The 63,641-nt window shown below is 40.7% G+C and overlaps 1 protein-coding gene across 1 annotated transcript; it reads right to left on the reverse strand.

The window, feature by feature from the left end:
• Window positions 1-34,396: 34,396 nt before the first annotated feature.
• SDHAF3 (succinate dehydrogenase complex assembly factor 3) lies at window positions 34,397-60,693 on the reverse strand. The gene is made up of 2 exons (XM_042817514.1): window positions 60,511-60,693; window positions 34,397-35,135 (listed from the first exon to the last, which is right to left on the reverse strand). Exons 1-2 carry the CDS (start codon window positions 60,691-60,693, stop codon window positions 34,932-34,934), a joined length of 387 nt encoding a protein of 128 aa, XP_042673448.1. The 3' UTR covers window positions 34,397-34,931.
• Window positions 60,694-63,641: the final 2,948 nt, after the last annotated feature.

Consider the following 63,641-nt stretch of genomic DNA (forward strand, 5'->3'; position numbering starts at 1 on the left):
ATCAGCTACAGCTGCATCTGATCCTGCCCATGTATACCAGCCAATATGTGTATAAAACAAACACACTTGGACATTTGCATATAAATCAGACTAGAGATTGAGGGTTCCTCATTTCTCATACACCGGATTCACTTGGTTCATTTCTAGGACAATAAGTCAAACATGAAAATCAAGAAGTGTTTTCAGAATAATATTATCATCTCTTCATTTTTGCCTTGACTGTTTGCTCATTTATTTTAGTAGATGTTTAAAAATACCCATTTTCAGTACAAACAATAGGTACAGGCATAGCACAGTCATCTAGCATTTATATAACTTAAAAAAAATCAGTGCTTAAAATAGACATAGCCACTGCGTGCATCAGCGACTCACACAAAAGGATAAAAAGAAGGGAAATCTTATAAAACTTACAGAATATATTTCTATTAGGCCCAAAGACCCAATTTCTCTCAATCGCTACAGATAATTTCTCTGGGGAACAAAAAAAGATTTTTAGGATACAAGAGGAGACTCTGGAGACACACAGGACAGTGCAGTGATGGTCACCATTTGCTTCCACCTTCAGCTGTCTTCCCCTGGGCTAGGCTGAAGAGTGACACAGTCCATGCTCATGGCAGAAATCGGAGCAGGGAGAGAAAGCTGTTGATTTTCTCAAAGGTACAGAAAGGGGGTGGCTCTGACTTTCCTGTCTGGGGAGGCAGATGCCTGGCCAAGGGAGCCAGACTGCTTCTAGAGGTCTGTGGTGATGCACCCCACCTCAGTGCTCCACTAGTTTCACCTTCACTGAAAGAAATAGCCTGTCGTTTGGGTGCTCTTCAACTTTCTGTATCACCGGGGAAATCTATGTCATATACTGTGGGCATTGTAATTGCCAGGAAAAGTTATCACAGAATCACAGAATCACACAGAATCACAGAATCACATATCGCCTATGGCAAGCGTGTTAATCAAGTAATCTTGGGGTGAGAAGTAGGACTGAAGAATCTTTTCCTAACACCCAGCCTGACCCTCCCTGATGAAGCTCCATGCCATTCCCACAAGCATCACTTGGGGTTCACACTGGGGATGTCAGCTGACACCCATGAGTCTGCACAGGTCCCTGGCGAAGAGCTGCTGAGGGCAGCAGCAAGGTGTGTGCTAGCACAGAGCATTCCAGGGCTCACTGTCAGCACGGGGTAACACACTGGTTCATGGTAGAAGAAGCATGTTTCTTGTAACCTCCTCTGTTTTGAGTTTCGTGCTAGTCCTTCAGGTTGGGGGCTGTAATTAAAAAATGAAGGAAGAAAAAACCCTATCACTTTCCTGAAGAAAACTGCTCCTCTAATGTTCATTAGGCTCATTTGTGAAGCAAAACATCCCTGGGGGACAATTCTGCACTTATAAAATAAACATTTTCCACGCATGTGGTTAAGGACCCTCATAAAATATGTAACAAGGCATTTCTGCTCCGAACATGCCAGGCTTCCTGGCATGAAAGTGCTCGTGGAGAACCAAATGTGACTGTGGAAGAAGAGAGGGAGGTAATAAAACATCTGTGGATTAAAACAGAGATTGCAGGGAATCGGGGATTGGTTCCCCTTCTATTGATCTATGTTTCTATGGGGAGCAGAGCTCTAAGAATGATACAGGTTGTTTTCTACCATCTATAAATCAGGAAAGCAACTCTCAGTAGATCACTGCTTAAAATTTATTTCTTTTGGCTTGCTGTAGAAATCAGAATGCCAAGCTTACGCTTTCATCTTTTGGAGGTTTTCCCCTCAAGCACCCTCTCTTCCGCAAACCCTGGGGAATTTCCCTTCGGTGAGCACATCAAATCCCTCTGTTTCAGAGCGCTGCCGCCTCTCCTTCCCAGGACGGTGCCGTGCACTGTGTGGGAGCAGAGCTGCAGCCAGCAGGCAGCCTTCTGGCATTTCAGAAAAATCAATGGCACCTGTCAGAACAACTGCCTGGGACTGACAGCAGAAATAATGGCGAGAGCAGCTCTGTGAACTCCAAAGTGCTGCTTCTCCATGATTAAAAGGCAGAGCTCTCCGGTTTTCCATACAGCACTTTTAATTGCTTGGACTCTTTCTCCTGCAGACCTGTGCTGGCCGATTTATTAGACAAATATCGTTAGTTGGTGTATCAAGTGTGATGAACACTACAGAACTGCAGCCCTCTTTTTCTCCCATTTGTGCTGTCTGCACGATGTGAAACTGAAACACTGGGGCTATACTAAATAATAGATAAGCAGTATTTAAGTTGCATGAATAATTTATTTTTATCTCTTGCAAAGGGGAGCCTCCTCCCATCCCTACACTGCTTGCCTGGGTTGAAGAGGCAGTTTGTTCAACCTCAAATTGAATGCTTTGTTTCAATTTCAAGATGGAATTTTAAAGATAGATGTATATATCTTCAGAACAAAAAAATCAGACTGTCTTATTTGAAGATGATGAAATAAATGCTTTGACTTTCATAGTGCCACTGCTCACATTTCAGTGCACAATTGGATATGAATACAGGAATACTTCTGAAGCTGAAATCGTTCATAAATACAGATTTTTATCAACGCATGAAAAGAGTTTTTCCCAAAGCACTGCTCTCACTGCCGACATCAGTTTGTCCCTTTGTAGTACCAATATCCCCAAGACACATAACCTGCTAAAAACAAATTTGTTCCAGACGGTGCTGAAACCTTCTGACAGAAGCTCCCTGAGAAGCATTGCTGAAGCCCAGGTGGAAACACTGCTCAGAACAGTAGCAAGGAATGAGTGCTTGGCCTAATTGAAGTCCATTTTTAATGCTAACTGTACGGAGTGTTACACAACCCACTGCAGCATAGGGATGATGTCTTCTTTTATGAAAATGAATTTTTTGTGCCCATCCAAGAGGTCTAAAGCACCAGCAAGGCTGCAGAGAGGGAATGCCGCTTGCAAGAACCCAAGCTTAGAAAGCAGCCAGATGAGATTTCTCTTTTCTGGACCTGGTTTCTTTAAGCAAAAAATAACTTTTTTTTTTTTAATTGTAAGGTAAATTTCCTGCCTTTTCCTACTTTTCTTTCAATCACTTATTAATTTATTTTTTATTGTTTGAAACAATGTGAGAAATATGTGAGAAATAACTATCTGAATGACCATTTTTGATCAAGAAAGTGCTTAAATGAAACAAAGAGCGTGTTGCTGTGTCAGAAAGAATGGTCTGCAATTAGTTTCCCATAATCATTTATATCGTCTTTAGAAATCCAAATGAATGGGTAACTCTGATGTAGGAGAAGCTGATGCAGTTTTCTCCTCAGCACACTTTGGGGAAGGCACTACACTCAGCTTTCTGAAGATTTCCCAGGAAGGATTCTGGATCCAGTATTAAGGTCAACTCCATAAATCTACCCCAGCAGCACTACACTGCCCAAGCTGCACTGTGAAGCACTCAGACATTAGCAAAGAGCAGCCTAAGGATGCCCCTGCACTCAAAGTCAGGCCTCTCTGGACAACACACCAGGACACAGGTCTCAGTTGAGCATGCCACTTCACCCTGCAAACCCCCTGCTGTCCCCAGCTCTACTGCCATGCTGGTGGGGCTGTACACGACATACTTCAGAATCAGAGAATCAAAGAATATTTAGAGTTGGAAGGCATCTTTAAAGGTGATCTAGCCCAACTCCCCTGCAATGAACAGGGACACATACAGCAACATCAGATTGCTCAGAGACCTATCCAACGTGACCTTGACTGTCCCCAGGGATGGGGCATCCACCATCTCTCTGGGCAACCTGTGCCAGTGCCTCAACACCTCATTGTGAAAGACTTCTTCCTTATATCCAACCTAAACGTCCCCTCTTCAGGCTTGAAACCATCTCCCCTTGTCCTACCACCATAGACCCTGCTGAAGAGGGTCTGTCTCCTTTCTTGCAGCCCACCTTTAGATACTGAAAGGCCATTCTACATTCTCCCCAGAGCCTTCTCTTCTGCAGGCTGTGCAGCCCCAGCTCTCTCAGCCTGTCCTCGTAGAAGAGTTCCATCCTATAGGTCATTTTTGTGGACATCCTCTGGACACTCTCCAATAGGTCTGAAACCTCCACCTGCCCCACTCATCTCACGGAACTATCTCCATCGTGTCAGAATGTCTTGTAGGAAAAAATCAGGAAACAGATCGTGAGCATCCCAGAGTGGGAAAGATGCTAATTTTCAAAGCTCTATTAATATATATATACGTATAGGTGTTGAAAGTATTTATGCAATGCGTGGGTTTCCAGCTAAGTGCTTCTAAAAACTGACACTTCTCTGTCAGTTGTTGTTTCACATAAGTCCTTTAAAGCCCTTTTGTAAGTAATTAAAATATATTTTAATAATTACTAAATGTTTTAGAGGGGGAGTTTTCTTTCTATCAAGCTGACACAAGATGCAGCCCTCCCACATGGTGGCACCTCACTCTGTTATTATTGGTGCCCTGCCCTGCTGCTGTGGCGGGTGTGAGTTGGTGGAGCTCAAGATTCCTGTTCACAAAACCTGCATAAGAGGAAGGTAAAGAAGGAAGGATCAGGACCATTGGACAGAACGCAGCCAGCTGTGGCTTTATTAAAGTTGAGGGAAGCGGAAGATATTTGGGACTCCAGCTGCGAGTGTTGCAGCCAATATGGGGCGTTGGTTTGTCTTTCTTTGTTTCTGATGGCTGGAGATCCATGATGCTAGGCAAGCCAAGCAGCACTGGGCACATTGCTGTGAGAAAATATGCAGTGGTAACAGCTTGAAAGCACCTGTCAAGTTCCCTGATTGGTGCAGTATGATTATGGTGGAAATAATTCTGCCATCTAGGGCCTGGAGCTTTGCTCACTTACACAACTTTATGCAATAAAGATATGCAATGGCTGAAGATACCTTAACAGAGTGAGGGAAAGGGACTTTTAATGTTGTATTTCATATATGCACACTGCTTGTTCTTCACAGAGACAGCTTTGCCAGCCCACCCATGGAGTCCCTGAAAGTGCCGTCTTCTAGATAGATGGAACTGCTGGAATATCACGACTGCTAAAATTGCTTGGAAATTAGATTCAGATAATGTTGCCAGTGCTCAGAGATCAGATTCAAACAGACGAAAACAACAGGCAGGCTAATGCCCTGCCATTCTCAAGACTATCAGTTTTTACTGCAAAGGTATCATCTTGTTTGTTTGTTTCCTTATAGTGGTCTAATCAATATTAGCTATGAAAAGCAGCATGGAGATTACTGGCAAACATGAAAATTTTCCAGAATTTTCTTCCACAATAGATTTCAACATTAATTTTGCTTTGTTTTCATTTCTGTTTGTGGAAGACAAAACAAAACAGCAGAGATACTACTGAAATGAAAATGCAGTTCTCTCCCAGCTTAGAACCCTCTGCTGTTCCCTGAAGAAAATGCCCCCCAGAAAGAACTCACAGCAGTTCAGCTGCACACAGTAGTTCCAGCTTCAGGACATAGTACAGTCGGGCAAAACATCTGCTTGAGGATGAAACCTTCCTTCTCACTGGCAACCCAAAGGTTTATTTCTTCTCTGTTCTTGTTTTCTTTCAAAGAATCTCAACATCTCCACTACTGAAATCTTCAGTGGGTAGCAAAGGCGATGTTTAACAATCTAGATCTCTCAGAAATGGTTGGTTTCTCCCACCATATTTCAACTCCAGTGAATTTAAATACCTAAAGTGCATCTGGATTCAGAGATCCTAAAGTTTCAGAAGTATCAGCAATTGTGTCTCACTGGTGCTAGCAGAGTTTTAGAAATCCAGTGCTTTATTTTGAAATCATAATTTTAGGAAATATGAACTTTGTAGGGGTAAAAAAAAAAAAAATAAGGAAAGAAGAAACAAAGAGAGAAAAAGGAAATAAGAAGGTAGTACAGTACCAACCAGTACCAGACATTGACGCAATAGAGATTCCTGTGAATGACAACCAAGATGATTAGAGGCTGGTGCAGGTGATGGACAAGAACACACTGAGAAGTGGATCCTCTCTGCCTTAGAAAGGAAGGCTGAAGGGAGATCTTCCTGCTCTTTTCAATTGTCTAACAAGAAATCATAGAGAAGATGAAATCATGCTGCTCTCAGAGCTGCGCAGAGAAAGCAAAAGAGGCAAGAGCCACAAGCGAATGAAAGGGAAAGGCTGGCTGGTTGCACACAAGTAAAACAAACTCACCGCTAGGGTGGTCAAGAGAGGAATAGATCGTCCAACACATGTGGACTCTCCATCTTTGATGACATCCAAAGAGCAACCTGGGCAACTGCAATCCTGCTTTGAAGCAGGGCATAAAAGGGATTGCCGCCCTTTGTACATGATTCTGTGCTTTTCAAAACCAGTGAATGAAAGGTTTGCCTTTTGCCTAAGACATTCTGGTACCCAACAAAAGGCTTTTAAAGTTATGAAAATGACATCAGGTAAATCGATCTTCCCTAGTTTCTCAGCTGCTTATTCAACAACAATAAATCTATTAAATGCCATTTTTTCACTGGAAAACCATGAATCAGTGTCTTTTAAAATAACCTATCTGCTTTGTCAACCAACTTTAGTCCATCTGGTTTGTGTTAGGCACGCTGATTTTATTAAATAAAACCTTGGATATGCTATCTATCCAGCAACAAAGAAAAACATTGCTAAAGACAATTGGCCTGGTCTGATCTCTCTGTCTGTGTATGCAAAGAGCAACTTGACGGAAGTCAAATGAATTTGTGCTGGCATAATAGTGGTTCCTGGGGGAGAAGAATGCATTTTGGTTGCCCAAGGCAGTTTGACCATAGAGGAGAGCTGCTCAGCAGAAGCTAATGATTTTAAAGTGTTTACTTCCATAATCCCTGGGAGGGCTGAATATCTCTGCAGATCAGGATTTCATGCATAGATACACTGGATCAGCAGCACAAAATCATTTCTGGCAAGAGAAAGACCTGTTCACCAAGTGGAAGTGGGAATAGCTGTTGTGAACAGGCAAAGCATTCGGGGTGTTTGGTGTAAGAAATAATCTTCAACTCAGCTACCTTTCTTTTATTTTCATTTCTTGTGTCTGCAAAAGAATGAATTAGCTTTACCATTACCTGAGTAAACAGAGATGTCTAAATACAGAACATACCTGAGAGCACCACGGTGACATTTGTGGAGGTAAGAAGGATAGAAGTTTTTGTGGGCCTGTTCCATTCTGTGGGCAGCGTAATGAAGAATCTGCTTGCTGGCTGTTACTTCACTTGATGCAGATGGAAGGATTATGGGTGCTTTACTTTTAGGGAGATGGCAAAAGGAGAGAAGGTAAAAACAACAGCTTGTGATATGTTTCTGGATTGCTTTGAGTTTTTTGCAAAGATTAGGTCTGGTTTTAGTTTATGCAGTCATCATAGTCATTAGAAATCTAATCAGCTCACTGGAATCAATGAGGGGAAAGACAATTTAAGCACACCATTTTTTTTCTGGTAAATGAGAGCTGAAGCAGAATGCGAAGTTCTTTTGCAAGTTGATAGAGACAGAAATTTAAGACTTTACCTCAGGAAAGCAGCAGAAAAAGCTTTCATTGTAGGAAATTAAAAAACTTCACTATATATTAAGATCTGAAATGTAAAACCTTTATATCAATTTAATTTCAAGAAATGTACTGCTTTGAAATTCTGTAAGTCTTCATAAGGAGAAGAAAATGTGTAATGACTTCAGAAAACAGGACTGAAAAACACCATTTTGAAGATCTGTAAAATCTTCTTTGGAGGGGGAGATGAGCAGGAAAAGATTGCCTCCATGAAAATTAGCCTCAAAAATCTGCATTTTTTAAACTAAATCAGCTGAAGTTTTGTGTGCCTTTAAGAAAAGGCTCCAAGCCCTATCGTTTTTTCTTCTTTTTTTTTTAATATATGCATTTTTCAAGCATATTCAGAGTAATTTTGTATTACAAAAGGTTCTTTCAGGCTGAACAGCAGCTTTTGGTCTCAAATGCCACCTTTGTTACAGACTTTTATACAATTCAGGTCTTTTTAGCAGAGTCCAGAACTAGCTCAAATCACTAGGTCTTGCATCATGGACCATGACACTGTGTAGAAAATATATTTAAATATGCACATACAGTCTTTCTGGTTCTTGTGATAGTTCTGGAATCTTCTTTTTGTTTGTTTGTTTGTTTTTAGTTTGGTTTGTTTATTTTTGTTTTTTGTTTGCTTTTCTCTTAATTGCCCTTTCTGTTTTTTCCTCACATTGCATCTGCTCTTTATCTGATGATGCTCTCTAGCATTCAGTGCCTGGGAAGAGTTGTATCATCACAGTGAATATGGTGGTGGGTGATGGAAGGGGTCAGGCCCATGCAGTGCTGCCTGGTTCTTGGCAGGATATGTAACAAGGACACTGCTTTTGCAGCTGGGAGCTACTTTTGTCAATGTCTACAGCTGAAAACACCCCCTGCCCACAGCTACAATCCTTATCCTCAGGTGAACAGCAGTTAAGTTAGCAAGGCATTGGTTATCCTTGTACAAAACAATCCTGACAAAAGTCAAAGCTGAAAGGCAGCATTTGCATAGAACACCTCAGCTCTCTTGCTAACAATAAGACGTTTTAGAAAAACAATAGCACCTTTGATATACTTCTTGAGTGCTCTAACAATGCATAGGAAAGAGTTCAGTTAAAGTATGGATCCATTTGAGACTGAGTAATGCACCATGTGCTGCTGACAGTGTCAGAGAACTGTGGAGAGCACTGAAATGATTGCATGTCTCCATAAGGAAGAGACAACAGAGCATTGATTTCCAAAAATAAAAGGCAGCTTACTGGTATCAAGGGCTAATATGGATTATTGACCTAAATAATCTCTGTTCCCCTCAGACCTATTGTAGCAGATAGAAACCTGCCTTTGAGGTTCTCCAACACCCCCCCTTTTTAAGAGTTCGACTTCAGTCGTCAGCATTTTAACCTAAAAATTTCACCTAATATATTGGTGAATATATGGACTTGATGATCTTTAAGGTCTTTTTTCAATCTGATTCTATGATTCTATGATTCTATGATTCTATTGCAAGGTTTTTGCACGGAAGGAGGAGGGAAGAAATAAGAATGAAAATTAGGCGGCCATTTCTGAGGACTAGTTTGCCTATTCTGAGAATTCAGACAACAGGATATGGCTGGATTTTGTACCCGGACAGCTCAGTTCTCCTGCTGTCCCCTAAAGAATCTCTTCAGATTCAGCCATGGTTGAAAAGCTTCAGCTGATAGAAAGCATGCCTTGGAGGACAAGGGGAAAGCAACCAATGTCATTTACCTGGACTTGAGCAAGGCCTTTGACATGGTCCCCCACCACATCCTTATCTCCAAATTGGAGGAATGTGGATTTGATGGATGGACCACTTGATGGATAAGAAACTGGTTGAGAGGCCGCAAACAGAGGGTGGCCATTAATGGCTCTGGAGCACCTCCCCTATGAAGACAGGCTGAGGGAGCTGGGCTTGTTCAACCTAGAGAAAAGAAGGCTGCAGGGTGACCTTGTTGCAGCCTTTCAGTACCTAAAGGGAGCCTACAGACAGGAGGGGAATCCACTCTTTGAAAGGGTAGATAACTGCAGGACAAGGGGAAATAGTTTTAAGTTGAAGGAGGGAAGATTTAGGTTGGATGTCAGGGGAAAATTCTTCACAGAGAGAGTGGTGAGGTGCTGGAACAGGCTGCCCAGAGAGGTTGTGGATGCCCCATCCCTGGAGGTGTTCGAGGCCAGATTGGATGGGGCCCTGGGCAGCCTGGCAGAATTAAATGGGGAGGTTGGTGGCCCTGCATATGGCAGGGGGGTTGGAGATTCATGATCCTTGAGGTCTCTTCCAACCCTGGCCATTCTGCGATTCTGTGAAATGAAGAACTGAGTGTGATCTTTAATTTAAAATTAAACATACTGCATATCCAAACCAGAGCCAGTTGCTGCTGAGAAGAGCTGTGGCAGGATGGCACCATGCTCCTTGAGGCTCAAACTCAGAGCTCAGAAATGTCCCTGTTAACTCTTCCTCAGCTTTTGAAAGAGAAAAGATCATCTCTGAGCTGACACCAGTTGTGAAAATTTTGGTCTCAAAGCAGATGCTTTTCATCCCAAGATGTAAAACCCCAGGATGTGAGAAGACACGGCGTTTTGTATGCATTCCTATGCTCTGTGAATGCTGTTATAGCTAGCAACAATCCTACACAGCCAATAAAATAAGACACTAATTGTTGTATTTATTCCCCTGTGAAGGTGTGCTCTGCCACTATTAATTGTACTTAGTCACAATCTGTGCATCACCTAATTGTTCTCCACAGAGATGAAGAGAACCAAATATTTACCCATATGAATTTATTAACACCAAGTCATGAATCATAGTTCTACAACCTGTGTGGTTTTTTTTCAAAGCAAGTAGAAACTGCAGAGGAGATGTGGAATAGCACTGGGGTGTCGGGGCTTGGGCTCACTGGGGACTGTAGCCCATGGGCTTCCTTCAGGGTATGAGGGCAAAGACTCACAGCCCATGTCTGTCCCCCCGTCCTGACCCAAAGTAGGATGGGTTGGGGACATGGGCATAGTCTCAGCCCTGGACATAGCAGTGGGTGCTGTGGTTGTTGGGCCTGTGTCCTGCTCACCCCACCTGTGGTGGTCAGCAGCCTTCTCTGAGGAGGAAAGCATGGAGTCGGCTTCATGCTTCTGTTTCAGCCTAAGTGCTCAGGATGGAGTTTCTACTGCATTTATCTTTCATGCAGATGGAGCTTTTCAGTGGCACTGCTGGAGACACACCTTAAGACTACTCTGAACTAAGCACATGAGCTGGCATTCCGCTAATTAGCTAGTGGGGTTAATTGGGTTTCCCAGCATGTCCTACAGGAAATGTACCAAGAATACTTTCCTAATAATACAAGAGATAGTGAACTCTGCAGGCAGAGTCCTTGAGTCTCCCAGATAATTACCCTTGCAGCAAAGCTATGGGATGGGCTCAAGGCTCACATTAATCCCCATTTCTTCCAGATAGATCTGTCCCTTTATGCCATGTAACAGATGACTGGATCTTCTGGCAGGAAGAAAAATTCCTCTCTTCTGCTTCAATGGGAAAGGACACTTATCTTTTAATATACTGCAAAATATGTAAAAGCAATGTGCATTTTGTCATTTCTTTTGAAGGACTGGAAAATTCAATTTCATTACAAGTTTTGGGCTTTTACAACTTTCAAGTTAGTTAAAAATTGTGCAAGTCCTCTCTCTAGATGAGCAGCAGTCAATTTTATAGTCAGAAAGTTGGTATAGGTGCTACTCCTCTGTATTGCAAAGCAAGCCTTGCCCAGGGGCACATATACTGCAGACACCAGACGGGATTCTCACTTTGATTCAATCACAAGTTTCATAAGAGACCTGAAGACACAACATGATGCTTACAATTCGGAGTGTGGCCAAGAGGCGTTAGGATCCATGGCAAACTCCTTGTGATCCTCAATTAGCAGTGTGCGTGTACAAGGAGGGCTGCATCACACTGTCTTTCTGCATTACAGCAGTGTTATTTCCACCTCCGAATTGGAATGACTGGAGCTTTCAACACGTTTAAGCATACTTTTTTCTTGTTGCCAAAGCTTCTGAATACAAATGTGTAATTTTCAATAGAATACTTAACCTCTGGATTCGGGTGTAATGAATTTTGAGAAGATGGTAGATGTAAAATATTTGGTGTAAAACCAAGGAGTTCTACTCCTCTTCAGTAATGTTTAGTGGCTAGACTAAGTTTCATACTCCAGTCATGTTTAATGGTTAGGCTAAGTTTCATACCCCAGTCTGGTGAACTTGGCACTGAATTACTCTTTTAGAAAGTAAACCAGACTTAAAGGGTATGCAATAAATACCACTTACCTTTATTCCTGCCACTTAGTGAAATTTTTCACTATCTTTCAGGGGAATATTATTATCACTGAAGGTGACTGCTAAAGTAAAGTTCTTACAGCCTTATTTATTACAGGATTGTTCCTCATTTGCTAAACCCATGGCATATTTTACAAAATTAAAAAAAAACATTCCTGTCCACAGTGAGACATACAAACACCCTGTTTGAGTTTATATTTGGTATTTATCTTTCTTTTTCACTTGGAAGCTATTAGCTCTAAAGACTCTAGAATATACAGTATGGAAAGAAAATGTAGGATTCTCTTTTGAACTTTGTTCTTGGTAGCCTAGAAATACAGCTTTAACATGTGTATAGGAATAATTTTTTTCTCTAAATCAAAGTAAAATATATTTGGTTAAATTACTTAAAACAGAAAGCACTGTACAGCAAAATGTAAATATAGCTGAAGTCCAGAAACCTGGCTTCAGAAGTTTATGAAGGGCAGCAGTTTTATTTTCTGATGAAATCTTGGAGCAGTAGCCTCCTCAGCAGCAGGTGAACTCCAAAAAACAAATTATTACTTGTAAATGCTGTAGATTGAGCTCATTAATAATGTACTACTCAAGAAATTATTTCAACGTATCACTAAATATTTTGAAATACAATTTCCTTTCACCACTGCTTGTGGACACCTGTGCAGCATCTTTGGATAGATTACCACCATATTTCCATTGGCAGAGAAAATACATCAACAAAGTAAATTTTTCTGGAAGAAAGACTCCCTGGAACAAAAAAAAAAGTCATTATCTCAACAAGTTGCTCTTTGTAAAAAGGGGGAAGAGATATATGAGAACTTTTAGGATATTTTGGGTTTTTTTGCTGTAAAACCACGATGTTAGCACATCCAAGTCATCATTCAGCTAGTCCACTGCTCATTTTTTGTTTCACATTCATTGCTCTGCTTCTAGAAAACTTGACTTCTCCAGAAAAGAGAACAGAGCAAATATACCATTCCATAGAAACACAGAAAATAGACTCACAAAACCTTCAGCATGCCATCAGTTCCCGTCTCCCAACAGCCAGCAGCAGTAATTATGGAGCAGAGGTTCTGCTGGCACACTGGCATTTCTGACATGATGTTCTCTCCCTCATTTGACCTACAAATCTTGTTGATGCCATGCTCTTTGGTCTTTGATGGACTACTTTTCAGTGAACAAAGAGTGATTTTTTTCTCTAAATCTCTGTGAGGTTTTTTGTTCTGAACAATGCTGTGCTGGATTGAGAGCCAGAAACCAGAATTTGTCTTCCCTCCAGGTAAGACTTGAAATCAGATCTTTGTATCAACTCAGTGCATCCTAATGGTGCCATCTTTTTTCTTCTTGCTTTTCTTTGACATTTTTGGTTGCTGTCTGGTGTTTTGCTTTGTTTTCAAAAACACAAATGGATTGTTCGAGAATTTATTGAAAAATATTATTAAATCCAGTCACTGCTCTCTAATTCAATGCTGACATCCATTTTCTGGGCTGTGTATGTGATAAGGAAGTTGGGAGATGAATGGGAATTTTTGTTAACTTGCATTATTAAGTCAATTCCATTAAATCTTGCATCTTTTACTTCATGGACGTCAATTAGATTTTTCTGAAATGCAAATAATCTTACTTCAAGACAGGAGCCATTTAAATGTGAAAAATGTTTGCTGCTGAGAGAAAGCAGAGACAATGAAGAATACAAGTTATCATAGCACATGACACAGACAAATCCTTTGGAAAATTTCTCTGTGTTGCCCTCACCTGGATCAAAACAGCACAATGAGTACACAAGTTTTGAGACATCTCTGAATTTTAGTAAAATAACTCGTCATCTGGTAACAAAAAATACTCCCCAAGCATTCCTGATAATGAGAAGGCGTTTGAAAGGTACAAGCAATGCATGTTTGCAAAAGTGAACAAAACCAGCAACGCATATTTAGTTGCTAGATAGGTAGTTGTGAAAGAGAGCACAAATGCGGCAGTTCTTAGCATGAACAGAAACACTTCAGTTATTCTCTCCCAGAAAATAATTCAGAATCTGGTCTACACTGTTGGATCTGCTGTGTGGGCTATTCTTCTTACTGGTGCTGTTCAAGAATTGCTGAGATGACCTGCGCAGTCAGAGCATCGGTGACTCCTGGCAGCAGTCTGAATGGAGACTGGGAGCTGAGAGCCAGACTGTCCAGAACTGGTAGCTTAATGAATCTAATCTCATCCTTAGTCTCCTCATGCACATTTACATTTAGATAATGTGAGTTTTCTCAAAATAAATAAATAAATACATACATTTTAAAAATAATAAAAAATTGAGGACTAGAACTTCTATGATTGCTGCTTCTTTTTTTCATGATACTGCATATTACAGAACTCTCTGTGGTTTACAGTTAATTCAGAGTGAGCTTGGTACTCTTAGACCCATGCAGGCAGTTTGGTCAATTAGAAGCATTTCTAATGAGATCAACTTCTGTCTCAACTCTTGTCACTGTTCCCACTGTGACAGCCCAATTTTTATTTATAGTGACAAGAATAGTCACTGTGTATTTAACACTGTTCATTTTTTTCTGCCATAGTCACAAAATGCCTTGTCCCGTGGGCTTTTTTTGGCATTTCCTTTTTCACTGAGGATTTTCAATGCCAAATGAATTGCAGTTTTCCAGTAGGTCCCGTAGTATCAGTCTCATTCAATGCTGTAGAGAAGAGAGCTTAACAAGATTTCAAAGATGGCAGAAGAGAAGAACTCCTGAAATGAGAGGTAAAGCTGATTTTTTTTTCCTGAATGCCTTTTGAAACTATAGGTTCCTGAAAATTGCTACATTTCTTTCTTTATTTGAAAAACTGACATATGATTAATAGTTGGGTGCATGATCCTATACCCAATCTTGGCACAGAGCCACAGAATACCAGATTTGCACAGCAGTAATACATATTCTGAGAAGGAAATTAGAGGGCATTAGTAGGAAGCCACATTCTTAGGATTATTGCCTGGAATCAGACCATTTGGTGTCACAATCCATATGGGTGATTCCTACAGTAAAACATGGGAATGAAAGATAACTGAGAATGTCATGCAAGGTCAAACTAACACCTAAGCTCTTCTGATCTCATCTGCCTTGTCTGCAATATTCCTTCTTCCCAAGCATCACACTGCTACAGATGTTCTAACACAGAAACTGGACTCCATCATCTCTCAAGAGCAGCAGCACAACTGCAGTGACACATATAACAGTGATGTTACCTCTGACACAGGTGTATCACTCTGGCCGTGACATCCTGATGGATCAGGGAGATCCTGCTCCACACAGAGCTCTCAGAGACTGCGCTGCTAACAACGGTCATGGAAATGAATGGTGACAAGCCAGCATTCAGCACAAGTTTCATTGTAGCTGACATTTTCCAGGTCAAACTCTGCTACTGGTTATTAGGAGATTGAAGTGAACTGCAAAGATGAGATTTCCCTTTGCCACCATGCTCCATCCCACAGAAGGGTAGTAATTGAAATGCAGGTTTGCTTTGAGGATTATTTATTATGATGCTTGGCTCTACTCAGAACCTCCTTTACAGGAGAGGACCATTTAAAATATATATATATATATATATATGTTTATATTTATATATTCTCCCCTCTTTCCAGCTGCAATGATTTAGGGAATTTATTCCACCAGGAAGTACTGAAGATCTGAGGTTCTTCAAGCATGCAGCTGGTCATGGATGCCTGAACAGGTACCACTCAAATGGAAAGTTTGATAGATCTATGCAAGGAGGAGGACGAAGAGCTAGTCAAGTAATTATGACTGATTCATAGTTATTAGGGAAGCTTACTGACCTGCAGCTGGCTTGGGAAACATCTGTGGAATTTCCTGAAGAAAGTGAGAAACAAGGGTGGTCTCACAGGCAGATGTGGGCTCACTCAGCTCATGGAAGGTGTCCATTCATGATAACACCATTGCTCTCAAGAGATGAGAACCACTTGTTGGGGCAGCAGGTAAAACCATACACACTCTTTGGAACTATCTCTAGCCCAGAATTTGACTCTAAAAACCACAGTTCCACAACAGGCATCTATCTGCCAGCACTGGGCGTTGTAAGACCACCCTGAGTCATGAACAAAATACATCAGGGCCCGAATCCAGCATCCTTCCTCTGGGCCTCACTCACCCAGCCACAGAAGGCAAGAGAGGAAACCCAACCCACCACAAAACTCTCCTCTTCATGTTTCTCTGGGCTGAGAATTTTACACCTTACTAGCATGGAGGTACTGTAGCCTCGTGACCACACTTGGATTTTTAGGCAAAAAGTATGTTCAGAAAAAAAAAAAAAAGGAAAAAAAAAAGGAACAGAAGAAATAGTCTGAATGTTTCTATGGTTTTGTTCATTAAAAATGCATGCTACCACAGTGATAGCATTCCTTCCGAAATCTCTGTGCAACTGGATGATAAGGGGAGACATCACCATACCATGTAGCTCAGTAGGATGTGTCCATTAGATAACATTTCATTATCAGTACCAAGCCACAGACAATGGCAGAAAGGCTGTGTCGTGGTCTGTTCTTCACTTTCCTGTTGTTCTCTGGTGATCCTTTGGAGCTTCTGTCAGGCAGAGAAATATTATTCCTGGAGCACACATAATGGTTGAGTTTCCACCTTTTAAGGCACTCTGTGGAAGTTTAATGCTGTCTTATGCGTTTGTATTAAAGAAAAACATCAGCGCTTTCTCAATGAAAGTAAGGTACTTGAGAAGAATGACTCTGATTTGCATTACAAAAGAAGGGAAAACAAAAGTGTAAAGTTAAGGATGAAAAAAAAGCTGATGAAAACTGATCTAAACCCTGGTCTCATTGAAGTCGAGAATGGACCTGACTCACCCAGTTCACCTCACTGGTCCAGCTCATGCCTGTGGGAACACAGTAAGAAATGTCAAACCTGATGGGGTAATGAACGCCTCGAACAGTTTTTGTGATATCCTATTAAGCAGCATATGACTCTGTTAATGACTTCTTCAGCCCTCTTTCTTTTCTTTACCCCTTTGTTAAGGCTTACATAATAAGATTTAATGCTGGGAATGTATGAAATTGTTGTCATTGTTAGGTCCATAAGGCTACAATTGTCTCTTTTATAAAGATGATTCTTCCGTGCGAAACAGCAGCATGTGTTTTGCTACTGCTCTTGTGTTCTTCAAGCCATTTCCTTCTTATTGTGGGTGTCTCATCACCTTGTAAATGGAAAAAATGTTCTTGCATCTCTATCCATTTTTGAGATGCAGTTTGTGTGGCACAGGGAGTCCTGCAACCATCTGAAAAATAAAAGCATAGGACACTTTGAAAAGCAGCATTTGCAGCAGGACTTTCCAGGTGACGAGGGTTTAGAGGTTTTGACAAATACAAATACAAGAGTGAACAACGAAGAAAACTGCTTTGTCCAGAGAGTTCCAGCAACCTGTTGAAGGAGTTCAAGACCTTACTGAGGAGTTTAGTTTCTGAAATGAAAACTTTTGTTATTTTCCATGCTGAGAAGTAATTTTGGCACTGATTAATGCTGAGTGGCATTATACCAGAGGAATACAGATATTTCTGTTGACTCACTGTCTCTCTAAATGCTGAAGGTCAGCTGCCAGCTTTGTCCCTCCAGTCCACGACTTTGCCTCCCCATCCCAAGGGTCTTAAATCCTACCAGGCTGGTTTGTGCCACGTGGGAGCAGTGCTTCAGCTGCCAGGACACATTCCTTAGGCATGGTCTCCCATTGGGATCATGCAAAGAGTATGAATAATCTGGAGTCTTCCATTCCCTTTGAGAGAGACAGGTCATGCCAGGTTTGGATCTGATTAATAGCTATTTACAGTTTCTGCACTTTCAGTCTAACTGCTTGTATTTTTGTGTGTTCAGAGATGCTGTGCAGAACTTCAGAAGAGGAGAATCCAGCAGAGATGTGTTATTCAATCACTAAAACTGCTTTTATCAACTTGGTGACTGTCTTTTATCAACTGGTGACTTGTGACAACTGGAATAGTCACTTATTTATTAGTTATGCAAACCCAAATAAAATGTCCAAAATGTTTCCCACTTCCAAATTAACCCCAAGAAGAAGAAATTTACATATCAATAACAGTTTTGGGTTTTCTTTTGCACTGTTATCTCCACAAAAAAAGTAGGCTGGGGCAGATGGTTACACTTTTCATGTTCATCAAGGCAAGAAAGAGAAACAGACATGACAATAAAAGTTGTACAAAAGGCTAGTGTTTTGTATTTTACAATTGAACATATTTTATTGAAGACATTTATGGTGTAGGAGAAGCAAGAGTCCCCAGTTTATAAAGGAAATGAAGTCATAAACATTTCCAAGTCAGTACAGAGAACCCAGACTACTTTATTCTTTGTTTAAATTGTGAAGAATGAGAGGCTATCAAGAGAGATTTATGTTAAATATAAGGAACAATCTATATTCCTTGATTGAATCTGACCTTTAACTAATGGAGAAAGAGAAACAATAAATTGGAAACACATTTCAAAGGAGACATCCTGAGTCAGGTTTTCCTTTCCATCTAGGGCCTTCATCTACAAACCTTTGAAGGCACACAAGTCTTAATTCTTTTCCATTATGGAACACAAGAACTTGAGAGAGACATGAAGATAAATAATGTGTTGTTGTGTGACTTAGGAGAAACTTTTTTACTTAATATCAAGTTGTTTTCTTCAAAGGATGGCATAGCACTGAACAATTCATATTAGAGCCCAAATAGTTTGATATCTTTTTTTTCCCCCTGATTTGTATAACCCATTGTATCTCTCCCTAACCTTTCTGAAGACAGAAGCCTTTCATCAAGTTTTTGGTTTTGTTCTTTTAAATTCAGATGACAACTGCAAGATATAAAAGACATGATCTTGTCACACTGTGTAGCATCTCTGACATTGGACTGAATGCAGTACCAGGACTTGTGGGAACCAAAGCTCAGCCAACCCTAAGGAAATTTACAACAACTTCTGGCTCTGGCACACAGTCGTGTTTCTGCCTTTCCATAGAATGCTCATGTTTTGGTGCTTCCTGGCTCTCCATTTATACTGTTATAATTTCTAAGAGTACACAACTTATTGTCTGTTCCATTGTCACCTTCCATATGCTGTTCAGCAGCAAGCGGAAAGTTAAGATCCCATCACCTCATTTTATTACTTTGCTGCTCTACCACCTGAGTGGGTTGGCTTCCTTTCTCTTGGGCTTCCCACCCTACACTCAGCTGCCACAACTTTGTCAGCTGGGAGCTACTCTTAAAGCTGGAGGGTTACAATGCTACTTTCCAGCATGAGCTAAGCTGCTCAGCTATGGAAATGACCTAAATTGGATTCAACTCAAGCTTATTCTGAGGCGTGAATAGGCTGGGTTCATTTCATCTTATAAAACGTTACCATCTCTGAATTTTTGAGTTCAACTGAGCCAGAAATCATGTGATACTTTAAAGCAAGCTACTTTCTGGATTTCCAATGTGTTGTGGAAGACAAAAAAATTTGAGATTTGCTAAGGAAAAGAAAAATAAATAAATAAAAATCACGTTTGTCGGTATCTTGGCTAACTGTACTACTGCTGAAAAGAAAGCATTGTGCAGCAGGTAGAGAAGTGTCTGTTTCAGATCATCAAGTAGGCAGAAATGCTCAGGAAAGCCTTATTATACCACTCAGTGTTGTAATTACATCTCTTGTTAACATTGCCTGTGTGCCCTATGATTGTAATCTCAGTGATGACTGAACTACGTTAACTGGGAGTTCAGTTGTTATGTGACACATTTATACAATTTCAGTGTACAGCACTAAGAAAACAAATTAATTTGCCCACACAAGATATAATGATGCTTATTAGCTGTAATCACAACTGCTTATGAACACAAAATATAGCGCACAAATAACACTGAGAGAAAACACCAAAAGCCAAACAATGTGCTGTGACACAAACATCTTATTTTACAGCTAAGCCATAACAATCCACACAATGCTTTTCCTTACTGCACAGTAGGAAGTGGCAGTGTTATTGAAGAGGCATGCAAATGAAAAATAGCTTTTCTTCATCTGCTTATGTCAAGTACATTCCTGATGTCTACTGCCAAAGCACCAAAATAACTCCCAACTTTTCATGACCTCATTCCCCAAGATCTCCTCTGCTCTATACCTTGCAAGGTTGTAATTACAAGCATCTCTTCTGTGAGTCCCAGTCTTCAAGGTCTTTCCTCCTAAAGGCAGTCCTGTTTCCATGAAACTTCTTGATACTTCTTAAATAAAAGCTTCCTGCCACAGCATGGGAGAGAAAAGTGAAGGCTGTTTGTAAATGCTCGAAGATTTGCCTTGAAAGTTGTTCACACCTCTAAGTTTGCAATGTAAGTATGTTGCATAGACTGTAAATTAGGCCTTTCAGTATAACTTGTTTCCATATTCTTAAGGGCAGTTGAATTTGCTGCTTTGAAAGAAATCTTTAACAATAATTCTTCTGAAAAATTCAACTTGATGCTTTGTCAGTGTCAAATGATGTGGAAAACTGTTGGTTCAGAACAACTCAGAACTTGGCCAAGCTGGTGACAAAGAGGTGATATGCAACAGCTCCAGGAGCCAATGGAAGTTAGAGATGGGTGAACCACAAAATCCATATTTGTCTCGAGGTACTTTTTTTTCCTCATAGTCTTTTTATACATTTATATGTAAATTTATACAAATAATTAGCTATGGTGCATAAGAAGAAACAGCATAAAGAGTTTCAGAAACTAGACTGAAGAATTCTAAGGAATAATCCACTACAAAAGTAGATTTAAATAGGATACCAAAGTTGAAAGAACTGCTTCCAGCAAAAACTAATCATACTTTAGTACTACAGTCATACTTAGGGGAGATACCTAAGGATGGGCTGCAGTCCATCCTTATTCAGTTGTAAACACATCTTTCCATGAGAAACAGATTTTAATCCCACTAGTTCAGTAGGTCTCTAGATGAATAACATCTTATATTCAGAAAATTATAATTTCCAGTGATTCATATCCAGGGTTTGTTGATATCAGCAATTAATAATCCTAACACTTAGCAGTATCCTGCTTATGTCTGTAAACCTTGCCTGAAGCCATCCAAAAGGTGGATGTCTATTAACAACTAAGATAATGTCATTCCTCATGATTATATAAATTGTTATTTCCCATTGAAAATTTGAGTGAAAAAGGTTGGGTGAAAGAACAACAACAAAATAGATTGTGTAAATGAGGTCCATAAGGTTATTTGAAAGATTTTTTTAAATAAGGCCTTTGTCACATTGTTTTTACATCAATTATATTGCACTCTTTGGCAGTAGAAAACTCTGCTGTAAAGTATTTAGATGCATTAGGTTAAAAAGATGTGTTCCCTTTTCAATAGCTACCATTTGTTTAGAAATTGAATAAAGAAATCATTTTAATATCTTTTCTTTACTCAAGAGTAACCTCTCATAAATGGTCTATTATTTATTCCTTCAGAGCTTATTAAATATACAACATTGCTTGCATCCTGCAGGTTACTTACTTCAGCTCATTATTAGAGACAAATGCAATTACCTTAAAACAAATTTGATATATACATACATTTCTGAGGACATAGCCATTGCCACTGTGCTGGAAAACAGAATTCAGCCCAGGTTCTTCAAAACAGAAACTCCCAGAGAGAATCACCTCAAAAACTGATGGCAGCTTGTCTTCATGTAGTGACTTTCAGCACGGAAGCATGCACAGCTAGAACTAAGTGCAGCTTTGGGCAGTGGGCATGAATATCCACATTGCAAAGGTTTTGGTATTTTTGACTTCTTTAACTAAGAAAAGAAAATAAGACTGCAAAAAAGTTTTATCAAACTACCACAGCAAAAGTAATAATGATAAAACTGAGTAAGGATTTCTAAATGTTGCTTAAATTATCAATGTGTAGTACTGCAGATGACTGACTCATCTTTCTAAATCAAAGCAAGGCTATTCTGGAACAGCTCAGTTCTGGTACCCAGTGCCTGACTCTGGGCATGAATATCCCAAGGACCATTACTTGTAGGTGCCTGCCACTGTCACAAGTATACACACTGGGATAAGTTTCTTCACTGTTTCATCAGTGACGTATTTCCTGAAACATCTCTTCCCATAAAACTTTAGTTTAGTGAAGTCATTTATCAGTGACAGTACTCCAGCTGAACTTGGAGCCAGCACACTGCAGTTCACCAAAGCTAATCAAGACTTTCCTCTTGCTTCAGAGCAAAGTACCTATATCAGACTATGCTATGTGCACATTTTCCCACATGCATTCATCTTTCAGCGTTACTGCATGCAATTTGTATTAGAGTAGCTGTAACCATTCCACTGAGAGTAAGGTAAATCCCAGTACCTCTCACTTCCTTGTCTCTGCACTGGCCCAAAAGCTCAGCAGATTCCCCCTTTCTTTGCATTTACATATTCAGCTAAAAAACACAGTTTGGTACTGCAAAGCTTTGGCTCATTAGCAGAGAGAAGACAGGCAGACCAGTGGTAACACGAAGACTGCATAGAAAGGATATGTGAATCATTTTGAAACTGGCTCCTTCCAAATGTGTAATGCATCTAGCACAAATCCCTGACACCCTAGGATGAAGTAGGATATCATAGCAGTTGGAGCACCTGAGAGTGGCAGTTACATTAAAAGTCATCCAGAGAGTGCTTTGCATTAAGAAAAGCTTGATAACACCTTCTCTGTCCTTCCTAGCTTAATGCTATCTCACTCCTTTGCAGGCAAATTCCCTCACCCACCCAGGCTCTACCTCTCTTTTTATCTTCTTTCTTCTCTATGTTACAGGTTTGCAACAAATTGTTTTGTTTTCTCTCTTCTAATCTCCTCTCCCACCTGCGAAAGTGCATCAAGCTGAGCTGAGAATCAGACTTTTTCAATTTGCAGAAAAAGTGCCCACAAATGAAGTTATCCAGCTGTAGCCAAGTGGGGATGGATGTGCTGAAAAACTTCACCATAAACTGCAGGTGAATATCTGAGGTGTGGCTGTCAGACGGGCTTCCACCATTTCTGACCCTATCTGGCATAGACCCGTAATGCCATTCAGTACTGTCTTTGCCTAGAAAAGGCTCCCCTAAAAAGCACAGCATCCCATGTAAGTGAAAAAACTAGAAAAGTGAAATAGCTTTCTAGACATTTTAATATCTCATTTGTTAATGTATTCTAGGTTTTCACACTAAAATGTAATGAAACAAGTAAAAATCTATTTTGTATCCAGAAAATGAACATTTAAATGGTATATATTTTGTAACTCATTAAGTAATCTGCTTGCCAATCAGGATTGCTATAATTAAGGTATCTGGCTAAAACTGAATGGTTCCATTTAATTAATCTCGTGTACTCCGTGAGCTCACACCAGTAGATTTATTTCTCATGATACTTACACTGACATTTATATGTGATGTTAATTTCCTGGTGTCACGTTAAATTACCTGTGAAATACTGTTTTACAGAATCGGATGAAAATAATGTGATTGGTTAATTCGAAATGAAGTAAATTGACTTTGTTTTTATGAACTGATAACATGACTTGCTAACAATCCCATTTCATTTGCAGTGCTGCTCTTCACTCTGAGGCTTGTGCACAGCAATGGGAGTCAGTCAGAGCAGGTCCACCCTGCGTAATGTTCCCCAGCATGATTGCCTTGTGTTCCCTGGGGGAACTAGAGCAGACACATCATAAGGTATTAGAAGGAAGTTTTTCACACAGAGGGTGGTGCCCAAGGAGGTTGTGGATGCCCCACCCCTGGAGGCATTCAAGGCCAAGCTGGATGTGCCTCTGGGCAACCTGGTCTGGCGGTTGGTGACCCTGCAAGGGGGTTGAAACTTAATGATCTTCAAGGTCCTTTTCAACCCAGGCCATTCTATGATTCTATAAAATATTGTACTTTACAGATAGGATTTTGTTGCAAGACCTGAAAGCTGCAATGCACAGAGGGAAGCCCATGCTCTGATGGGAATGCAGATGAACTTAAGCTTGTAAAAGTCCAGACTGACTTCAAAAAGTGTAAGCAAATAATGGAAGGCTGGAGCAGGGAGTGGCAGGTGGGTGTTCTGGAAATTCATTCCATGTTTTACCTGGGGTTTGCAGTGTGGTAAGTTGCAAGGGGCAACGAAGGGAGTTATGATGCATTCAGTAGGTCCATAAGTACACACTGCACTCAACAGTAATAACAAAATAGTATTTCACCTTGCTAAAGGGAGAGGAGAGGAGAGGAGAGGAGAGGAGAGGAGAGGAGAGGAGAGGAGAGGAGAGGAGAGGCCAGTGATACTTTAGCTATGCTGCACCAGCAGGAGTCTAAATCTGGGTCTGCTGCATTTCAGCCCTCAGCTCCTTCCCACCCTCTCCCTGACCCCACCAACCAAAAGCAGAGGATTTAATCTAAAGGGATCTCCTAAAGAGATCATCATCTTTAATCAGTCCACATTTTATGGTGGTAAAGTACACCAAACCTTCAACTAACCATAATATTTGATGGAAATTGAGTTTTTTATAAAACCAAAACTATTCTGAATCAAGCTGAAGACTTTTTTTTTCCAGAGAATATATTTTTAAATTATTTATTTGAATTTCAGCACTGATCCATTAACTTATCAGTGATAATAGGGAGCATGTTGCTTCTTGTGCTGCCGTGCTTATGTATAGCAGTTGTCAGATTTGGTAATTTTCTGTTTACAGGAAGCCAACATTTATCAGTCATTAGTCTCTCTCCCTTTCATCCTTTTGCAGCAAGGAGTGATCTGTATTTTCTCCAGTGGAGTCACTGAAGTTTGTAAGCCATATAGTCTTGAATCTGATATTATTCACGATGGGAATGCTCTCTCAAATTAACTTATTGAAGAGAAATGTAAATCAATTATGTTTACAGCTCTCAACAAACAGAATTAAAATCTTCCACCAGTCTGCTTCCAGCTCCTAATCATCTGAGTGATTAACACAGGGCCTGGGATTTGCAAGGGAGTATGAGATGAATTGGCTTGTCTTCATTATCGGACCTGGTTCCATTATTCCCAAGGTGTCCTAGAAGAAACAGGCAAACAAAAAATCCCCCTTAAAATAATTATCCTTTAAACAATGGATAACACCCATCATCGTAGCTTAGGGCCCATGCACGGGGTGCGTGCCAGTCGGAAGGTCGCTCTCTGGAGGCTGCTGATGAGGAAAATCCCAGGCCAAGAATGTGTGTATGGTCAGAGCAGCTCTGCCAGTGTGCTCATGGGGAGGCATGGGTGGAGGTGTGATAAACAGAAGCGCAGCTCTTGGAAACAAAGAGCAGTGGCCAAAGGGGAAAGCTCACAGTGCTATTTCCTCCCCATTACAACATTCTAATATTGACCCAGCACAATCCACCCATCAAGCCCATGGCAGCTGTGCAGCTCACCTCTTCCACATCCTTACTCAAACCTTTGCTCATTCAGGAGCTTGGAAAATATACAGGCAGTACTGATATCTATAAACACGGCATTTGCTGGCTTGTCACACTGATAGAATGTCACCCTTTACTTATCTCAACCTTATAATCAGAAAGTCAGAATTACAGTAAGTGGAATCTTTTCTATCCTCTGTTTTAAAAGGTCTAATTATTTTATTACTCGTTGTATGTACATGCAGATAAGTAATAATTATTCTGAGTATTATCCTACATAGTAGAGGCAGTTAATGCTCAGAGATAATAGCACACAGACAGCTCATTATGCCAATTTGTACTAAAATAACAGGGAATTATTAATTCTTCTGAAAAAACTCACTTGAGTTGGATAATAGCAATTTTCAATCACTTCTTTATTTGCTGAAAAATTAAACTCTGAGCAGCACTGATTTCTGTGATGGATCGCTACACGCTTTCGCGCTGGATTCAGAGCAGAATTAGCTGCCCAAGTGGTATGAAGACAAATTCATATAAAGCTATGCTAAAATAAGGATGATCCTGTTTATAAATGGCCTGCTTACAGGAAACATTATTTACAATTCTGTGCTGCTGACTACTGAAAAACTCTGATGAGAGTGAGAAGGGCGAAGTCTCCCAGCATTACAGAACCACACAATGTCGAGGTGCAGAAAACCAGTTGGGCACTGGGCAGGTTTGGTTTCTCCAAGACTGAGGTTATGCCACAAAGCAGGAGAATAGCAACCTGACAAAAAATACACCAGCTTTATTCCTTGGTAATTCCAAAGATCTCTGTACTCCCTGGTGCACCAGCAGGGAGTGTGCCAGGGACTCCTGGCTGCACAATTACATCCAGGAAAGGAGAATCACTCACGGAGGAAAAACCAAAATAAATCCTCCATGGTCAAGAAAGACTTCATTTCAAGACTTTTCGTCTTGGATGCCTTGGAGTCTCATTCTGCAGTGAAAAGAAAAAATCACCACTGTAATGAGCAGTTTCATAGCTCACTTTTGCTCTTTCTCATTTGTTTGCATCTTTTTTCTGCACCAGCATTTATCTGTACGCCCAGAGAATGAGAGGGTTCCCTCTATAACACATGAAATACTGTTCCTGCCTCCAAGCAGGCATTACAGGCTTTGCACTTCCTATCTCCCAGCACAGAGGAATGTGAAGCAATTTGCTCTTGGCTTTCCTTTGTTCCTACACCAGCCACTGCCAGTGCTTTGGCCAGACCTGCAGCACTGACCCATTTCCTCACTGGCACAAACAACACCTACCCGACTGGTGGCAGGTGAACTGTGCCACCACCTCCATCATACAGGGGATTTATTGTAGGAAAGGTATTTTCCAGTTTCCTGTGCTCCAGAGAGACAATGGCAGTATTGGCTGGAAATCTTATATCCACAGCACCGATGAGTCTCTTTTCTGTAGATTATAAAGGACATTTTTATCATTCGAGTTGCAGGAACCAGCAACATAACTCACTGGAATATAGTACCTCTATAAATATTTCACTGGAACATGCCAACCCCTATAAATTGTTCATACGGCTACTTCCAAATTCTTTTGAAGCACATTGCACATCAAATGCATTATAAGGCCTTTGTTCCGAAGCCACAAAAAAGGAACTGTCAGTCCCATATGTTGGCAAAGAGAAGAGAACCCCATCACAGCTTTGCTCAGGTGCACTCCTCAGCAGCACACCATCCCCAAGCTCTGGGGCACCCCTGGATTTTGGTGACATGCCATCCAGGCAGAGCACCACAGAGAGAGCAGAAGAAACACCAGTTTATGGCAAAGGCTGTGTCTCTAACGATGAGCTCCGTTGCTCAAACTTGATCCTGCTCTGCTGTGCTGCCCAAAGGCAGCAGTGGGGATGGCAGATAGCAGGGGAGCAGCAGGGAGCAGCAGCAGGCCGGCTCATCCCACTGCAGCATGCAGGGCAGACGTGCTCCAAGATACGTAACACATCTTTAGATCAGCACAGGGTCTGAGAATTGCTAAAAAAATAAAATAAAATAACCTGTCTATCTGGGGGCTTGTTGTCCAACTTCATTAAAAACAGTACTTTTTTTATATAAGGATTTGAATAGTTGATATTGGACACCTTTCCTGTTACCCTGAGGCTGAAAAATCCCAACTTGGAAATGCTTTGATCTCAGATCTGTAGGTGCCTGAGAAGAGGCAGCAGTAACACGCACTGTCCTGCCACAAGAGCAAGATAGAAGAACAGTTCAAAGGAAAGGAAAATCTGAGCACATCCCACCAAAGGTAATTTCCAAGAGACTTGCTGGCTGCCCATGACAGAGAGATGGAACAGACACTCATTTCTAACACCTCTAGAATGTGTTAAAGATGTCAGGGAGGCTCACACTTCCTTGCAATGACAGTGGAGACCCCTACTTATCTGAGCAGTGGTGATCATAGAGTCACAGAATCCTTTGAGCAGGAAGGGTCCCTTAAAAGCCATCTAGTCCAACCCCCTGTAATGAGCAGGGACACCTACAGCTACATCAGGTTGTTCAGATCCCCCTCCAGCCTGACCTTGATTGTCTACAGGAATGGGGTATCCACCACCTCCCTGGGCAACCTGTGCCAGTGCTTCACTTCCCTTATCATAAAAAACTTCTAACCAATCTAAATCTCCCCTGTTTTAGTTTGAAACCATTTCCCCTTGCCCTGCCACAACAGACCCTGCTAAAAAGTCAATCTCCTCCTTTCTTCTCCCCTCTTTCACATGGGATGGATGTTTCCCAGTCCCTACCACCACATCCTCTGGGTCATGAAGGATGTAGCAGTTGTGATGTCCCAGTGATGTTTAGAAAGAAACAAAATGAAAGCTAGAGCATATAGTTCAGTTTTTAAAGACAACTAAGCATTATGCCTTGTATTCCCAAAGCGTCCATACTAAGAAACACGCTGCATGGCATGCTGTTAATCATAACAGATATTGCAAAACAGCAGTTGAATTCCACAGGTAGCACTGATATTTCATGTTTATAGCTCTTCCCAGTTCCCTTTACGCAGGAAGCAAAGTTTTGCTCTTACAAATTACTACACCATAGCTAATCACATAGTGATCTGTTTTATTAGAAGGGTACACACGGCAGTGATTAGACCAAGCAGTGACTGTACATCACATAATGTTCACGTGATGCATCCACAGAACTGTACACACATCTCATTCCACATATTCTCTTCAAGGGTAAGCATTATTCTTTGTTTAAATCTTTCTTCTCAGTGTGGCATAGCCCAGGCATTCTCGGATTTGTAGCATCTCATTTACTTACAAGAACTTTGTACAGATGCCTTAAGAACCTCCAGTGGTGCTGGTTGGCCATGGGCAGCTGCCAGGTGTGCACCCAGCCACACCATGAGCTACCACCAGGAGCACAGCAGACTCAGCTTGAGGAAGAGAAATGCAATATATTGCCAATTGATAGAATAGTAGAGCAGCAAGAACTGAAAAGAAGCAAAGCCTGTTGGATATTGGTTTTAAAATAAATACGCTGCTCCATGTCGATAGCATATAACCAGCTTTTACAAGGTTTCTTCTAACATCACATGCCCCTAGGCATTCCAGGTCAATACCCCTTGCTTTGTCTCACTGTGTAGGTATTACCAAGCTACACAGTGAGCTCAGAAATGAGTTTTTATACTGATAACTTGTAAAATGACTGTCATAGTTTGAGAGTAGGAATTTAACCAGTAAATTCCTGTAACATGTCTCCTGGCAATCACTGCTGTTTATTTTTTCCTCAGAGAGCTGTTTGCCATACTCTAAATCAGTGCTAGCCAGCACAAGAGGCAGCACAACCTCAGCCTGGCTGCTTTTACTGCATAGAGGCTATTGAAACTGCTACCAGATAGCCAGGAGGGCAGCACGTGCTTTGGGAGCCAGCTGGCAGAGCCAGTGTAAACTGAGGAAGAGAGAACCAAGAGATTAGCTCCATATGGCTCACTGATCCTGGAGCACCTCCATTTGGTGAAATGCTGCTTCTGAAGTAATGAACAAGAACTGGTGGGGAAGCACAGTGATTCGGCCACGACCTGCAACAGACACATAGGGCCATTGTGACATTACCTCCTTACAAAGTTAACACCCTCTAAGGAGATTGTAGAGCAGTGGATGTTGGTCTCCATTTTCAAGTGATAGGTAATAGGACATGAGGAAACAGCCTCAAGCTGTGCCAGGGGATGCTTAGAATGGAATATTTCTTCAAAGTGTATTTAGGCATTGGAACAGGCTGCCCAGGGATGCGGTGGAGTTGCCACCCCTGCAGGCACTTAAGAGATGTGAAAGCAGCACTAAGGGCCATCATTTTGTGGTGGATTTTGTGGTGTTTATACTGATGGCTGGACTTGATTTTAAGTCTTTTCCAACCTAATGGCTCCATGGCTCTGTGACAAACAGAAGGAGGTGCTGATGGATCTGGATAGTTAGGGATGGGGCCATGCAGCCTTCTCATGTGTTCCTCCAGCCTCAATGCTCATAAAACCAAAAGGGATGTTTCTCCACAAAGCGCTGACATTTCTTTGATCTCACTGTGTTAGGAATGTCTTCCGCCACTGCTCCAGGCTTTAAATCCTGTGCCATATAATAGCTTTAGTGTGGCAGAATCTCACTTTTTGGTGCAAATGCAGCATTTTTTGAAAGGGCAGTCTGTTGTGCTTAAGACACATCATTTTTTGAAATCTTAAAGCTCCTTTCAGAACTATTCCTAAGCAAACACTGCAACAATCTACTTACTGTAGCAGTGTGATCAGGCACACTTCATGCTTTGATCGGCAGTACAGAAGAGCACAGACTTCATGCAGTGTCTCAGTATCCATGACAATCACGTACACAAAACAAACAGATAACACACTCATGTTTTGCTACACAGCCATGCAATTTTTGCAGTAGATTTTGCCTCAGGGAGCAGACTAGCAAGGGAAGACTCTTTCACAACTATTTAGAAGGTCGAGTCTCAGAATTCATATCCATGTTGTCTTAAAAAACTGATAATAGAACAAATACAGGTAGGTCTTATATTAGAATACATCACGCTGTTCTCTGCAGACACCTGCTGATGACATGCATGAGCTGAGGGGCTTGGAGCAGTGACTGTGGACAGGGAGCACTGGATCCTTAAATGCCTTGCAGCAAGTGTTGTTCCCGTGCCCTCCCATGTCCCAGGTCCTCCTTCAGCCCCTTTCCCATTCTTTCCCATCTCTGCAAAGGGCTGTCCTGCTTCAAAGACTTTTTCCTTCTTTTCCTGTCATCTGTGTCCTCTGAGATACTGCTGGTAGGACACTCAAGTTATAATCTCACGCACCTGAGGGGTTTTTTTTGGATTTTGTTTTTGTTTTTCGGGGTGAGGGGTGAGAGGTGAGGAGAGTGGAGAGGGGACCACAGGATGGAGGAGATGGCAGAGCTGGGAACAGAACAAGTGACTGCTGCACAAACTCTAGCCCTCAAAGCAACAACAAGAAGTGCCTTTCTCCCTCAGTTTCACAAATACCATCATTCTCACTTCCAACACCATCCATGTGCTATACATGTACTGAAAAAAAAAATCAACTTCTGATAGCTGTAAACACAAATCATCTGGCCAAAAAAGCGATATATGAAATTACTGTATTATCCTAATGGATTGTTTGAAAGCATTGTGAATCAACAGCTTTGATGATACTTTCAATTGTATGAAAAGGGTTACGTTCCCCTGAGAGGCTGCATCTTTGAAAGCATTTCTGGTACTTGGATTACATCTTCAGATGAATGTAAATGGAAAGTTGATTATATAAATGTAAAGCCCCTTACCTGTCTGGGAACTGAAAATGGCCTTCTTTTACAAGCACATAGTCAGTGAAAAAAAGGCTTTCTGTTTACATATATACATAACTGAATTGCTTTTTTTAAAGGCACTGAGTTCTTCTGTGCTTTTAAATTAGGTAATGTCATGTCTTTCTATTCTGTGATAATCTGTAATTTGTCAAAACTGTTACTGCTAAATGAGAAGCTGTAATTGTTCAGGTATTTACCTGAGCCATCACTGCATGTCAAGGCAGCCACAGCCTCAGAGAAGCTTGATCTTTGCAACACATTATCCGTAGCAATACATAAAACACATCCTTCCCCACAGCAACCACAGCTGTTTCTCTGAAAGAATCAGACAGCAAGGCAGGCATCAAACACAAGCTGAAAATGATGATATTGGGATGTCTACGGGCATTGAAACTATAGTCCTCAAGATGTGTTGCAGGCAACATAACACCTGTGAGATCTTCCACTTCAGCTACAGAGTAAACAATAATGGGACAAGGAGTAATGGCCTGAAACTTGAACATAGGAAGTTCTATGCTAATGTGTGGAAGAACTTTATGGTAAGAGTGATGAAGCACTGGAACAGGTTCCCCGGAGAGGACATGGAGTCTCCTATGGAGATATCCAACCTGCCTGGACACTCTCCTTTGTGACCTAATGTAGGATAACTGCTTTAGTGGGGTTGGACTTGATGGTCCTCTTAAGGTCACTTTCAACCCCTGTGATTGCACGGTTCTGTGAGTAACGTGGATTATAACAGCTGGAGGAGATCTGACTGCTCAATATTGCTATCCAGGAGCCAGTGAAATTTTAGCTTCTGAATCATTAGTGAATAACCAGCTACTCATAAATACAGATCCACGAAAAAATAGAAAGCCCACTAGTAATTCAGAAAGATTAAAGCACCTCTAAATAGCTGAGGAATTCATAAATTCTGTTTTCATTATGCTATTTATTTTTAAGAAAGAAAGAAAATTTACTAATAGCTTCTGCTAGACTGTCAGTTAAAAGAAAAAAAAGAAGACGAACTCACAACACTGAAGTAATAAAACACTGGAGGAATGACTATTTTGTTGTTCTTGTTGAGATCTACAGCCGTATTTTGCATACCCAAAGTGTGATCATTTTCAGAGGGACGTATTTCTCAAAACCGTTTGCTTGCTGATACCACCTCAGCCCATGTGTCTTCTCCAGCCACCACCACCTTCCGCTCATTTCTGCATCCTCCCAGCTGCCAGGCAATCACTCAAGGTGTTAGCACAGACAAGGTCCCACCAAGTTAACCAATGAACTTTGTCACTCACTTTTAGCTCTCAACGGCCAATGAAGGATCACCCACACACAAAGGGTCATCCTCAATGGATGAGCTGAACGGAGTGAATGAGTTCTTGTAAGGCTGGTAGCGTCTTTTCAATCTTTATCTGCATAAAAGCAAATGATTTACACAAAACATAAAAGCACATTTTAAAACTTTGTACTAATTTCTGATGTGGTTATAATTATCCTTCATTGTGGGGTTTTTTTTTGCATCATAGTTCATTATATTTTTCATAAGATAATTAGTATCTTTTCCCCAAGCAAGTATTTTGCCACTTCAAATCACCAACTGCTTGCAGTTCTGAAGTAATTTTGATGGATTATTTCCTTTGTTAATTATCCATCCAAAATTCCCCATAAAAACTATCCCATGCCTTCAAAATAAAAGTGTCACTCCCTGCCTTCCTCAACTAATGGCCGTTGATAAATGCATACATTTATTTGCTGCCTGGATCACAGTATGTCTTACTGCTTGCACTGGCTATGTTAGAATCAGCCATCCTTAAAGGCGTTTTGCTCCTTCATGTGCTATTTTGGCTTTTGTAAGAGTTGTTTGAAACAGCAACACAAATGCAATACAGAATACCAACTACTACTGGGAATGAAAGTTAATAGAAAACTGTGAGTATGCAGATGATTACCTAATCTCCAATTCACTTAGGTCTCATTTCAAGCTTGAATTTTTCATACCAAAGAGCAATTTTTCATTATGAATTAATTTAGCCTCCAGAAATGTGTGTTATCTACATACATATGAGCAGATATAAAAGTATTAGCTTCTAGTTTTGTATTTTCTTACTAGCTCAATTAAACTCACAAATTGCTTAAAATACGTTAATCATAGTCCCATATCATAGCATTCCAAAGAAATTTGAAACAATGTGGATGCTGGAATTAGACAGGTGTATAGCAGTCAAGGAATGGGACCAAACTCTGCTGCCAAACATCCGAACGCTGTTTCTGAATTGAGTAGATCCACTGAGGAAATTACTGGTTACTGTAAATCTGAAGGTACAACACAATATATCCTTCTGCTTTAAATTCTGGAGTTGGATTAGATCTCTATAGCCTTTGAAGTATAAAAAGCTTTAGTTACGTGTGAACAACAACATTGGAGAAGTTTTCAGGCTTTCTGCACACGCCCCATCTGCTTCCCACATTGCTACTGAGGTGAGGCCCAGGTAAGCAGCAGGTAGAAGGGAGCTGCAATTCACTCTGTGTCCTTGAAGTGTCAAGACCCAAGATTCGGAAACCCCAGCCCTGCAGCCTGGGTATCATCTCTGCCCTTTAATCTCTGCTTCGATTAGGCACTTTGCAACCATTCCTTGATGCTAAAGGATGCTCTTGCAACACAAAAAGCAGAGCAGCCAGAGGAAGGTGTACTGCAGCAATTGCAAGCATACCTTGTGCTGGAGTCTAGAAGTTGACCTTTTAATAGAAATGAGCAACCTGCACCCTAAAATCCCAGTAAAGGCTTCAGAAATGGGAAGACAGATATGGGAGAGACAAGCAGCCTGCTCCCCAGATTTGCCCTGTCAAGAACCAGGCATGCAGCTCTGGCAAACAGCATGCTGTTAGAACCCCAGACAGGTGGAAATGTGCTTACATGTCAAAGCTGTTATTCCCAAAGAGGAAAGAAATTATGCCATCTCAAACACTCCATGGGTAACAGACAGCAAATGGTCCAGAAATAGAACAAAACTAATAATATAAAACTCAGTTTGGAATATGAAATGAAAGCTGTCTTTTGCATAGTAAGGGAGGTGTTTTCTTAGCAGACGAAGTAGGATTGTTATTTTTAGTTGCAACAGTGTATTACAATAGGCATGCATGGTCCTCATGACCTGACCCATTACCAAATATCACTGATGTTTGTTACACGGCATTATGGAATGGATAACTTTGGCAACTGAGGTGCTTATAAATTCTGCTCAGCATAAAATAACAAGCTGGATGGGACACAAAGCTTTTAAAGATTACTTGAACTCTAACAGAACAAAATCATGAACGGTTTTTAAAAAGATATGCATTTGTGAATAAAATAATTTCCTTCATAAACCAATGATTTCTTCAAAATCAATTTAATAAGGAATTTCATCTTTTATTTTAAAGCACATTTCACAATGAAGCTGAAGAAGAATTAACAACAGTACATTTCTAATACTGATCATTTCTTTCCATTGAAATGAATGCACTTCAGCACCATACTTTTGTTCTGTCTATTGAATCCACATCAGAAAAACAAATGTTAACTGTACCTTCCCCTTCACAGCAGAGGATGATGTAAAAATGGAAAGAAGTTTTGTTCCGAGTTGATCAAAATTAAAACCTTCTATTTTTAAAACATCAAATTAGCATTACCAAATTCTTTAAGTCTCCCCCCCTTCCATTAGAAAAACAAAAACACTGCAATTAACATAAAATTGTCATAATGATTCCATTTTACCAGACATAATTGCATAAAAAGTCAGAGATACCACCTTCAGACAGGTTATGGCAGCAGCAGCAGCCATCATTCCACAGAAATCACATTCTACCCCAGCTGGAAAAGGAAGTTTCAAAATGGTTCTGTATGCATTAAGTCAAATGTTCAGAATCTTTCAGCTTTTGTGTTCGGAGTCTTCAGAAATAGTGATTTTTTGCTTAGGTTTGGTAGCCTCATCCATCAGCTCCTTCAGCTGCCCAATCTGCTCATCACGGAAGTCATTAAGTTTTTCTTCTGTGAGTTGGATTCCAAATACAGCCTTTTTTCTCGAGCTCTGTTTGTCGTCATTAATTTGTTGCCATATCAGCGCTGCATAGTTCTATGAAGAGAGGATATAAAGGTCACAAAAATGACACATGCAGGATTCCTGTCAACTTCTTTTAACACCATTTTACCATACAATCATACTCTTACACAACCTATGAAAATCCACCAACACCAAATGACAAAAACTACATCTTGTTCAGAAAGAACCACGCAATCACCGAAGACACAAAGACCAGAGGGTCTTCTGAACATGAGAACTTCTCTTGGTCGTGCTCCTTTCAGACAGACTAAACTGCATTGCCCCAAGTGAACCTCCCCAATGATCTTCTGAAGGGAAGCACGCACCCCAGTCAGTGGGATCTTACCCACTGTGAAGTGTGATATACAGCTACTGAAACAGATAGAACAAGATACGCAGCGTATCTCAAACTGTTACTAACAGAGAAAAGCCATCAGTGTTCAAGAATCTCTGCCCTGGAAGCAGTGCCCTCAGCAAAGCACTCCACCATGTGCTGATATGTTGTTCTGTCGCTTAAGATTCAACTTGAATGCAGAAAATGCACCATCTTCTCACTGCATATGAACTGTAATGCAGAACTCCAGATGAAGATCAGAAATAAGTTTAAAAACATAACAGGAGAGGGGAAGGAAGCTTACGTTTGCTCTTTCAGGAATGTACCACAAAATCTGGTGATCACAATCTGTACCCGGCAATGAGAAGAAGCAGCATCTTTGCTTTTGCTTCAGCTTTCCTTAGAACTTACAGAGTGTAACTATTTACCAATAGCACCTCCTCTAACAGCAGAGCCAAAACAAACCCCTGCTCAGCCTTCTCAAACAAGGAAAATCACTTCTTCCTTTCTTTTTTTATTTTACATATAGCTACATCTTCCAAATACAACAAACCTTCTCTGGCAACTGTGATCCAAACCTCCGACAGATTTTCCAAGGGCATCTTATTCCAGTTACAGTTCACACTGTGCTCACAGTACGTGAGAGAGAAGAAACAAAGCTGGAGACAGACCAGCCTGCAGGCACAGCAGAGTCATGCTCAGCGTACATGAGGCAGCAGAGGAGAGCAGGAGAGCAGCTGAGCTCAGCCATCGGGCTGCCTCAATACTGTGGTGTGAGATTGAATGACGTGGATTCTGTAGCTGTGTGCTACAGAAATTCACAAAGTATTTACTGTAATCAATAACCACCTTTTTTTTTTTTTTTTTTTTTTTTTTCCAAGAAGGTCACTATCTGAAGTGAATACACAGCTTTTCCTCTGTTTTACCAGAATGGCACAGGGATGGGTGACAGCTGAGGTTTTAGAATATCACTAATTAAGGAAAGGGTGTCAGCTTGTTGCTTACAAGGTTTAGAAGAAATCAAATACAAAAATAAAAGCCCCAACTGCCCAAACAAAAGCTCTGCTGCCTGACAGCCAGATGGACAGACTGCCATCCTGCCCAGTACACGCTGACAGGCTAGCGTTCACCTGATATGATATGAAATGTTCAGCAAAATGTATGATTGAATTATAAGGTAAAATAAAAATTAAATTCCCATCTGTACTGGGAAGAATGGCAACCATCTTCTCTGTCTTCTTTGGCGTCCTCCACAAAGGTAGGCTTAACATGTAGAACATCGTATAGAGCTGATGCCTTCATCTCTTCCAAAATATCATCTTCACTTACAGCCAAATTAATGACATAACACTGATCAAACAACAACATCACTGGGACAGAGCAGCGGCAGCTGCTCATTGCCCTGTTAAACGTCTCAGCCAGCCATCAAGAAGTGATATCAAATGATTTTAAACCATTCCTCAAGATGATATCTAAAAACAAGCCTGGCCTGGCAGGTCACCCACATCACTCATTGGAAATTAACTCCAAATTGTAGCCTGTCAAATTCTTGTTCTGTTGCAAAATATTACACCTGCTGCCAGGGCTGCAGTGAGAAGAAACAATAATGCAAATGGACAGCACAGCAAGCAATGCCCTCAGCTGGGATTGCACAGAGACACTGGATTTATGTTTCTACATACATTCAGACAGATTTCTGTAGCTGACTTACTCTTTTCTTTTTTTTTTTTCCCCAAAAGATCTCTCTTTGCTTTGTTTTCTGTTAAGCTAATTAAGTATCAATTGCAGACAAAATATTCAGAGAAGTGGTGTTTAAATGGGGGATATAGCTCACGGAATTCCAAAGCATTAGGACTGTGGCCAAATCCAGAGTCTTCAGTACAACAGAGATGTGGACCTGTTGGAGCACGGCCAGAGGAGGGCCATAGTGATTCGGGTCACTGCTGTAACACAGCTCCTGCTGGGAGATGCTATTAGATTCACCACATAACCGTGGACATCATCAACATCTGTATGGCAGGAGATCAAACATTTCAGTTCTGATGCAACAAACACCACTTACATTCAGAAGCTACAATGAGGCCTCTCCAGGAACACCATGCTCCATTAACTACAGCACTAGAAATAAGGTATCTTCATAAAACTATGGCTAAGCTATAAATTTATATACAAGAAAAAAAAAAAAAAACTAATGACAAGCTGATTTATGACAGAAGCCAATGTTTTTTCTTACATTTTCTTGATCTAGCATCTGATTCACTACCAATGCCATTGGTACACAGTCCATTGCCTAATATTGAATAGAAGAGGCAGAGCTGTGCAAAATTACAACAGCAAAGATAAGCAAGCCTTCTTTATGTCCAGTGTTCACACAGTTTTGCTGGAGGTACAGCTTAAATAAAATCCCAATCCTCCTTGCATGCACACACAAACCTCTGCTGCTCAAATTAAGCAAACTGTGAACTCCAGCTCTTGGGTAGTGAGAGGATATGGAGCGGAGTCCCAGCACAGCTCATGGCACGCGATGCCAGATTCATTCACCTGACTCACGAGTTACATTCCATGAGAGCAATCTGGCTAAAAATACTTAAAGATCTACTTACCACCTTCAGAAAGCTTGTACAAGCCAGAAAATCTGCTGTTTCTTTTACATTTCAAATTTCAGACATTCTTGATGTTTTTTCTTAATAATAGAGAAGCTAAAGATAGAAAGTTACGCAGAAGTCAGTGTGTTAAATACGTAAGTTTATTCAGAGGTTTGCTATGTACAGAACAATGAAGACTTATAAAACAGACCGGGTACCTTATAAGACCAAGTCCAAGACAAGTCCAAGAGCAGGGAGCAGCTGAGAACCCCATTGCAAGTGGTAGAATTTGTTCTTCGTGCAGCTTGTGGTTACAGCTCCTCCTTAATTACCATTTGGTCTGTTAATTAGAAATTATAGGATTTTGTTCAACCTGCATTTACTTTTGGGGCATGAGATGTCTTCACTTGCAATGGGATTTTGTAAAACTGATGAATGTTACGTTTGTAAGAGAAACTAAACATGCAGACCCAGGCTGCGTGGGGTGACACGGTTCTTCTTCAACTCATGATAACCTGACAAACCGTCCTTCAGACATGAGGGTCTCATCACTACATTCCTTTCTCTAACTGGCTTCAAACAACTTTCTTGCTTTCTTGTGCTAAAAAGAATGTGTTTATTAGTTGGACTATTTTTTGAAAGAAAAAAGACAAAAAAATACCTTTTATCCTTGAATGAATCTGTAATCCCTCCTCTGGAGTCTGTTTCCTGTTTGGGAACCCTGCTGAGGTCAGACTCAGCAACACCCTCAAGTGAAACACGTGACCAACAAATTCTCAGTTCCTTTTCATCTTCAGAAAAGTTTGAATTACATGGCATTTTCACTTCTGAGGGTGAAAGACCACATCACCATTTCTAACGCAGAGGGCTAAAACAGATTTCAGCAGTACAAAGTCATTGGGTTGTGAAGACTGGAAACAACCAGAAAATGTCAAAAGTTTTCTAAAACTTCATCAGGAAAGAAAAGCCAAGAGAACTTTAAGAACATCAAGTTTTCCCAAGAGACTCAGGACTGATGCTAAACCAACCAAAACTTCAGGGCAGTGACCACAGTAACGCAGGGATGCACACACTGCAGCCACAATGAACTGGTACCATATGAGATTGGTTTTTTCGGTTGCTTGCTCGTTTGCAGATTGGAAGGAGAGAATGAAAAATTGTTCAGCTAAAATGGAGCCAGGGAATGTAATTATGTACTACTTAGTAATCAGCATGGAGAATTATTATTTGATCAGGAAGGTACAAATGGACTCCTTTTTTAACACAGTTTACTAATATTGTTAAACTGGAAGAAATGACATTTATTTAGAAAAATGTGAAAAAAAGTTCAAGAACCAATTCAGCTTTGCTTACGGCTTAAATTATACATTATTTTAATTTCCTTTTTCATATAAGACTTATGAGATCGCAATATGAGGTAAAAGTGGAAAGTTTGTGGTTTGACCATCAAGGTAAACACATATCAATTACCCCATTAGAGTATATCAGAGTGACTTAGCTGTCATTTGTGGAAGAACAAGCTGTGATTAATCATTTCTTTCTGGACGTACAATACCAACATAAGTTTTATGTATCAAAGCCAAAACTTCAGTCTCTAAAAGCTTTTTGCATCATCTGATAGCAGCCATGGTAATTAAGATCTTCTTATCTTATGTCAATAAGCTTCGTCTTAGGTCTTAAAGAGAAAACTTGAGCTAATTCCAGTGAAGGAGAAAGGAATATTCGGCACTCAAGGACCATGAGGATGATCCAAGGGCTGGAGCATCTCTCCTAAGAAGACCAGATGAAGGAACTGGGCTTGTTCAGCCTGAAAAAGACTGTGTGGAAACCTCACTGCAGCCTTCCAGTATTTAAAGGGAGTTTATAAACAGGAGGGAAATAAACTTTTTTACTTGGGCAGACAGTGATATGATGAGAGGGAATGGTTTTAAAATAAAGGAGGGGAGATTTAGATTAGATGTCACAGAAAAGATTTTTACTGAGAGAATGGTGAGATGTTGGATCAGCCCAGAGCGGCTGTGGGCTGATCCAACATCTCACCATTCTCTCAGTAAAAATCTTTTCTGTGACATCTAATCTAATCTAAGCTGTGGATGCCTCATCTCTGGAGGTGTTTAAGGCCAGGCTGGATGGGGCCCCAGGCAATGTGATCTAGTATTTGATCTAGCAGTTGGCAGCCCTGCCTTTAGCAGGGTGGGGCTGGAACTTGATGATGCTCCAGGTCCCTTACAACCCAAGCCATTCTATGATTCCACGATTTTGCGACATGCTGGATAGAAAACTCCTAAGGAGAAATAAATTGATCAATTCAGTTCTGAAAATAGATCAAACTGAAATGTAAACACAGCACAGGAAATGGAACAGGAAGAACAGACTGGAAGTAAGACCAAAGAGATGGTCAGAAAACTGAGTTCCAGTGGCTTGCCAAGCTCCTGTGATACCCCTCTCTTCCTATGGACAGGCTGCAAAATTCAATCTGTAAGTTTCCCTTAAAAATAAGCCATAAAAGAATGAAAGGGGAAAATAAAGAAAAAAAAAAAGCCTTCTCCGAAGTACATACCAATGTTTAGAAAGCTCTTTAAATTGGTGCTAGACACAAAAATATTTGGAAGAGAAATACATCAAAACCCCATTGAACTTAATAAACTGAAGAACAGAAGTCACACTTCTTTCATGAATACTCTTTCACATTTTTATACAAATCCTACTAAATCCTCAGCAATGTGAAAGATGCTTATTTATCCACCCAGATTTGATTTCACACTTCACACAGTGCAAGGCAGCTCTCCTGCGATCCTGTGCACTTTCCTCTACTCCTGGTATTTTGTTTGGCAAGTCTTGTGCTACAGCCTCACAGAAGAGTCAAGGATTAATCACAAGCTGTTCATTTAAAGCGGGGCAAGGGATAAGACCTGAAATGATAGCATCAATACATTTTTTTAGGAATGTAACTTGTTCAGTACACTAGTTACACTGCAATATTTCTATTTAAATATTAAGCTAGAAAATCTTGGCAAAGTGTTTTACTGCAGCTAACTCCAAGACAAATATCAGCAATAAGAACAGACATTTTAGGTTAAAGAAAACTACATTCTGTTTTAGAACTATAGTCACACAACCACAATTAAAGCACACAATAGAAACATCATCAATTCTTCAAAAAGAGGACAAGCACCTTGAATTTGCTTTTATTTCTTTGAGAATGTATCATATCACTACCCAATTTTCAAAGACAATGATTTCATATCTAGGTATTTGCAAAAGCAAAATAAAGCCTGTTTCCAAGACAACCACATCAGTTTCCAGACTGCTGGCTGCAGAAGATTAAATATCCCAATTGATGATACTACTGAAAGGCCTTCCATGTATGTTCTATTCAATTTATACTCAATGAAGCATAAGCATACATATAGAAACTTGGTATCCTTATTTTTCCATTACTTACATTCCTGTATGCTTATTAGAGCCAAAACTTTAAGGTAGCAGAACAACAATAAAAAATCTCAAGTATAAACAAAAATTTCATCTGTAAATAGGGCCTTGCATTGATTTCAATGACACCACAAATAACATTTCTGCCGAGGGTGCAATGAATTTTTCACTGAAATGGACCCACACAAGAATAATGCGATTGAATGAATTAGGTAAAACCTTATGGGCAATATTTAATAAGCAGTCCAGAAGGTTATTACCTGAGGGACGTCAGATCTGTCCCTCAGGATGGACAAAAGCATCCCCAGTTTCAGCTGAACATATTCTATACTCTCTGTTCCAAAGCAAATTTGGCAACTGAAAATCACAGAATCATAGAATAGTAAGGTTGGAAAAAAAACACTGAGATTATCTGGTCCAACCTCAACCCACCGCCACCATGCCCACTGACCATGGCCTTCAGTGCCACATCCACACATTTCTTCAAAACCCCTGGGGACAGTGACTCCACCACCTCCCTCTAGTAACACTGGCTGAAATGTACACCCTGCAGTGGTACTTAAGGCAGACAAGCAATGGGCTGTGGAAGATTATGGGCCCACCTTTCCAACAAAATGGCACACACACATTGCAAGGTGTGTTCCTCATGCAGCACAATGAAAGTGACTAGCTGTCAATAAAGAAAGCCTGCGTACAGGGGGACTTGTATTCTTTCAAGAATAAAAAACGTATTGCCGCTGGGAAACACAGGTGAGTCCTTTTTGGGTGTTACTTAAACAAGCATGTCATCCAGTCTAGGAATTTTTAAGTTCTACTCTGAAGAAATAACTCCATGCAGTTAACCAAAATCCTCCTGTTAAAATGCAGTCCGTGTTGTTTCTAAATAGCAGCAATACATCGTTTCTATGAAAATAAATGCATGCTGATAAAATATTTTCCTTAAAGCAACTGACAACATACTGGTTTATATCTGTGAAACCGCACTGCAGTAAAGACAATTTACTCACGCTACTGATGTGTACTTGTTAAAAGGCAAAAGTATTAACCCACTAGCCTCTGTGCTACACTCTGGGCAAGTTCTTTTCCAGTTCTTGCTGCTGAGCACCAAAGGATGCTAGACGACACTCACATTTAGATAAGAAATACACTTTGTACACATATAAACTTACTTCCATTAAATAAATTGTTTCAAAAATCTCCTATACTCCCTAATAGAACATACCACAGCTCTTCCTTCCTTTTTGTTTTGCAGCTCTCAAAATTGTAATGGAAGGTCCTCTGCTCTGCTTTATTTTCTTAAATTATGGCAATATAACAAGCGTGCAGCCAGAAAGTCTTCTGATATAATAGTGCAGACAAAAAGGTCAGAGAAATTAAGTTGCCTTTCTAAACATAACCCTAATATTGTGCTGGGACTTTTTCCTGTATGGTTTTTTTTCCTGTTTCTGGAGATGGAGAAACTCTGAAGCCTACAACTCTAACCTGGTTTTTAACTTGTTCTGAACTATTTCAGAAATTGCCAGAATTTTTCACTGAAGAAAGCAAATGCATCATCAGTGCATTTAAGAGCTGCTGTAAAAGAGGATGCATCTCTACTATATCAAAACCTCCAGATTTGGGGAATTAAAAAACCCACTGTGATCATCTACAAGCCACTCTCTATCTTTCTATCCAAAGAGGATTTTTAAAGCATCTTTCACATTACAGCAAGTAAGGGCTGAGCTGTCACAGAAGAACAAAAGATTGGAAAGATGAAGTGCAAAAGGAGCGAGAAAATTTCACTGATCATGGAATCACAGAATATCCTGAATTGGAAGGGACACACAGGGATCACTGAGTCCAACTCCTGACCTGCTGAACAAGTTCCCAAATTTAAGAAAGTACCTGTAGAGAGAACTAATTTGAAAGCAATTCTGAAAAACTCCATAAAATATTCTCTACTGCTCTTGGGAAAATCAAATATATAACAAATTCAAGCCTGAATATATAGTCCTATAATCTCTGCACAACACATACTTCAAAATGAACTCATCCAAATCTTGTTTCATTGCTTCTTATTTGTTTCTGCTCATGTACAAGGTGTTCTTAACATGAGAGGTGGCTTCCTTTGAATTATTAAATGAGACAAAAAACAAGCTACGGAAACCAAGTAAGTCAAATAGGGTTGTATGTATTTTGAGATGAATGAACATTTAGCCAAGAAAACCTTAAGCTTTCACAAGAATAATTCAGACTGCCTGCTTACTCCAAAAAATTTTCACACACTTGGTATTGCTGAGCTAGAACATAAGTTAATTTGCTTTACAATTTAAAAGATCTTTAAAAATAAGTGAAAACATCAAGGCAACATTTCACAAAAGCAAATACACCATGCTGAGATCGCTCCGACTGGCTTAGATCTGCTCTGTGGCTGCCAACCTCCCAGGTGCTTCAACAGCCACATGCTATGTTGTTCAGCTTTGGGTAAGGCATTGACATTTGGAGCAGGAACAGCTTCCCTGAATAGATGATAGCAGAAATGGGAAGTGCAGCACAACAGTTCTACCTGTGCACTGAAATTCCCGAGACAAAGTACCTCTGCTCTGAGTTAAGCCGTACTATTTAATCATTTTGGTATGGCACATCTGCATTTGTTCAAATGCTCTCTCCACATTAATACGAAGATATTTTTTCATTAGTGTGAATGATAAGCTGCTGCATTTTTTTATCTATGCCTTATTGGGAAGCATGTTCTTCTAGTGTGTACAATGACCTGGAAAAGAGTAGTTTTCAAACTGACTACATATCAAGATCTAGAAAAATCTCTATCTGCCATCCACTGGGAATGTGAATAAAACTTGCTCAAAGTTTCTACAGAAAGTAAGCTATATTATTAGAATTAAGCTGTACTAGCCCTATAAGGCTACTATACAGGTTTGCATGCATACCTTTGCACATCTTTTTTTTCTATAGAAGAGCAGTGGGATCATCTGCATTCTACTGTATTCATTTATGAGAAAAACCCAAAACAGATCTCCTTGTAACTGCTTGTTATATCCATTGTAGGAGTGACTTCAAAAACCACAGTTATGCAAAAAAAACAAAAAACCTTTCCTTGCAGAATGCAGCACAGTGTTTTATTGCATTTGGTGCATGTAGAATTGGCCCGGGAAAGTTCTGCCACTGGTGCTGTCAAGAATATCACACCTATCTGAAATATCGTTAGGATCCCATCTTCCCTCCACAACACTGCCTACAAGCAGTCTATTCACAAATGAAAACAGTAAAGTGGCATTACCAAGGAAAACAGAAATCTTTGGCGAGTAACTTAGTTAACATGTGCTTCTGATGGATGCATGGCTACAGCAAAGGCCCTAATCAGCAAATGGGGTGGCTAAATAGCACAAGGGGTCACAAGAAGTCATCTGGCACAACTGAAGAAGAACATCTGAAGGTGAAAAGAAAACATGAAGCCAAATTAATTCAAAGAGCTCATTTGCGCTATTATTTACAATTAAAACCATTAATGCTGTTGCCTGCTTTCTGCTAGCCTTCTAAATCGATTCAGATGAAGCACTGTTTGATTCCAGTTTAGCTAATGCATCCTAAAACTGTAATGTTGTCAACTAACTGGAACTAAGTCATCGATATCACGGAATTGATTTTCAAACAAGATGTCTATACAGACGTAGATGCTTAATTTAATCCTACCTTTACCTGTTGCTGTGCATTACAAGTGCATATGTGTGCAAATAAGTGCGCAAACAAAACATGAAAAACAAAATGATAAAACTTAAGGATGGAGACAGCACCCACGTCCAGTATGACCCTACTTTCTAAGTCCTTGCCCACTGCCATAAAGGTTTTTCCAGCAACTGCTCAGCACATTAACCTTCATTTCAGCCAGATATGTAATTTATATGACTGATGCTGGTTCCATAACACCAAATCTCACAAATTAAACTAAAGTATACTAAACATCGTCAAAAATTGCAGCCAACATCACATCTACACAGTTACATTACATACAAATTAAACAAATAACTGAGCGAAACCAGGCAGTGTGATTTTCAGTTCTTTGTGCTGTTATTCTTGGATGGCAAACAAGCAATGGGCTGTACCACAGGGGATGCTGACATGTATCTCCAGAGTTCACGCCTGCACTTCAGTACCAGCCCATCGTGAATGCAGATTTAAATTATGGCTTTCTGGCTTTTATCACTGTCATTAATTCTGCTTCAGATCCAGAAGCTCTGGGAATTTTCCAGTTAACACTGGAAAACTGTAAGTTCAATCTTTTCTCAGAAATCACAAGGAAAGGTCTAATATTATTGTGGTTTGGATGTCAAAAGACCAAGTGTTCTACACATCACAGTAACACACTTTCAGTAAGCTCTTCAATAAAAAAGTAGGGACACAATTGTAACCTTGGAAAAACAAAATAACACCAAGGTTCTGCATCACCAGTAAAAATTAAAACTTACCTAAAAATTCTATCAAACATCTATTTTTGAACGCTGTGAAGTAAAAGCAGAAATGACTTGCTTCCACTACGTGCTTACATATTACGTGCAATTAATGTCATTAAAGACATGAATATTCTTCTCAGGTAATGGCTAAACATGAATGATTTTACTTAAACAATTAAAAAAAATTGGAAGCTAACACTACTTTCCAAGAACTTCCCAACCTATTATCTAATTAATACAAGATATTTCATTTAAATCCCAAATGGAAAAAATGTATTAAAAGCAAGAAGAAACAAATTCTCAGCCCCCTCAAAGCAGCAGAACCTCAGGATTCTGGCAGAGTGTTTTTTCAGTCCAGTGCTTAAGAACATGCAAAAAAATTTCACATCATCTAAGAAAATGAACATTTTATCATTTCCCAATCAAAAGTAATGCAGCTGCTCATTTGAAAACCCGAACACAACGCAACAAATCCAACACAAACAGCTTTTTCTGCCACATGAGACAGCATCACAGCGGATGCCAGACTGGGAGAACTACAGGCTGGATCTCACTCGGGCCCTTTGCTCCAAGCAGCCTCGGCTGGATCTCACTTGGACTATCCAGTCAGAGCAGTTTGGGCCATCCACTTCAACAGAATGCATGCGCAGAGAGTCTGACAGAAGCAACCTCAGCAAAGCGGTGGCCAGAGCACGGGCTGCACCAGGAAGGGTTGAGAGGCCGCACTGCTCAGCCTTCAGAAGAGCAAGCCCAGGGCACGAGTGAGCAAGAAGGCAAATATTTACTTTCAGTTGATTTACTGAAGCCGGATCAGAATACCAGCTTTTTGTGAATGTACGTATAATCTAGCTTTTACATTAAGTTTCCATCTAATTCTTCTGCAACAAACAAACTCAAAACTTCACTGGCAGAGATTTTCAGTAAAGAAACAGAATGCATTTATCTTTTTTCTCACTGAAACAGCCATCAAAGCTTTGCTTGTCCAATACGCAAGAGGAAAGAAGAACAAAACCTCCTTTCCAGCTGAAATGCAACCCACATTTTGCAACAGCAGCCACAAAGTATCAGATGAACATTTACAAGGAATCAAGCACACCTTCAATAACCTCTAAAGTGTGACAGGATTCTATCTAGCAAGCCGAAATGAAATAGCAAGAAAACTAGCAAGCATTTAGCAGATGCCTTCCCTACCTCTGCCAGCAGCGCTACAAACCGCAGCATGCTGGAAATGCATTATTTTGTCCAACATTCTCTGTACCAGAAACACAGAAATTGTTTAAGCATTGTTTGCCTCACTAACCTGAAAGCTCTTCAGATGAATCTGTTTCCTGGGGTCCTATTCCACAATCCAGGCAGACAACACCTTGTCATGATCAATTTTGCTCCTCCAGCTTCACTCACCACCCTCTGATCTGGCCACCTTCCAGCCTAAAGCATCTCAGTGTCCTGTCACCACAGCTGTGCCACCACCAACTCAGGGAAAAACAAGGTAGCGGTCACATTCTTGTTTGGATCAATTCATTAGTAAAATCTTATTTCAGATCTTGCCAGTTGAGATACTGGCAACCTCTGCTGTTTGATGAATACATCCCAGTATGTCTTAGCAGACAGGTCTACAACTTGGCCATCTTCTTCTCAACATGTCTGTGAAGGTTTTGTAAGGGTGTGTCTTACTAAAATTCACTGAGCCCTGTGTTTCTAACACACTGCCTTGTTATAGGTTTTCAGCAATCCTGACACAGGCACTTTTCTGCCACACAGAATCCCTCCAGTGACACTTCTCGAGTCCCAGGATTTCTAATCTCCACCTTACTCAATACAGAAGAACAGAAACACCTTACTCTCTCTGCTGATACAGCTCCATTTTAAAAGATAAATATTTAACTGCTTACAGCACAGGTTGTTCTTATCAATGGAAACAAAGACGATATCAGGCAAACTGCCACCAACATTTCTAAGAAACAAGAGCCACCACAACTATTTTCCTCTAGCTGGTCAATTTGGGAAACTAGTCTCCTGTTTTGGAGTGGCATCTGCTGGAGACAGGCACCCCATTCACCAAGCTTAAAAAAATAATAACCAATGTTCACAGTTTTCACAAAGCAACATTCATTCCTTCTTGATCGAGAGCACAATGCTTTTTCTTAATGATGAAACTTCTTTCAGCTATAACAAAGGTAGTACTGCCCACGGACATGACACTGCCCATTAAGTTTCTTTTCATCAATTAATCAGCAGCAGAAGCAGTGGGAAAAAAAAAACACAGCTATACAAGATCTCCTTTCTTAAACCATTGAGGATACAATATATATTCATTATTTCATTAAAACTCTTCACATCATGGCTCTCCAACTCTTACAGTAACTCACCACAATGGCTGTTAAAAAGCTCAACAGTATGCTTCGCTGCCAACAACCAACTGAACTTAAAAATTCAAGAGGTCGAGCAAACAACTGGATATCATATTCTTCTGCCAGACACCTTCAAACGAATTCTACACATTAAAACAAATGCAAAACTACAGTAAATGAAGTAACTACACAGAGCAAGGCAAGAAATTTCAGCACAAAGAAGAACAAAGCAACATGCTGGTACCATGGCCTAAGGCTGACCTATGCTTTCCACATGATGCTTGAGGTGAAGCAAGACTTGAGGCGTCTTCATGGCTCCAGTGAGGACTCCCTCCCTACTCCCACAGCAGCAGATGCCTGTGGCTGGAAAGCAGAGGGCTGCAGTGCAAAGGAATTTCACTTCCGTGTGCACCCAATATGTAGATGAGGCATGCTCAGGAATAGGGACACACTGGGTCCTTTCATCAGACCAAGAACACTTGGTGGAAAACTTATTAGTGATCTACACAACAAATGAGAACTTAGAAAGAATGACTGGCACAGGAAAAAGAAATGAAAAACAAAACGCAATACATTATGCCAAAAGCATGCATCTGTTATGGAAGAAGAAAGCATTTAGCTTTCTTGTGCCAGAGAAAGGCTTAAAGAGGAAGAACAGAAGAAAACCAATTACACTCAACTGTTTGATCACAAGACAATGAGTAAAACATTTTGAAGAACTCCAAGAACTTTCCAGCTCCAGGAAAAAAAAGGGACTCTTACCACATCGATGTCTGTCAGAAGCAGAGTTACACACCAGCAGCTATTAAGTTCCTCAAATTTGGTTAGGATTTTTTCACTTCAATATAGCAGCAGCTTGTGCAGGGTGTTTATGTCAGATTAGTTTGCTGTAGCAGGTTTGACTCATCTACAGATCCAGCTGGGAGATGTAATCTGAGCAATGTGAGGGAGGCAGGAGCAGATTATGAGAGGTGTCTCCACGGAGAGATAAGACGTTTCTCAAATGGAGAAAAACCAACAACAGGCTTCAGAAAAGCAAATTTCAGCACAATAAGGAGTCAGCAGGTAGAATGCCAGGGAAACACAAAGACGGACAAAAGAATGGTGTGCGTCTCCTCTTCTCTGACAAAGGATCAGAGGGTCACCACCAAACATGGCAAACTACCTGGGCAGCTACCAGCTTTTGCTGCTCCAGTAACAAACTACTCTGGTGCACATCAAAACCAGAAAACACCACTAAATAGATTATGGCCACAGAAGGTAGAAAATGCAATATAATTTTTGAATTAAAAAGCCTTCACAAAATCTTCAGCAGTATTTTAATGAATTTATAGTTTTCAATAAATAACAATAATTCAAGCTGTGAAAATTCTAACTAATTTATATTAGAAAACTCAAAATCCTACTAGTTTTTAGTAGATAAATGTGCCTTACAAATTTAGGTATTTGCTGCCATCACGTGTACACTTCAAAAACTGCAATCTTATGAACGATAATTACTTCTGATGTATCACCAAAGTCTAAAATCAGCTATCAAACTACAAGTGAGGGCACTATTGACAGAAGTCAGAAGGTGACAGAGCCTGAAAGATTGCTAATGTAGTACAAATTCTTCCATCAAGACAGACTATACAGATGGTGTTACTACACCTCATATAGCACACAAACTCAAGTCAATTACATAACTCATATGCCTAACACTGTGCAACTGAAAAAGGCAAAAGCTTGATTATGAGCTAAGTGGCATTTTGTGGTCTACAGAAAACAAAGCAGTTGCTCTGATTTGTTCTATGCAGATTTTAATACTACTGACACTACTCAGCACCTTCATTCACGACAGTCATGGAGAGTTGTCTTAAGTTCCCACCCTTTCATCACCGTTCTTCTGCTTCAGATTCAGAAAAGAAAAATGCAGAAATTCAGAAAAGAATAAAGAGATAATATTGCAATGATGTAATCACCTGTTAACTTCCTCTAATTTATGGATAAGAATAATTCAGGAAGGAAAAAAAGCATAAAATTAGTGTATAAATTTTGTATCATTCAGGAAATCACATGTAACAAGGGAACGTGCATCTACTTTGGGAAATGGTTTTATACTAAAATAGGGGATAGTTATACTGGATACAAAGGAAATGTTTTTTACAATAAAGATAGTGAGGCGCTGGCACAGGTTGCCCAGAGAGGTGGGGGATGCCCCATCCCTGGAGACAGTTGAGGTCTGGCTGGTCCACGCTTTGGGCAATCTGATCTAGCTGTAGGGACCCCTGTTCACTGCAGGGGAGTTGGACTAGGTGACCTTTAAGGGCCCCTTCCAACTCAAACGATTCTATGATTCTACTGCACTAGCCATTCTTGAAAGATGGGTAGAAGATCAACTCAGAGGTTTAGCCTGGTAAGGTAAAAAGTGCATTATGCACATTTGCCTTTGTCTGCTCTGTCTCTCACTAGTATCTCTGCAACAAGAAATGAGCATATTATCAGCACTCAAGCTCTCCACATATCACTAAGCCTAAAAATAAAAGTAAAGTCTGTTTGTAGTATTACTTGCAACTAACTTTTAGTATAATGAACAGTTCATTTGAAAAATCTCATTGACATTAACTTCTGGAAATGACCTTTAAAAATCAATGAATACAAATGTTGTCAGATGCTAAGATTAAATAAATGTTTCCATCATGTCCTTAAAAAAAAAATTAAAAAATTTAAAAAGTGGTTTTTAATTAGCAACTTCCAGACACAGAAATAAAAATGTTTTGCCAGAAATTTGCTGCCCAGTGCAGGAGTGAGCTGCAGTACGAATGGTAGAATATCAATTAGAAGACATAGAATCAGCTTCAGTCTTAAAACACGCAAAGCTTTTGGCATTGTGAAAGACAGCAAAAACAAAACAAAGATTGATAAAGATGCTACAAAAGACAAGATTATGAAGTTGAAATCTAAGGTTTGGTGTCTTGGCAAAACTGACACTAACATTAGTAAACTGTATAAGGGAGCCTTGATGAGTTCAAACATATCAGCTACACATCTAGATGTGCTGCACAAGTTCAGGGCTCTGAAACTCCTCCCATCTGTACAGAACGACTTGTAGATACCTCGTACAATGCTGAAATGTGAAAAAGCAATTCTGAAAGAAATATTTAGATATGCTCCAGATTCCATTTTAATTCACCTTAAAAATATCAATTTTGTGCCTGCACACAGAACAGAAAAGCATATCCATACAGTACATGCAATTACAGCACTCGTGATATTACTGCAGTAATTACAAAATACAGTACTTGACAGCACTTGTGGTAAGTTGGCAGTGTTTATACAATGTTGACAGTGGAAATGCATTGAAAACATAGTAACACCTACCACGCTTATAGACACTACAATCTGGCAGTATTCAAACAAGTGCCAAACAAATGCTAGAAGGAATGTATCAATTAAACATAAACAATCAGAAATTCTTATAAATTTGCAAATATGGTTTAAACCTGGTTTTCTGTTCAACCTGCTACAGTCTTAAAATACAAGTCCACAAGACTGGTGGATGTGTTATTGAGGTATTTTCTCCATCTGCAAACTTAACCTGGAGGTTAAGGATTTCTAGACCTGTATCAAATCAAACCTTTTGAAATGTCTGTCACAGAACACTGATGAAGTAGAATCAGATTAATTTGCAGCAATTAAATAAACTGCTAGAGTCAAAGAGTACTATCTGACTGCATACCATTAATATAATTGACCCTTGATTATTATAACTTCAATATAAAAAAAAGAAATCTGGAGGCTCTCGGAGTAACGTGCTGTAAAAGTACATAATTTGCATCCTTAGGCTTTTTATTTCCTAAGTTTCAACCACATACACAAGTATTACAACGCTTCACATACCACAGTTATGAATACGCTGTGCTTCCTTTGGTTTAGACAGAATTTAATACCACCACTAGATGGAAACCTGAATTACCTTTTAAAATCACAATTCTGCAAACATCCCATTCCCGTGCATGTTGCTACAGCATCTGATTTTGCCATGTTCTTACTCAGACATCTAATCACAAGCTGGCTGATACAAAGCTGGATTCATCAAAAAAGTTTCCACGAGCAGGCAGCCACAGAACTTCCTCTGAAGCATACGAATCTGCAAGCATTAACATAAAGATCCTTGCTCATCTCCCAGGCAAGTGCTATTGAATGCAAGGAGTGAACTGTTACGCATATTAGAGATTCAACCTGTTATACAGCAATCTCAGCTTCTCTATCGAAGTTGTAATTAATAAAACTTCCCATACAGCTCAGGCTTAATCAATCCCACACAAAATATCAAAGGCACTGCCTATACTTCGCGAATGCATACAATGACCAAATTATCTAAAATTTATAAAACTATTTGCACACCACATATTTATACTAAGTTCTACCACTTCAGTGGCATTTACTCCACAGTTTACAATAACCTGAGAGACTGGCAGCCACAACCATCTGCTGTGTCCCCAGTAATTCACACAGTGCTTCTTGCTGTATCAAAACAGTTGCAAATAAAGCAGCAGACTGACACATCCATCAGGACAGCCAATGCACCGGCTACATGCACAGACACAACAACACATATCATTGCAGAACTACAGAATGATTTGAGACCTTAATGATCATCTAGTTCCAATATCCTGCTGTAGACAGGGCTGCCACTCACCAGCTCAGGCTGCCCAGAGCCCCATCCAACCTGGACTTGAACACATCCAGGGACAGGGATCCACAGCTTCAATGGGCAGCCTGTGCCAGTGCCACATCATCTTTTGAGTGAAGAATTTCTTCCTAACATCTAATCTAAATCTCCCCCCTCTTCTAGCTTAAAGACATTCTCCCTTGTCCTATTATTATCAGACTGTGTAAAAAGTCAGTCTTCCTTCAGTTTATAAGCTCCCTTTAAGTACTGGAAGGCTGCACTGAGGTTCCTCTGGAGCCTTCTCTTCTCCAGGCTAAACAAGCTCAGTTCCCTCAGCCTTTTTTCACAGGAGATCTGCTCCAGCCCTCTAATAGTTTTTGTGTCCCTCCTCTGGATCCACTTCAACATCTATGCTATGGACACCAGGCCTGGACACAGTACTCAGTACTGTGACATGTATATGTGACTCAGTACTGTCAGACACATACACAGTATGGGACCTTGCAAGGGCAGAGCAGAGGTGAACAATCACATCCCTCTCCCTGCTGACCACTTCTCCTTTGATGTGGCCCGGATACAGCTGGCCTTCCAGGCTGCAATTGCACACTACTGGCTCATGCAGCTTTTCATCCACAAGAACCCCTCAATTCCTTCTCAGTAGGGCTGCTCCCAATGAGTTCTTCTCCCTGAGTCTGTATTCACGCCTGCGAGTACAAAATCTTGAACTTGCCCTTGTTGAATCTCATTCAGTTCATGTTGGCCCACATCTCAAGTTTGTCCAGATCCCTCTGGATGGCATCCCTTCCTTCTGCCATACCAGCTGCACCACTCAACTTCATGTCATCAGCAAACTTGCTGAAGATGCACTCAATCCCACTATCATTGCCACTGTTAAAGATGTTGAAGAGCACCAGTTCCAAGACTGACCCCTGAGGGACACCACTGGTGAATGGTCTCCACCTGGACATGGAGCCTTTGACAACAACCCTCTGGCTATGATCATATAACCAATTCCTTGTCCATTGAATAGTTCACTCTTCAAATCTATATCTTTTCAACTTAGAAATAAGGTTTTGGTGTGGGACCATGTCAAAAGCCTTACACAAGTCCAGGTAGATGACATCAGTTGCTCTTTCTTTGTCTACTGATGCTGTCACTTTGTACAAGGCCACCAGAATGCTCAGGCAAGATCTGCCCTTGGTGAAGCCATGCCATCTGTCTCAGATCATCTCCTCATCATGTGTGTGCCTCCACATAGCTACCAGGAGGATCTGTTCCATGCCCTTCCTAGGCACAGATGTGAGGCTCACCAGCCTGTAGTGCCCCAGGTCTTACTTTCTCTGTTTCTTAAAAATGGGAGCCATGTTTCCCTTTTTCCAGTCACCAGGGACTTCACTCAACAGTTATGACTTTTACAAAAATGATGAAGACTGGCTTGGCAACCACATTTGCCAGTTCCTTCAGGACCCTGAGATGCATGTTATCTGGTTGCATAACTGGCATGGTAACATGATATAAGCATTAAGAATACCAATGTCAAAGCTTATGAATTTGGAAAATACATATCAAGGTCTAAAACAAAATCTCAGTTTTGCCTTTAAGTCTTACTTTCCATTAAATCCAGACCACACTATTACTGAAACAGGAAAAAAAAGGAAAAAAGAAAAAGAAAAAAAAAGTGGTATATTTCCATACAAGTTAAACTGAGCGGCTTAATCAAATGGTGTACCACACCAACCCAGAGCCACAAACACACAAGGAACCGCTGGCGTCAGAGTGGGCAGAGGAATCTGGTGGAGAAAACACTGTTCTCTAGCTGACAAGTACTCCGTGCTCATTCCCATGAGGTGCAGACCCCACACATGCCAGGCCGCTCCTCCGCATCAGAAAACCCCCAGGCTGTTGGAGCCTTAGCAGAAGAGAAGCGGGCTCCCACTCCTGCTTCTAATCCTACACTTGAAGGAGCACTGGAAGGATGGGAGTGAAGCCAAGGAATTTCATTACCAAGAAATGTTGTTATAGCGATTCATTTTGGTTCTTTGGCTATTTGGTTTTCTTGTTGCTTTTTTTTTTGCTCTTTGGTTGTTGGGTTTTTTTGGATTTTTTTTTTGTTTTGTTTTTTTGTGTGTGTTGCTGTTGTTCTTCTTTTTTTCTTTTATTTTTATTTTTTGTCAGAGGGATTTTTGGACATAATAGCTGGTTCAGGGAGCTCACCAAACCCTGGGTGCCCCAAGGAAAAGCTGCCATCTTACACAGGCAGACTTCAGATCTGGCTCCAGAACAGGTCACCCCACGCGCAAGGTCAGGGCAGCAGGATGATTTCCTGCATCTGGCCATGTTCAAATCCCACATGCTCTTTCATTTATCAGCCATAACTATTCAGCTTTCAGAGAAGTGAGAAATTCCTTCCTGCTTCTTGAGAGATATCAAAGAAAATAAAGGAAACTGCCTCCAATTCAGTGCTTACAAATTAAGACTCGATGGCTACCCTAAGTAGCAGCTAAATATATAAGTCTCAATAGGAATTTATTCTGAATAAGAAAGTTTTCACCCAGATAGTCATAAAAAAACACTAAAAGCAAATTCCAATGTATCCGGTAATGTTACAATGAAATATTACTCTTAAATCCTATTTCACAATTTTCATAAAAGTCATAAAATGGCAAAAACCTTAAAGTCATATTTCACTTCCAAAAATACGTACTTCTTTGTCAGGCAAAGAGAAGATCACTCATATAATGTACTTTACAGAAACTTACAGCATAATACAGAAAGTTAGCAGCAGTTGCAGACTTACACAGCCCATACACTTGCTGAAAAGGCAACCCACATTCCACTCCTGTTCCAGTCTGATTCCAGTACTGGCAACAGCTTCCTCGTCTGCCCAGTCAATTTGTTTGGTCATTTGCTCTTCAAATTCTCATTGCAATTTCTCAGTGTGCTTTTGATTGCAAGAAGCTTAAAAATAAATCAAAAAGGGGGAAGGAAGATCATACTAGCCAAAAGAAATAAGAAGGAAAACATTTGTTAGACCCAGTCACCAGCAGAAGGAGATGCATCGTGACAGCTGTGCCCTGAGAGATATTATGGGTCCATGCCATAAATCATTCCAGCAAATCAAACACTGCAAGTGCCAGGCAAAACTGAAAACAAATTTGATGAATGATAATTACTTTTATCATTTCTGATATCACGTTAACTAGAAAAATTAGCCATTCTTGAGAGGCTAAGGGACCAGTTCCCCAGATAGAGAGATACAGTTTCATCTTAATTTTGCCAATATAATGCCCAGCCATATTAACAGCAATGAAAAATAGTCACCTTTCTTCTCAGTGTACAACAGCAGATGCCAGCTCCCCAGTCAGTCTCAGTTAATTTGAAAGCTTATGAAAAGACTTTCTGAGTGAAAAAAGGCCAAAGCATTTCAAAGACAATTTATTCTATCTCTCTGATGTGAGAAAATGTCATGTAATTCTGCAGAATGATTCTGCTCATCTCAAGATAGTCCAGATCTTCCAATCTACCAAGGTCAGACTTTTTAAACAAGGTAAGTATGAAATTACCTATTTCAAAATTAAAAGAAGAATTATGTAAACGATGTAAAACAAATACTTAAATTACCTAGCTGAATATTCTACATTATGTCATTTGTAACCTGGAATGAAGTAATCAATATTACCTTAATATTACCTATTCTTATGTAAGCGTTCTCATCAGCTACCATATGATTTAGAAGACTGTTGAACTAATTCACTTACCATATCTGTCAGCATTAATTCAATACCATTCCAAGGCAATAATCACTATCAATCTAATTATATCAGCCACCTCCTGTAAGTGAGTACCAATTATTTTAATTAAAATATTAAATATTTAGAAAATAGGAAGGAGCATACATTAATAATTGATATACTTAATTTGAATCTACCTGAACAGCCATAATTCCTGAACAACAAAGCGTGCTTTCTTTGCAATTCCCTTTAATATTTCCCAATGGGTCTCAAGAAGCAAAGCACTAATCCAACAGAAATGACAGGAAAAACACAATTTTTATGTTGTTCTACTTTTATACAAATTTGCATATAGCTGCAGAGTATTTCTACCAGTTTTGATTCACTAAAGAACTCTTCCAAGAATATTCAAAGCGCACTTTATCTATTTTTAAACTCAAGTCGTTCTGGATTTGCCATAAAATGGCATTTTCCACTAGCACAAATTGTGATAGAACAATAAATTTCCCCCTTTCTCTATAAACCAAAGAGTTCTTTTCCCATCTCTGTTAGTGCAAACTGATACTGCAGCACTATTAGGGCAGTACAGGAATTCTTCCAGAATCATCCACATACTGAGACAATACTATCTGGGGGTCTTTTCAACACTTTTTTCAATTTCTGTTTAAACTTAATCTAAGAAATCTCTCTTTAATGTTCTACTTGTGCTTCTGTGTACTGTAAGTATGTTCAAAATGACTGCACCCATTGAGAATTAGAAGCTCCATTCTATTTCTTCGCTGAGATTTGGGTTCTTCCTTACTGCAGTGTAACAGAACCTAATATTAAAGAACTGTAGCAATTTTAAAAGCTACAGTGCTTGAACACCCTGTAAAAATAAAATTCCTCTAATGGTTGTTCTTAATGCATTTAAAAGATTACAATTTTTCACCATGTTTCAGGAGAAATAAAGGGGATTTGCACAGTTTATTTTCCCAGATAAACAAACCATGTGTTCAGTTCTCTTGAAACAGCATCATGATTTAAAATGGCATGGTGAAAAAACATTGGAAGCAACCCTAATGACTGACTAAAATGCTAGGCAGTTTGCTAAATAGTAAATTTGTAAATACAGATCAAATAAGAGGACAACAACCTTACAAACACAGACTGTGTGTTCAAACCAATGACCTTCAACACATCCCATATCTTACTGGAGCTCAGCTCCATTTCTGTTTTGTAAAACAGCATATTCAGGCACTTTCCCACACACAAGGTCTGACCCTATCCATAAAGCACCGTAGAAGTTTTAACAAGAATTATAAAATCATTAAGGTTGGAAAAGACCACTAAGATCATCTAGCCTAACCATCAGCCCACCAGCACCATTAGCATCTTGCTAATCTTGCTCTTGGCTAATCCAAGTCTTCTACAGAATACCTCAGCTACCTGGTTCAGGCCTTCAGGGGCCGCAAACCACAGCACGCTGTGAGAGGCACAGTCCCAAAGGCCAGAAATGCAAAGGTCTGATTTAGAAATTCCACCCTTGAAACAGATAATAATCTGGGGGAGAAAAATCCCGGAAAGAAACAAAAGATTAAAGGAAAGATGAGAAGAGCCACATTAACCACTTGCTAATACATCCCAGCATCTTGTTAGAAGAAAGGTGTATTTGCAAAGTTCTTAGTGCTCACGCACTCAAAACAGTTATTAAATTAGTTTCATTTCTTTGAACATATCATAACTAATAGCAATGCATGCCAGGTTTCAAAATTCACATTCCTTTCCTCATAATTTAATTTTTCCCAGTTTTCTCTGTAATCTACTTCTAAAACATTTTTAAACTGTGAAAGGTGTTCACTATTTGTTCACTTCACAGAAATGGCTAAAAATATCTCAGTGTAAACACCGTTTTCCTTTTAAAAAATATTGTAAGGAAGATTTTACCACTGAAAATAGTAACCTGCAACTTGTCTTTTTAGCTCATGCTAAGACTGGAAACAGCAAAGCAGAAACATTTGAGCACTACCAAATAAATTGCAACTGAGAATTATAATAGCATCAGCCACTTGCAAAGAAGATACCAAATTTCCAATTTCAGCATCAATCAGTTGGTAAGCACCAAATAAAATATACTTCTTCCTTTCCTCTAAGGAGGATACCAGGCAGCACTCTCCCTCCCTTCTTACACCCCAGTGTTGGGTTAATGGATCTGCATTACTCCCTGCATTTTAGCTACTGCGTACCTAACAGACAGATGGTTGGGCCAGGTCTCCCCCAGCACCCTTCCATCCATCAGTCTGCAGCTCTGCACACCACCTGTTCTAATCAACTCCCAACACAGAGCAGAGAAAACAATTCAACTTTCCTCCCTGGCGAGGAAAATAATTTTGAGAATACAAAAGCAAAAGTCAAAAAAACAAACATTTCAGTGAGTATGAAAATTAACTAGAGGCTTAATTGTCTATAAAATCCTAGAATCTTCCGAGTCGGAAGGGACCCTTAAAGGTCACCTAGTCCGAGTCCCCTGCAATGAACAGGGAAACCTATAGCTAGCTCAGAGCCCCATCCAGTCTGATCTTGACTGTCTCCAAGGACAGGGCATCCACCACCTCTCTGGGCAACCTGTGCTAGTGCCTCACTATCCTTACCGTGAAAAAACTTACTCTTATGTCCAATCCAAATCTTCCCTCTTTTAGTCTGAAACCATCTCCCCTTATGCTATCACAACAGACCTTGCTAAAGAGCCTATCCTCTTCTTTTTATCTTCCCTTTAGATACTAAAACCCACGCTCAGGCCTCCCCAGAGCCTTCTGATCTCTAGGATGAACAGCCCCAGCTCTCTCAGCCTGTCCTTATAGGATAGGCATTCTCTCCCTAGGATCATTTCTGTGGCCATCCTCTGGGTGCTCTCCAATAGGTCAATGTCTCTCCTGCACTCAGGACTCCACATCTGGATGCAGTACTACGGGTGAAGTCTCACAGCTCAGAGCAGAGGGGCAGGAGCACCTCCCCTGCCCTGCTGTCTATGCTTCCTTTAACAGCCCAGGATATGGTTGGCTTTCTGGTCTGCAAAGGCACGCTACTGGTTCATATATGTATGTCTTTCATCACGGTTTGGATGCTCTAACTGAAAGCTCTTTTCCTTTATGGAGTATCTGTCACATTTCCCTGTTCTGTGGCCTTTTTTGGGCTTACTGATCTGTCAGCACCTGACTGGCACCCAGCCACCTAAAGAGTCCCTCCCCTCCGGCACTTGTGAAATGTCACAGAATCACAGCATACTCCAAGATGGAAAAGATCCATAAGTATCATTGAGTCCAGGTCCTGGTTCCACACACGAGCACCCAAAATCCAAACCCTGTGCCTGAGAGCTTTGCGCACTGTTCAAACTCCATCACGCCTGCTGCCCTAGGAACTGTTCTGTAAAGGCAACAATACCACTCAAAAATGAAATACAAGTTCATGTGGAAGCTATTTACACATGTATATTTAGTTAATCGTAATTATACAACCAGCTACACGTGTAGCTATATATACATACATATTTATGTAACATACATGCAAATGACACCCCGTAATTTCACATCTGTTTCACACGCACAGATAGCTAATTACATAATTGTTACATATAGATGCGCGCACAGTTGTGGTCACACGCCTACAAGGCAACGACAGACCCCCAGCGCTGCTCTGCTTGCCAGCGGGGCAAGGGAGAGGGGTGCCCCGCCACAAGCACAGGCTGCGGCAGCGCGGGGACAACCGGGCCGGCACGGCCAGAGAGCGCTGCCTGGGCTGCCAGCGTGCCCAGGCGGCCCGACCCGCCGCAGCTTCCCCCGCCACCCGCGGGGCCGGGCCGGGCAGCCATTGAACGCCGCTTCACTGGGCACTTGCCTCCCATTCCCGCAGGAAGCGCCGTGCCTCTGCGGGCCCCGCGCCCTTGTGCTTCTTGAACTCCTCCTTGACGTAGCGGTCGCCCAGCTCCCGCAGGGCGGGCGGCAGCGCCCGGTGCAGCAGCAGGATCCGCCGGTAGAGGCTCCGCGCGCCGCCCGCCCCCGGCCCAATTGCGCCCGGCATGGCGGCGGCGCCGGAGCTGTCAGGCGGGGCCCCGGGGCTGCGCTCCGCCCTCGGCGGAAGAGGCCCGGCGCGGGGCGGCCGCGGAAAGCCCCCGGGTGGCCTCCGCGGGTGGGGGGGTGTGCAGTCCGCCGCTGCAACCTCAGGGCTAACTGAAAGTTAGAGCGTATTCCGAGGGCGTTGTGAAATCCTTCTTGAAGTGGCAGGCACGGGTCACTAACCACTACCCTAGCTGAAGGGTGGTGGTTATGTTGCAGTGAATAGTAAGGAAATGTTTCCACAGTCCACTCTGAACCGCCGTGGTGTAGCTTTGTCCAGTTCTCTCTTTTAGCTCTGTTGTCATAGAAATACTATGACTGGAGAAGACAGATAAGGCTATTTAACCCAACCACCAACCCATCCCCACCATGCCCACTGACCGTGCCCCTCAGTGCCACATCCACACGTTTCTTGAACACCTCCAGGGATGGTGATTCCACCACCACCCTGGGCAGCCTGTGCAGTGCATCACCTTTCTTTCAGAGAAGTTTTTTAACTCCTCCACCGTGAACCCCGCTTGGTGCAACTTAAGGCCATTCTCTCTCATCCTATTGCTGTTGCCTAGAAGAGGCCAACCCCAACTTCACCACAGCATCCTTTCAGGACATCATAGGAAGCAATAAGATCTTCCCTGAGCCTCCTCGTCTCCAGACTGAACAACCCCAGTTCCCTCAGCTCTTCCCCATCAGATTTGCATTCCAGACCCCTCACAGCTCTGTTGCCTTCCCCTGGACTCACTCCAAGGCCTCTGTGCCTTTCTTGTAGCGAGAGGCCCAAAACTGAACACAGTACTCAAGGTATGGCCTCACCAGTGGTGAGTACAGAGGGGCAATCACCCCCCAACTCCTGTTGACTACATTATTTCTGATTCTCCAAGAGGAAATAACTCATTTTACACCTGGGCAGAATTTGAAGCAAATTAATTTGTCCGCTAAAACCAAGCTTTCTCAACTTCAGTTTGGTTTATCTGCATTTTGAATCTTGGGTCCTGCCTTCCTGGGTCTGCCAGGGCTTTGTGCCACCCCACTTCTATCGCCAAGCTCCTACTTTCTGCTGCCTCCCACAGACAGCTCTGCAGCTTGCAGTGAAGTTTTCTCAGCTGTTTAACATCATATCCAACCCACCCACATGGAAAAATCTTCAAGTATCAACAGTCACGGTTATTTTGAGTACAGAAAAAGGGGCTAAAACTCAGGCAGCAGAAGCAGCAGTGAACATCTACAGCATAATGGTGGTGCCCCATTAAGCTCTTGCTAGCTGCCCAAATAATTGACTTCAAAACAAAAGGGAAACATTTCCATAGGCCCAGGGAGCATTAAACTTCCCCCAGGATACTGAGAAATGTAATAAAAATATACTGCCTTGTCAAAAAGCCTTGTCATTATGCCCGAGTAACACAGAAAAGAGCAAACTACAAACTATTTCACTCCCTAACATTTTTTGAAGTTTATTTATTCTTCTAGGCACTTCAGGGGAGGAATGTTGAGGTTCCCAGTGTCTAACTCAGAAGTGATGGAAGGCACAGACAGCTCGTCCAGTTCCCATTCTCCTCCCTGTCTCTGGCATAGTTATCCCAGTGCCTGCTGGGCAGTCCTAATCCCTAAATCAATTGGGGTTACTATGTTTTCAAACCGTACTTCTGCAGACATTTCTATCAGGAAGGATTCTTAAACTTTTTGCATTTTGTCCATCAGGATGTTCAAATTGTTAAAATATTTGTGTAAAAAAAAAACAGATTTGTTTCCCCAGTTGTATTTGCAATGGTGCAGTTCCTCTCAATTACGTCCGGGTGCGTTCATCTGGAGAACTAATTTAAATATTTGTTCTTATAATGACCTTACATTACACATTGCACCCTTACTTACATTGCACACTGACAAATTTCTCCTTGCTGCATCCATCGCGTGTGTGTCTGGGAGTCCTTCAGTGGCCTACTGAAGCCCTCTACTGGGCACTTCCTTTGTGGCTCAAATATTAACCAGAATACATCAACCATCTCTGCAATCTGCTTTTTTTTTTTTTTTTTTTTTTTCACATATCTTGTCTTTTTGTCCACGAGGACTAAAAGCCATTTTGCTCATCTTCTATATAACATTCATTATGTCTCCAAATGATGAACTCTTGTGAACTGGTCTTTCTGTGATTTAGATAATACATGAATAATTCTTCTGTATCCAACTGGGCTCAAAAGCACTGGCTCAGTGCTTTTGCTGAAATTGGAGCAGATCCTACAAAGACACCAGAATGTCTCTGTGCCATACTCCAGAGCACCTGTGGATTCTGGGAGATGATACCAGCTTTGCTACAGGGCAACATAAAGCCAGACAGCAAGGTTCATCTCGTATACCAAATCTTTATTTCCATGTCTAGGACTACATGAGTGGCATCTCAGACTTTTCCCAAGAAATCTGTGGTCCAGCATAGATGCAAAGTCCCAGCCTTCTCTGCAGCAGCTCTGGCTGCTTATCAGTCCTTCTGTGCTAGCAGCCAACCAATAGCAAGCAGAAGACCCTGTGAATCTACCAGAGTAGCAATGCTGTGTGTTCCATTCCTATCTCAAAAGGCAGGAGAGTGGAGGAACTCTTCCATATTTTTTTTTCCTTTTATCAGTAATGTGTTGACTAGAGAAGCTGAAGCTGGAGTATTCATTGAGCTGCTATAATTGCTGTAATTTAAACAATTAGCAAAAGCATCTTAAGAAGATTTCTTTATGTGAATCAAAATAAATGGTTAAATATAGAATGCAACAATGTGGTGCACTTTTCCAGAACCTGTGGCCATCCAGATAAAACTAAGCTGTATTGTCATCTGTTAAGAAAAGAAAAAAGAGAAGAGAAGAGAAGAGAAGAGAAGAGAAGAGAAGAGAAGAGAAGAGAAGAGAAGAGAAGAGAAGAGAAGAGAAGAGAAGAGAA

The sequence above is a fragment of the Centrocercus urophasianus genome, unplaced genomic scaffold, assembly GCF_019232065.1.
Source record: "Centrocercus urophasianus isolate 14NV4802_14NV808 unplaced genomic scaffold, USGS_Curo_1.0 seq_16, whole genome shotgun sequence".
NCBI classification, from domain to species: domain Eukaryota; kingdom Metazoa; phylum Chordata; class Aves; order Galliformes; family Phasianidae; genus Centrocercus; species Centrocercus urophasianus.

Excerpts from the sequence above, each read along its gene's own strand:
- SDHAF3 (XM_042817514.1), bottom strand. The coding sequence starts at position 60,693 with ATGCCGGGCGCAATTGGGCCGGGGGCGGGCGGCGCGCGGAGCCTCTAC. Across the intron at positions 35,136-60,510 it reads GCTTCCTGCGGGAATGGGAG|AACTATGCAGCGCTGATATG; the intron begins GCAAGTGCCCAG and ends CTCTCTTCATAG.